The sequence below is a fragment of the Lissotriton helveticus genome, chromosome 6, assembly GCF_964261635.1.
Source record: "Lissotriton helveticus chromosome 6, aLisHel1.1, whole genome shotgun sequence".
NCBI lineage: Eukaryota > Metazoa > Chordata > Amphibia > Caudata > Salamandridae > Lissotriton > Lissotriton helveticus.
Window position 1 is genome coordinate 953578009 of NC_136067.1, and position 72089 is coordinate 953650097.

Genomic DNA, 72089 nt, shown 5'->3' on the forward strand with positions numbered 1-72089 from the left:
ACCATTCTTAAGGGTCTAAAGGGTCCTGCTAAACTGCATGATGGATCTAAGTTGACTTTGCCCTATGGTACAATGTAGACATGTCACTTTGCATGATATCAATAACAGATGAGACAATGTTATTAAGATGTAGACATGTCACTTTGCATGATATCAATAACAGATGAGACAATGTTATTAAGATTGTAAATGTGAGAAGACATTGTATTAATACTATCATCAATAACAGCAAGCACCTTATCCAAATTACCTTGATCAATGTGTCTAAAACGTGCAGCAGCTTCGGTTTATGACAATTCCCAATTTTCATTATATGTAGATTAAATAAATCTTTTAGTACGTCGCGCCTTAGGAACCAGTAGGAAGTTAGATAGGTCCAATTCCTCCAATAGGAGAGAAAGATGTTGTTTCACTGCAGATAGTGTGGAGAGTTCTAACCATTGTTGACACAATTTTCCCACTGAATAGGTAGTGACAAATCCGGAGTATTGGAATTGGGAATAAGAAGGGTCAAGTCGGCTAGCTTTAAACCCGGCGTGGAATAAAAAAAATGTGCATGACAATCATTTGTGTCCAATGGCCACAATAACCACCTGTGAGGACCTGTACGTGTTAAATTAAATGTATCATTCTGCAACATACTATCGACCTGTTCTTCAGAGTAATTTGTTAGATTTTGACAATTTTCAAATCGAGCAATGGAAGGAATAGTTGGTGCATTCATTTCTTTAATTTTAGCCAATCCTGGACACGTGGTCTGTTGAACTGTGGCATTCAGAAAACAATAATTTGTGTTGGGATTAAACAAGCTTGGAACAAGGTTTCCATCCCCTGAACTTGCCAAGGTTTGGGCCCCAAATGGACTTCATCAATTGTATCCTTCCAATAATCATAGCCAATTGTGTAACAAACGAGTCCGTATATGAGAGCTTAGTTTGTGCACGCATGTATTTTTTATTGGTGGTGTAGGGACAAGTTTGAAATAATAGGATGTTAAGTCCGACGTGCCATATCCTGAAAAATATGTAAATTTATCTTTATTTGTTTTGTAGCTCCCTTGTGGAGGAGTTTGACAATGGTTTCACTGTGTGTATTAAAAAGTGTCCGTTCAACACTAGCTCAATGTAAATAATGATATCCATTTTTTGGGGATCATAACAGAAGATTTCAGCACACTTGACAGAATTAAAGTACTAATCCTCTGATTCGAAAACAGTATCATATTCCAGCTCTGAGAGCATGGAGTTTACATTTCCAACATCCCAAATATCAGAATGTAACCCAGGTACTATAACATATCCCATAGAGACTTTAAACACATATTGTATCTGCAGGATCTCCGTAAGGCTAATTATGTCATAAGAGGCTTAACTCCAAAAAATGTCATCAGTTACTGAAACAGTTGTTTTGTTCACGAGGGAAAAGTATCTTTTTAGCTTACGTGAAGAAGAGTGTGGTGCAAACATCCCTCGACCAGTTCCGTAGCAGAGCGTTCTGGAAGGTAGTGACTATTAATCCACAGGAAAAACTGTCACAAATCCAATCCACAGAAATAGAAAAACCAAGGAAAACGTCAACCAAACATATATCCAAGACGGGATCAGTAAAGTGCTTTTCAGCCATGAAAAGAAAACAAAGATCCGTGTAGGAGTAGTGTCTGGAACAGATGATCTGTCAAAAGAGTTGGAAGACAATTCATCTCGACCCACATAATACCCAGAAACAGTAAGTAGAGACTGGTACCTCAGGTAACACAAAGGGACCAGAAAAATCCATAAGAAGTGGATCCAAAAAAGGTGGATCTGTATAAACAACTTCAGCTGCAGAAGATGCAGCAGTAAAGTACTCAAATCAATTGTGCTGCTGGTAGTTGCGCTCCTGACAACTGGAGAGAAACAGCTTTGGTGTAGCTCAGTAGCTGTAGAGTAATTTCCTGTATGGTAGCAAGAGGAGTTAGGGAACTACGAAGGACTTCTTGTGGCCTACTGTTGAGAATCGGCCACATGATGTAACTTGATACGACTAGAGACATAGAACCCACCATAGGCCTCTGTTTGTTACATTGGTTCCGACGCACCTCTAGGAACAAGGTGACAAGCAAATTCATAGACTTAGGGCTCTTGCTAGCGAAGAGGGAAATCACAACTCACTGGAAGGTCAAGAAGGGTCCTAGTTATCGGCGATGGCACACCAAATTTCTTAAGTGGGTGGAATGTGAAGGGACTACGAGACTGCAGCTGGTGACCCGCGCCAACAGCGATAAGGCACCAGAGTTGGCGAGGGCATGGGAGGCACTTGTGGCATTGTTGAAAATTCCATACACAAACTCTGACCTGGAGTCAGACGAACCAGCTTTAGATGTGCTGCCTTGAGGGTTTGCCCCACCTGGGTGAGATGGGCGAGCTATTGCCTTGCTTGGGGGCAACCTCTGACAGATATAAACGGTCCAATGCTTGATGTTGTATTGTTGATTAATGTCGTTCCACCTAGCTCATGTGACTACAAATGAATATATATAATTGTTACGCCACTAGGGAGTTGGGTGGGATACAAGGGAGGGACGGGTGTTTATGTCTTAGTAATGCCAGGGTAGAGATCCTTACACTTGCTCACCAAGTTGGGTGATGGGGACATATGATTAGCAGTTTCTTGAGACTGCAATTATAGTGATATTAGCCTTTGACTGATGTTAGTAATGTCCTTGATTATGCCACGCCTCATTACATACTACCCTGCTTGCATATTTTTTCGTGGATTGTATCTATATGTGTTGTTTGTAATAAAACAATAAAAAAATATATTTTTTTAAAAAAATGATGTAACTTGATGTGATCAATAGAGATAAGTCACTCCGGTAGGAGCGACTTGTTTTAAAAGATATTCCTCTCCGACCTGATTGCTTATATCACTCGCACAGGAGTGTTTTGAACTTTTTTAGTTCCTTGTAGCAGTTAATGATGGGAGGTGCCTGGCTCCCTTTTATTTAATATTTCTTTCCCTGTAGCACCTTAGTGCTGGAGTTGCCTGGCTCGCTTTTCTTTGCTTTCTATCTGTTACTGTGTTGCAAGTTATGATAATCTTACCTGTTCAGCTTACGAGTGCAGGGCACGGCGAGTGCTTTCACTCCATGCCCTACTCACACCGGATTAGTGAGGAATTGGTCAGGCACCTGGAGGAGGACTAGTTCTTGATTGCAGGCTGTACCGACATGCCGGATCTGCCCTATGGTAAGTGCACCTTGTTTTAAATTTATTTCACTCCCATAAGATTATCTTACCTGATCAGCTTATGAGAGAAGGGCACAGCACGTGCTTTCACTCACCGCCCTACTCACACCAGATTGGCCGGGATATTGCTACGCCCCTAGAGGTGGACTACTTCTTGATAGACGCGGCACGAATGTGCAGCTGGGAAAGTCAAGACCGTCTGCGCCCATCCAAGTCCGGCAGGGGCCAGAACCCCTGCCTGTTTTGCCTCCCAACTACATCTAAGGTATATACTGGACTACCTTAAAGGCCTTGCCCCAAAAATAAGGGTGGGCGGCAAATTCCGTTCCGCTCACGGAACTTGCATATTTTCTGCATTTTCGCAAAATGTCGAAACCTTCGCGATCCGCAGTGAAACGGAATACGGGGCGCATGAGGTATTTTTAAACCGCACCAGGAATCACTTGCAGGAGTCCGAGTGTCCACTTCTCTGCCTCTCTCCCTCCATCCCTCCCTCCCTCTCTTTCTTTCCGTCTGTCTCTACCTCGATCCTACTGACTTGCTGGCAATCCACTTGTTCCCCAGTGAAATGGGGGGAAGCAATGCACTGATTTGGAGGGGTATCAAGGCCATTTCCGCAGGACGGGTGCAGTGTCAATGAAGTCCTCCATGAAACACCTCTCCATCAACGGAGTGCACTGAACACCACTAACAAGCCATCATGGATCCCTTTCAGCTTCATGGTCATCAGCACTGCTCTCTGAGGTCCCACTGCTGGCAAGGAACACTATCCAGCATCAGTCCAACAAGTGTCACCAGCCACTCTAATCTCTTGGTCTCCAGTAGGGTGCAATAGTCCTTCTCCGTTGAGATCTCAACGATAGTCAGTATACGCTCTGGACAGGACCACCAAGAGAACATTGCTTACACAAGCTACACAATAAAGTGTTTCCATATTCACGAAGGATTGCGCCCTGGTTGGAGAGCCTTCTTTCCAACATTATCCCCCAACATCGCCGCTTAACACATCCAGCTCGTACACCTGCGACTAGATGGGCCACTGCTATGTGTTAGAAGCAAATAAATAAAAATTTGGAATTGTGGACTGGTAGAAAAGCAGGCAGCGCCCTCGCTCCTTCTGTGGCTGCCGCTGTAGCACAATAGAAAGGGAGGCACCACCCTTATCTCGAAGCCCAGGTGGCGATGAACAATGGACCTCACATCACCCACACCTGCATTAAATATACTCTCCATGGCTATCACCGGCACAGGTATGCATGTATTTTAGCGCCAGATACAGGGTGCTCCACCAGCCACGCCTTCCTGTTGTAACCCACTAACGTGAGAGCAGCAGGTGCAGAACGCAGAATGGACCATTTCCACAAAGCTTACAAGAGGCGCTGCATCAAGGGGGAGGGCATAAAACACAGGCTAGGGATCCCCATGCCCACGCACACATATAGATCCACCCAGGATTAAGAAATACCCAGATAACTCTGCTCCCCCTCACCAGCATATAGTGTCTACAAAAAGAGGTCTTCCTAAGCAGGAGCTATCTACTTCACATGAATCCCTACCCCTAGCACAGAGACCACCCCCGAGACAGGGGTTCATCATACTCCTTCTTCCTGAGCCCTACCCAACAGTCGACTCCTTCAGCCCTGCAGACAAAGTCCCTACCAAGATAAGTGTCTCTCCCTCAAAATTAGAGGATCACAGCTGCGTGTCTTACCCCAAATGAAGAGACCCCACCGCTAAACACGTTCACACCATAGGCGCCCCACCCACCGCAGTAAAAAGAACTCCTCATACTCACGGGGCGCTATTTTCTATGCATTTACGTGGTATCATGTTTGCTTCTCCTTCACTGGAGAGGGGTACACCAGTGATAGGCGCACATCAAGGGTGACAGTTCTCCCTTTTACTAATGTATGGTAGGGTCCAAGCCACTACTTGAAGGTTGACCTGCACTCCTTGGCGTGAGAGTCACTGGGCTGACTGTCCCTAACACTGCATGGAATAAGGGTGAGTGGCGGTATGGGCTGTCACTGAGGGGGTGCTGGCTTCTCACCCAGCCGCTTTCACGGCTGGCCCTGTCCATGGTAAGGCCGACGAGGCTGAGGGTCCATTATTCGCTCATTATTCTCCTTACTAGATTTCCCAGGAAAGGCCCAGCTCTCTGTCTCCCTTACCTGCCATTGGACACGGAGGGGCCTGCTGCTGCTACCGAGGGGGCGTGTGTGCAAAGGGCATACATTTTTTTTTTAAGAAAACGTGAAAAATAAATAAAGCACGGCACGGTGGCCACTAAGCAGCAAATAAATAAATAAATAAAACAAGACACGGCGGGCGCAGCAAAATCTCCGTGACCACACAAAATTTCACGCGCTCACGGAGATTTCTTGCCGTTTTGTGAAATTTTGCGAAAGACAACTGCAAATTCCGCCCACCCCTACCCAAAAAACGCTGCAATATGTTTGCATAAGCTTACGGCGGATCCCCTTAGATGCAAATATCCCCACTGTGATTATAAATCACAGTTTATGCTGATTAATTGTCACTCCATGATTAAACATAAAAATTAAATTTTTGAGCTTCTTACGGAGAAGCAACCTGATGCCCTGTTTCTGACGGAAACATGGCTTAATGAATCCATGGTACCAAATATCTTAGATGCAACATCTCCCCATAAAAAGCGGTGGTGGGATAGCCATAATCCATAAGATAGCCCTGAAATGTACCATTAAGGATCCTAATATTGAGAAGTGAGATATTGAGAAGTGATAAGCCAATTATCTCACTTTTTATAGCAGAAAACAACACCCTAATGGGTTTTCTCTAGTTTGGCAGAGAATATTTTCCATTCTGCACTGCGCCATAATAATATGACAATTTTATGTGATGCAAATTTATATTTTGATATTAACAATTCTGAAGCACAAGCTTTATGCAGGGAACTTAAAACTATGAATTTTACTCAAAAGGTACATGCCCCTAAAATCAATTGGGCCACACCCTTGATCCGATATTTGTTAACTTTTGCACTATTAAGGGTGAGACACCGCTAATAGTCCCTGGGTCTGATCATCATTTGGTACCTTTCGCTGTGCCTTTTCCTAGGCCCTCTCCCAATAATAAGCCTAATCAGATGATAGGGGAAGAAAGTGGAATAAGTTTAATCTGGAACTGTTTGCCAAATAACTCTTATGTAGTGACCCTCAGCTTGGGGAGGATGTCACTCTAGCCAATTCTCAAATCGAAAAATGGATATCTTGAGCTCTAGACAAAGTAGCACCATGTACAATGAAAAATAACTCCTAGGATGCGGAATGCCATTCCTTGGTTTATGAAGACCTTGACTTAGCCAAAAAAGCATCCAAATGTTTCAAACAAATTTGGAGAAAAGAGTACTGACCCATCAGGAGAGACAATTACAAAACCGAACTTAAAAAGTATCATTCGCTTATTAGGAAAACTAGATGCAACTTTTATATGGAAAAAAGGAGAATGCTTATAACTCATCTAAACATTTTTTTTCTAATTTGAAATAGCTGTCCTCACCGGTTCGAACAACAGCGCCTGGATTGTCATCCGTTGAGAACTGTAAAAGATCTTTCATTATTTTGCGTCTAAAGTAGCTAAGATCTACAACACTTTTCCCTCAAAAGCGCGCAGTCCCATCAGCCTAGACATCCTTGTGGAAGATCCTTTCAGGGAGAGTGGCCTTAATGACCCCGGATTTGGATCATCTGAAGGACCTAGCTTTAGGTATTAAGTCAGGTTCCCCTTCGGATTCCGCCCTGCCTAAAATTTTGATGCAAGGGAATTATCCTCCCATATAATCAACAGCTCATTACACTTTTTTTCTCCCAGGCAAGGTTCCCCCTGAAATGGAAGCCAGCGATAGTTCTCCCCCTTCAGAAAAAACCTTCTGCTGACCCTACCATACTAGAAAATCTACGTCCTATTTCCCGGAGTAAGTGGTGAATACACAACGTGCTACTTACATTAATGCAACAATTTATTTCATCCTACACAGTCATCCTTTAGAGATTCCTACTCAATGGAATCTGCCCTTTTCCTGGCCACTGAAACTTTGAGAAGGTGTGCGGATGCGGGACAAACAGCCGCACAAGTATTATTGGACTTGAGCGCAGCCTTTGACACTGTACCACAGAATATACTTCTTTGAAGGATGAGTCGATGCAGTGTTAGGGGCTTAGCTCTGCACTGGCTGCAATCTTTTCTTCTTGGGCGTAGGCTGCTCAGCATACTTTTGTGTCAGATGGTATTCCCCTCATACAAGGGGTTCCACAGGACCCTACATTGTGTCCTACCTCATTTAATATTTATATTGGTCACCTTGAAGAAATTGTGGATAAACACAATGTGATAATTGTGTTTTATTTGGATGATCTGGAACTTATTGTTACTCTATGCCAGGACATCTAGGCAGCGGCTTCCCGTTTTTCACTATGCTTAGAGGAGCTAGCCTCCTGGATGTCCTATAATTGCCTAAAACTCAATAGCAATAAAACTGAGGTACTGATAGTTGAGAAAGCTCCCTCTATCTGGTCTCCAGCCATGTGGCCTGAGACCTTTGGGCAAACCCCTACCCCCTAAAGCCGAAACTAAAAATCTGGGGGATGGTTTGATCCAAAACTCTCATTTGATAATCAAATTAGGAAAGCAGTTGGCAAGTGTTTTGTAACTCTTAAAGGCGACCAGGACAAAAATTGTCCATGCCTTGGTCACATCTCGGAAATGTTATATTTAGCAGCATCTAAAAGGCAGTCTAACTAAGCTTCATTGCATTAAAAATACAGCTGGGCTTCTGGTTCCCAATCTCTCAAGAAGAACTTCTGCCTCTATGACCCTCCCTATTCTTCACTGGTTGCCTGTTGAGAAGAGAATCATCTACAAGGCCATGTGCTATTGCCACAGAATTTTGGGGAATAAGAGTGCAAGCTACCTTCGATACATGATCACTCCCAATAAGAAATCTAAGATCCAGAGGGACCCATCTGGTCAAGGTTCCAAAGGCCAGGTGTACAACCTTTTTTTGCATGCGCAAACGGGTTTGCGACCCGTTTGCGCATGCAAAAAACAAATGGGCCATGTACTAACCCTATTTAGCGAATGATTTGCGACTCACTAAATAGGATTATCGACTCGCTATTAGGAAGGGGCGTTCCAAGGGCATCCCTTCCTAATAGCTAGTCTGAACCCTATGTAAGACTGTTTTGCAACCACAATTGCGGCCCAAAACAATCTCAGTATACTACCCTTCTCAGAAGGGTGGTAAAGCACTCGCAAACGGGAAGGGGTCCCCAGGGGACCCCTCCCCCATTGTGAATGCAGATGAAAATATTTTTAGGGGACAGGCAGTGGTAGGGGACAGGCAGTGGTCCCAGGGACCACTACCTTCCCTTAAAAAATGAAATGAAAACATTTTTTTTTAAATGCATCCTGTATTCCTTTAAAGAAAACAGGCTGCATTTTAACAAGAAATCTTTATTTAAAAGCAGTCCCAGGCACGGAGGTCTGCTGAGCCCAGCAGGCCACCATACCTGGGAGGGAGAGCCATTCCCAAAAGAGTCACAAATTGCTAGTGCCTCATTAATATGCATGAGGCATGTAATTTGCGAACCATTGGGAATCGCAAACAGTGTCTGAGATACTGTTGTACATTGTGATTTGCGACTCGCAATTTGTCGCAATTTGCGAGTCACAAATCACAATGGTCGTACATCTGGCCCCAAGAATTCAAAGATCCAGAATGGGAGCTCAATCATTTAGCTGCCTCACAACAAAATTGAAGAGTTCTGTCCTCCTTCTTTATCTATACGTCATACAAGTGTTGTGAGTCCCTTTTCGGCATCACATACTCCTCTTGTCTGTGGTCATATCGACCTCCTCGCGCTCGTATTGCTTTTCAGTCCTGGAACAAGGAGAACGTGTATTAGAATTCTGATACTTGTCTAGAGCCTTGATTTTTATGTGACCATGAAATTCATAAAGCATACTCAGAGGACTCCGTGTCGGGAGAACCTCCACAAGGTTTACCTCTCTGTTGTTTAGATGAATCCCATGGTTTTTTAACAAACTGACGGTTCTGCTTACCTTTTTTTCTGTACTAGGTTTGCCAAGATGTGGTTTAGCTGGTCTGATTCCCAAATTATTGTAGCCTAAGGATGTATACAGATCAGCAATAATTATAGGTAGCTGACATTCACGGTTGACCAGCCGGACAAATGTGAGCTTCTGGCGTATAGCCAGTGATGCTGCTTTGCCTTTAATGTTAGACAGAATGGTTGTGGGCACCAAGGGAACATTCCCCATTTGTTTCATCCCCAAATCCAGGCAGCAGCTGCCCCGGATACATTCTGTATTTATTTTAACTCGCCTGGCAAAGCTGACATGGAGGGAGTGCAATGACTGATGGTCTAGACAGCCACAAAGACTGTCTTGCACGTGTTGCATTCATCTATTATGGGAACCATTCGTGAGGTAAGCACACAGTCAATATTCTGTGGTTGTTTTGTAGTCCTGTATTGAGAAACACAGCTTTAATTTGGTTAATCTTTTGGACGATGCAAAATTGAATTTCCTCACGATTAGTGGGAATTTTGCCCATAACTGAAAGAACAATTACAGGACTTGCCTTAGGCAGGTCAGACCGTGCTGTCACAGCCAACAATGTGCGTGAAACATATTGAGTCAAGCACCTATACAATGAAACTAGAGCAATGCACAATGCTTGTATCTGCACAACATTCTGATTAGACACGTTTGGGTAGGGTGTATATCCAGCTAAAGCTGGCCAGATCGACCCATCCTTACTAACGGGCAGCAAGCGTACAGGTGTAGCTATATCTGGGAGGGTGTCTAGGAACCAAGTATGATGTTTGCCATAAGATAAAGGTATTTCTGTGAGGGAATACGGTCTGTATTGTGATGGTGGTAAAGATGGTGTATATGTTTAAAATGTGTTAGTATTTTCATCCACAGATGAAAATTCGACCCAGGAATAAAAGACTTCAAATCGGTAAGCATCATTCAGTTTAAGCACAGCCTGCATTAGTAAGTCCATAATGCGTAAGATGTGCTCGGATAGCAGGTCGGCAATTAACTAGAATGTCGACATAAGTAAAACAGTAAAGGATACAAAGTGCAACACAAAAATGGGTTATCCTTTTAGACTATCAAGCTTGAAAAAACCCAGAATTTGGTGTTTTCTAAAGACTGTGGAAGATTAATCCCCAACATCACACACATCTCTGACGGTAGGTGTAAGGGGTATATGGACACACACAAGTATTACTCAGGAGACCTGCGAATAAGTACCAGACCAAATGGTGATGGTGCCATGTTGCAGGGATTCTGTTTGGGAACGGAACTATGTCTGGGATCACAGAATATTAGTATCTTGGGACTGAGTCACCATACCACATCAGTACCTATGAGCCCCAATCCAGAATAGCTCATAGTACCTTACCTGCCCTCCTAACCTTCCCAGAGTAACAGGTAAGTTGGCACACCATAGCACAAAACTCATATCCGGGTACGGTGGGGCAGTGGACAAATGCATCCACTGTAGGGGCCTGTGTTCGCTCTCATGGTCACAGGTTCTAATCCCGGGGTCCACTCAGACTTTCATCCATCTGAGGTCGATAAAATGAGTACCATTGAGTTGGGTAACAAAATACATCTGTTATTCAGTGCCTTGAGACGTTTGGGTTATACATGCGCTTTATAAATGTACATGTTATGTTAGTCCCCTCAGGGAACCGCGGTAACGGGTCATCACCTGTCTTTCTCTCACTCATGCATGTCCACAATAAACAAAAATGAGACAGGAAAACAGGTTACAATATTTATTTAAACTATTGTTCTTTATTATGAAGCAACTGTGCTGCAACTAGAAAACATACAAAACTTAGGGCCAGATGTAGGTAGCCAAATACTGAGCGCTAACGCTGAAATTTGCAGAATTTCAGCATTTGCGATCACTATTTGGCTGAGAGCAATGTAGGTGAGTTTAAACCTACTAGCAAAATATGGAATCGCAAAATTGCGATTCCTTATTTTGCTCTTATTAATTGCTCTTGCATTTAAGGAATCTTAAATTGCGATTCCTTAAATGCAATCAATGTAAGTGGCACAAATGAAAGTGCACTTTAGCCTTAAAGAATAGAAATTTGCCTAGCCTACGAGAAGGTAAGTTTCAATTCTATTAACGACGCGGAGGCGAGGATTATGCTTTATTCTCTCTTCGCTTTATTCATATTTTATGCACAGCAGCTTTTTTAATAAACCAATAACAACTATATTTCCCATAACACTCGGGAAAAGAAAAACCACAGTCTCTATCAAGTCCTTCTTCACTCTCCATGAAAGGTCATCCCATAAATCATTCTGCCACTTCCTGCACTTCCGCTTTCTTCGCTGGAGGAACTCTCCTATGGTTAGGCACTCTGTTTAGTCTGGTCATTCCCTGAAAGAAAATACATCAATCAGACATAACGTCCAGAACCAAATTGAACAATCAAAGCCAGTAAACAAGGAACATTGTGTATGACACTGCACTGAACAACAGCAGAAAAAACGTCACACTTCAACTCAAAAGGAAAAACAGTTACTTACGACCATTACGGTGAGGGATAGCAACCAACACGCTTGCTGGGCGGGATAATCCTCGCCTCCGCGTCCTTAATAGAATTGAAACTTACCTTCTCGTAGGCTTGGCAAATTTCTATTCTATGTCAGGACCGGAGGTGAGGATTATGCTCCTTCAAAGCTTACTGACCACTACCTTGGCCACATTCAGCAGCAGCTTAAAATAAAATCTCTTGAAGGTCGAATCCGACGACCAATCCGCTGCTCTCATAAGATCCTCCAAACATACACCAAAGTTAAACGCCTTGCAAGCCATCGCACCCCGAGCGGAATGTGCACCAAACGTTCTGGTATTAATACCTGCTTCCTGCATGAACCACCGCCCCCAGCGGGCTATAGTGGGAGAAGACACCGCCTTGAAAGGCTTCTTGAGGGCTATAAGGAGTTGTTGTTCGCCTGGGGGACGAACTTCCTCCGTAGCTTCCTCATAAGCTTTTAAGCACTGTACCACACAAAGTTTAGGAGATTCATCGAAGCAGGATAAGAAATTGTGCGTGTGTTCGATTTTGTGCGTCTGCTCACCGTAAAAGTGACCCCATCTGGGGAAAAAACTCTCGCCGTGATATCGAGAGCACGAACATCAGATACTCTCCGACAAGACTCCAAACACAACAACATGGCTAACTTAGCCGACAATTCTTTCCGGGAGAGAAAATGGTTAGGCTGCCAAGACAACAATAAGTTCAGAACCAGGTTCACATCCCAAAGAACCGAGTACCGGGGCTCTGGCGGTAACGACAACCTGATGCCCCACAAGAGTTTGCACACAAAAGGTTGCTCCCCCAAGGGAGCCCCGTCCACTGGAGCATGACCCGCTGAAATTGCAGAACGAACCTCGTTCACGGACCTATACACCAAGCCCTTCTAAGCTAATTCTGCCAAATAATTCAGAACATGGATTAAATCTGCGACCACGGGATTCACTTCCCGTCGTAAACACCAGCATACCCATCACATCCATGCCGATTAATATCGTTTGGATGTGCTGTCTGCCCAAGCCCGGGACAGCAAGAGTTCAGCGTGTCCCGAAAGGCCCGGCAGTCGCCAACGTTGCCTGTAATCCACCATGCTATGAGCTGCAAGGAGCCCTCCTCCAGCAGACGGTGGGAAGTCCCTTCCGGACTCAACAGGAGATGGTGAGTTGGGAGGAGTCGGATTGGAAAATCCCAAGAAAGTCCCAGAAGAACCGGAAACCAAACTTGAGACCTCCAACATGGGGTTATCAGCACCACAGACACCAACTGTCGGCGAACCTGGGCCGTCACCCTGGTGATCATGGAAAACGGGGGAAAAGCGTACCCCCTCTCCCGGCTACAATCCTGACTGAACGCATCGAACGTTGTCGCCAGAGGATCCGGCCTCCAACTGAAGAACCAGGGAAGCTGCTGATCAAGACGGCACGCAAAGAGGTCGACTGAGAAGGGACCCCATCTCTCTTGCAGGTGGTGGAAAATCTCCGGATCCAGCTTCCAAACACTGGAATCTCGAAGGTAACGGGAGTGCCTGTCCGCCACAAGATTCTCTTATCCTGGGAGATACTCCGCCGTCACCGATATCTGATGTGCTAGACAGAATTCACAAAACTGTTTTGCCATGATCGCCAATGCCTTGGATCGTGTGCCCCCCTAGGTGGTTTATGTATCGTACGGCCGACACATTGTCCATCTTCAACAGGATGGAGGCCTGAACTCGATCTTTGGTCCAGCACTGACCGCAAAAGAGCCGGCCAGAAGTTCCAGACAGTTGATGTGAAGCAGTTGTTCCTGAGGAGACCAACTGCCGCCGGTGGAAAACTCTCCACACCGTGCACCCCAGCCTGCGCGGCTGGCAGCAGATTCTATCACCAAGTCTGGTGCTGAGCCGAAAATTACTCTCCCGTTCCACGCCTCCATGTGGGAAAGCCACCATTCTAGCTCCTCGCGCACCTCTTCCGTCAGGGGGACCACTTGTGAATAAGTGAGACCTTTTCGCAGATGGTGCGCCTTCAGGCGCTGCAGGGCATGGTAGTGCAGCGGCCCCGGGAAGATCGCCTGATCTTGGCTACCTTCCTGGAAGGCAAACTGAGTGTGGCTGAGGTGGAGTCTATCACGAACCCCAGGAAGGTGGCCTTCTGAGTGGGAACCAAGAGGGACTTTTTCTCGTTGATAATGAACCCCAACGACTGGAGAAGCAAACCGCTAACTGCAGATGATCCTGCAACTGCGACGGACTCTCACTCAAGAGAAGCATATCGTCTAAGTAGACGATCAAGCGGACCCTGCGAGTCCGCAAGTATTCCACCACGGGCTTGAGAACCTTGGTGAAGCACCATGGGGCCGAGGAGAGACCGAAGGACAGACAACGGAATTCGTAAGCCTGTCCTCGCCAGAGGAACTGAAGGAAGCGCCTGTGAGGGGGAAAAATCCGAACCATCAGGTACGCGTCTTTCAGATCCAAACGTACCATCCAATCAAGTGGCTGGAGAAAATCCCTGAGCAAATGAATGCCCTCCATCTTGAAATGCCTGTACACCAGCCACTCGTTGAATTCCCGGAGGTTGATCACAGGCCTCCGACCTCCATCGGTCTTGTCCACCAGGAAAATATTGCTGACAAACCCGGATGGGTGAATTTCCGTGTGACACACCGCTCCTTTTCGGAGCAACTCTTGCACCTCTTCGTCGATCAAACTCGCGTCTGACGCGCAGAAAACTATTGGGCGAGGGAGACACTCCTGCCGAGGGAAACCATAAAATTCTATCTGGAAGCCCCTGACTGTCTGCAGTACCCAAGCATCGCCCGTGAGCGCTTCCCAAGTGGGGAAAAAACTCGCCAGCCTGCCCCCAACCTGCAGTCACGCAGCCTGTAAAACACTCACCGTTGGAATTGTTCTCGTTTCCTCTGTAGCCGCGGCCCCGGAACCGTTGACCCCTAGTGGGGTAGAAGTTGGTGAAGCGCTGGTCAGATTGGTATTGTCCGCGCCCGGAGCCTTGCCCCCTACCCTGGGGCTGCTGGTTTTGGGCACGGCCGGGCGGGCAGCTCCGACCCCGTCCGGCCCCGCGGAAAACCTGCGGAGTAAAGACACGTTTAATGTTGGCTTGCGCCTTGTCAAGGGACGTAAACGTAGCTACGAACTGCCCAGGTTCTTTTATAAACGGCTCTCCAAACAGCCCTCCTTGCGCTGAGGCTCCTGCTTCGGACCCAAGCTTTGGGTCGACCTTAATCAATAAGGACCTGCACCTCTCCGTTGAGAGGGCGCAGTTAGTATTACCTACGAAACATATTGCTCGCTGAGCCCAAGCTGACAACACCTCAGGATCAATCAGGGACCCAGAGACGCGGGCCTCCTCCGCCATGTACAGTATCTTGGCGAGGGGACCGGTGAAGTCAAGTAACTTGTCCTGACACGCGCGCCAGGAGCGATCTATCTCCTTCTTGGGATCCTTAATGAACTTGGCTAAGAAGGCCGCCATCTTGCTCTCTATGTCTGGGGTAGTTGACACTTTGCCCTCTAAAGTTGGCCGGGGTCACTCAGCCCTCAGTCTGCTGCGCGCCTCATTCTCCAACGGCTTTCTAAGGCGGGAGGCCAAATGCAAGGCCGCTTTTTCTGCCGGGACCCACTCCGCAGAGCGGGGATGAACAATGTCATCCGGGTCCAACATATCTGCAATCGTCGCCTTGGGAGGGTCCGTGGTGCCCGAAGGCCTCCACGAGCGCGACGAACCAGCTTCATCGTCCGAAGCATCCAGGGAATCCCCTTGCTGCGTCTCCTGAGACGCTGGCGCGGGGTCGTCCCCTCCGGGGGCAGGAGCCTGGGGAAGAACAATGGGGGCAGTATGTTCCAGAAACGCCTGCTTGAGGCATTCAAAAGCATCCGTGTCCACTTCACAGGCGCACTTCTTCTTAGGAGGCGGAGGACCGTGACCGTCGGAGGCTTGACCAGAACCACCCGACGTCCCTGGAGCTGCAGGGGAAGGTTGGCCCACCTTCGCGCAGAGTTGCTCAATTTTGTCAGCTAAACGCTGCTCCATCTGGGTCATGAGATCGGACACCGCCTTGTGAATGGAATCATCCACCTTGGCGTAAAAATGGTCGTCCCATTGTAAATAGGCCAGGGAGTCATGCATTCCTCATAATACTCGTGCTCCATAGCGAGCAAATTCCAAGCACCTGTCTGCACCGTCCTGGGCACTGTGTATACTCTAGCTGTCACACAGTAAGGAACTCTCCACCCGCTTCACGCGGTGAAATATGGGGGCTGAGGGTCTCTCAGGCATGCAAAGTGGCCCAAGGCTCGAATTCACGGGCTAGACAGCCCAAGGACACCCACACTCCCTCAATTCCATGGGAATCCGCCACCTGACAGGGTGTCCGCGGGGCCTATGCAAGGTGTCCCCCTCCAACTGTACCTACCCGACCTCTCTGACAATCGGGCGTGAGCGGGAGGAGATCCCCGGTGCACCGCACCACTACCGACCTGCAGCGCGGGCGTTTACAAAGGGCCAAACAAGGTTACAGACCCAGACGAACTGGGCGATTCTCAGGCGGGCCGGGCGCGGACATGTAAGGGTGACCGGAGCGCGTCTGATTCTCTTCAGCAAAGCTGCCACCGCGCTCCGTGACCCCAGTCGCGTCGCCCCCACAGCGGCCTCTAGCGGTCGGAGGACCGCACCGCACACAAAGCAAACGGGCAGCCGCGTAAGGAGCGCACTAGCGTTCCCGCGGCGAGTAGGGAATCTAGAAAGGGAGGAAACCCCCCCCCAATCAAGAACGCACACAGCAAAAGAACATTCCCCACAACAGTAATCGGAAGTGGGAGGAGAAACATGGCGGCAGCAGGCTGACTGCCGCGGTGCTCCGCTCTGATCCCTTCTATGAGTGGCACGGCTTTTCGTTCGCTTTGCCCGCAAGCACATGTCTTTGGAGAAATGCGGTGTAACTTTGAAAGTTAACGTGGATTTCCACTAGCTAATTCTCATTTACCTGCGAGTTTGTTGACCCGGCTTTTTTTTTTTTTTTTCTGTATCCCCCGGCTCCGCCTTGATGTGCCTGGCCGTTGGCGTGGAGGAGGCAGGCTTGGAGGTTGACGGCAGGGAGCGCTCAGTGAGAGAGCAGCGGACGTCGGGGCTGCTGCGCTGGAGCCAGGCCGCCCTGGAGCTCCGGAGGGCCAGACATATACGGAGTCTCCGTAGAGACTCCCGTACCAGCAGAAGTGCAGACAGCTCGTTCGCTTCCAGCGCCCCAACGGCACCAAGCCTTTCAAATACGGGAGTTCACGCCAGATTGCCTGCTAGAGGATGGCTACAGGACGACGTGGCTGACAGTACAACGGAGGTGAAAGGGAAGGAGGGGGGGTGAGCTGGAAGTATTTGAAATATCCCCTTTGCATGTGAAAGCAGCAGAGTCGCAAAAAGCAAGTCAAAGCCAAAGTAAGGGCTCAGTGAAAGGGCTGGGAAAGGGGAAGTATCCCCGCAAAAAGAGGGGCAAGGGGGGGAGGCGTCCTTAGTGGAGAAGTCCTTAGTTAATGCTTCCGTAGCTGGTTCTGGGGGGTCTTCCTAAGTCCTCTCTCAACTTCCTTTCGACCAAAACCCAGTAAAAACGTCTTCGTACCTCTCGGCAGAGGTGAAGGCTAAGAGGGGAAGAAAGGGCAGTAAGACGGCAAAACCTCCCCCTGCTCCTAGCTCAAAGATTACTCCCTCCCTGCGTTCTTTCTTTAAAGTGGTTCCGCAGGTGTTAGACGTAGGCCAAGATTTCTTGTTGATGGAAAACAATCCTACTGAGTTATCTACGGAAAATAGTGGAATGGCATCTCGGGTGCAAGACCTCCCTAACGGCTCGGCGGAACTAACCTCGGTTGCAGATTCTGCTGCTCAACTGCACCCCGGAGTGAGGGCGGTGGGGGGACCACCAGTTCCAGACTTATCCAGTAGACGGGCGGAAGTTTCAGTATCTGTTCATGAAGTGGATATACCAGGGGCTTTAACAGTTGAAATTGCAGCTTTGTCTTCCTCCCCCTCCCCAGATGACAACGGGGGCGAAGACATCTCAACAACAATAACCCTGGAGAATAGTGAGGGAATGGTAGGGGGGTACATGGGTTCAGAGTCTGTGCAGGCAGTACGGATAGCGCAGGCAATACAGGTACCTCCTGGGCCTTCTTTGGCCCCTAGCTCCACTGATGGTGTTTTTTTAAGCCCAGAAGAAAGTGGAGCGTTGGACACAAGTTCTACCCCCATTTCTGCTGCTTCTCTGCAGCTAATGTTCTCGGCACTATCAGCCGAGATCAAGCGAGGCTTTGAGGAGTCTGCCTCCAATCAGAGAGACATAAGAAGCTTTTGCGAGTCCCTGGATGGAAAAATTGATGGCCTCTCTGCAAGAACTCAAGCTTTAGAAGAGACTGTGGGGCAATTGTCAATGTGTGTTGAGAGCGTTCAGGATGATATCCTGAAGCTAAGGAAAGAAGATGCGGCCCTATCGGAGAGAATGGAGGTTGTGGAGAACAACGCCAGGCGATGTAACATTCGCATCCTGAATGTCCCGGAAGGGAGTGAAGGAACAGACATTAAGGGCTTTATTATATCACTACTAAAAGAGTCTCTCAACCTGCAACACTCCGACGAGGATCTCGCTAAGGATATTCAGCGCATCCACAGGGATCCGTTCAGGCGTAACCTGCAAAGAACCGAGCCGAGGAAAATCCTAGCAAATTTTCACACGTATACACTTAAAGAACAAATTTTGAATCTCGCCTTGAAACAAAAATCTTTAGCAGGCAAGGGATTCACCTTTCAGATTCGCTCGGACCTGTCCAGATTTACTCTTGACAAACAGTGGGAGTTGGGCAGAAGAATGGATGCTTTTCGAAAGTTAGGCGCTACGGTGCAGATGGGTTTTCCTGCATCCCTAAAAATAATGCATAATAACAAAATGCACAACATCCGATCGGTTCAGGCTGCAGATGAACTGTTATTGTCTTTGGGTAGTAGGAAGGGGCCAGCAGATTAAGATAGGCAAGCGGCTTATTTTTCACTGCTAGCAGGTTAATCCTGTTTTAAAAGTCCTCCCTCTTGTATCTCTTATAGAAACAGGCTTAGATCTATGGTATTGCTGGGAAGCAATTTAGAATGAGCTGGGTAAACCCTAAGCCAGGGTATGGTATTATATTATATCAAAATTTTAAGGATGAAATAACAAATCACGTGCACAAAAAAATATATATATATATACAAACTAGGGCGAATTGAACACAAGTAAATAGCAATTAAGAGGCACTTATGGGGGGGTTCGGGTAGAGTAGGGGTACCTTCTTCCGGTATTTCCGGATAGTGAGTACAAGGGTTTCTCATGGGAGGGGAGGTGATTGGGGGGTCACTGGGGGGTGATGGGTTGGGACAAAAAGGGAAAAAAATACTCGTTCTCAATTGAGCTCCAATCAAAGTTTATTTTGAAGGGAATCTACTTCTTATCGGCAGTTAGACAGGGCATCGTTTTAGTGCGGGACACATCCGACAGCATTTTCTGTTACCACCAACTCTCAGTGCCATGAGTAAGCTCAGGATCTTCTCCTGGAATGTAAATGGTCTGCGCACCAAACCTCGAGCAAATAAAATCTTGCAGTACCTTCGTGACGTAGATGCGCGGATCATTATACTCCAGGAGACACATCTAATTGAGGGTGAGATGCTTGAGCTAGTGAAGAAGAATAGGTGGTTAGATACCTCAGTCTCTACCTCCCAATCGCTAAATATAAGGGGTGTGACTATCTTGTTTAAAAAACCCATGAACATGAAAATCATACAGCAAAAGGTGGACACTGGCGGGAGGTGAGCCATTGCAGCGGTTGAGATGGGTGGCATTGTTTTAACATTGGTTGGGTAATATGGGCCGAATCGTGATGACCCTTCGGTACTTGAATCTTTATTTTTACATCTCCTACAATTTCCAGAGCCGGTTATAATAGCTGGCGACTTTAACATCGTTTTAAATCCTTTACTGGATAAGTCCCCAACAAGTAGACAGCAGGTTCTTTCAAAATCTAGAAACTGTCTGCTTGGTTGTATGAGCCAATATGGCTATGTTGATATTTGGAGGGCAAGAGCAGGGCAGGGGCAGGGATTTTCGTTTAGAAATCTCAAATATCGACATCGGTCTAGGATAGACTTTATCTTAGTTAGTCGTGCACTGGTTGACTCCGTTAAGAATGTAAGCTATGCTCCTTCACATCTTTCTGACCACTCTTCCATGACGTTAGACCTTGAGTGGGGGGCTAAGCTTCCCACTAGCATCTGGTCTTTTGATAGATCTTTCCTTACCTCTTCTGAGGACGTGGAGTTCATTCAATCTGAAGCCCGGGAATTCTTCGTAACTAATACTGGTTCAGCATCACCTGGTGTTGTTTGGGACGCCTTTAAGTGCACATTAAGAGGGCTGATAAAAAATAGGACTGTTTACAGAAGAAGGCAGTATATGGAAGAGGTGTCCTCCATCGAAGCCAGTATGATAGCAGTACAGACAGACATTGACGATTGCAGGGTTGATGGTAATCATGATTTATCCCTGAAACACGAAAACTTGCTAGACTTGAAAAATAAATTGTCTTCTGTTCTTGATAAGCATATTCTACAGAGATGGGAGGCTAGCAAACTATCTCACTTTCAATACGGGGAGGGGGCCGGCAGGTTGCTGGCATGGAAAGCAAAATCAGATCGGGCACGAAATATTATTGAGTCGGTTGCAACAGATAGAGGTACCCTTATAAAAGATGCAGATATTAGGGCCACCTTTAAGGATTTCTTCCAGGCAATATACCAGGAGGACCTTAGCGTGACATCTGAAAGTATTACGAGTTGGCTGGAGGACATCTCTCTACCATCTTTGTCAGTTGAACAGAGTAACTTCCTAGACAAAGAAATAACAAAGGTAGAGGTAGAGGCGGCCATACGCGGAGCTAAGGGAGGTAAGGCTGCAGGAACTGACGGCTTGCCGTCTGAAATTTATAAAAACTTGCTATTAGAGGTTGCTCCCGTCCTGGCGACTTTGTTCAATCAGATATTGAGGGAGGGTGAGGTTCCTCCTGCCTCCTAGGACAACGCCTCCATAACACTTATCTTGAAGCCAGGAAAGCCCCCAGCCGACTGTGGCTCGTATCGGCCAATTTCGATATTAAATGCCGACTACAAGATTTTTGCTACAATATTGGCTAAGAGGCTTGGTCAGGTAGCCCCGGATATACTGCATTCTAATCAAAAAGGCTTTGTAAAGGGGAGGCAGATGTATGAGCTTATTTATGATCTTATAGGCGCCATAGATATTGCGACGAAGGAAGATATGCCCCTGTCGGTTCTCACATTGGACGTCACCAAGGCCTTCAACAGGGTGAACTGGCTATACCTGTCGGAGGCCTTGTCGAAATTCAACGTGGGGGATAAGTTCCGCAGAGCAATACATTTGCTATATAGGAGTCCGTCTGCCTCAATACTGGTTAACAGGGGCCTATCCAAGCCATTTCAGGTAACGAGGGGTAAGAGACAGGGTTGCCCCTTGTCTCCCCTGTTATTTGATTTATATATCGAGCCGTTTGCGCAGAAATTAAGAGAAGACACCTTAATTAAACCTTTTATTTATTGCGAATGGGTTAAAAAAGTGGCCCTTTATGCCGATCTTTTCATCAGACATTAATACAGCATTCCCAGCGGCTATAGACTTAGCCCTGGAATTTGGAAGGGTTTCAGGATATGAGGTAAATGCCTCCAAAACCGAGTCGATGTCATGGAATGTTGACTTAAATATGCACAGAGATATATCAAGTGTCAACCTGCGGTACCTGGGGATAAATATAGATGAAGATATAAAATTGATCGGCCCTTTAAACTTTGCTATAGTAGCAGCGCAGTGCCGAAAACAGATGAGAGCTTGGGCGCATCTCCCGCTCACCATCTTGGGGAAGGTAAACCTTGTTAAAATGTCTATATTGCCGAAGGTTTCTTTTTTATTTAATTCAATTCCGTTGTTTTTTGACCCTAATATAATTTCAAAGCTGAAGAGCGAGATTTCCTCATTTATTTGGAATAACAAGAATCCAAGAATTGCTTGGAAAAAGATAAGGCGTCGAAGGGAGAAGGGCGGGTTGGCGGGCCCTGATCTCCAGGCTTATGCGTGGGCCTTTCAGTTATCACACGCACGAATGCTATTGAAAACACCTACGGAGACAGGCATGGGCCTTATGTTTTCCACCTTGCTGAGCTGTGAGGGAGTTGGGCAGGGTAGTTTTTTGTTTAAATTTGGTGACCCTAAATAAAAAAAAAAAATAAAGCTGAAGGTACTACAGGGGATGGCTAATACCTGGTACAGAGTGAGGTTCTCGATTAAACTAGGTTATCATTCTAGTAGAGCTCCAATATGGGATTTACCTGCGCCCCCAGCCTGGTCGGGAGATGCATTAGCATTACCACTTAAAGAGGCTGGAATTGCATCTTGGGGCGACTTGTTTATCGACGGATCTTTGCTTCCATGGAACTATTTGGTCAACAAAGTTGGGCCAAGACTTTCAAGATTTAAATATTTACAAATCTCAAGTTGGGCTCAGTCACTTCATATACAGTTTACACGGAACAGCAGTTTGCCTATAGGGGGATAAAGTGAATTTGAGGCGTGTCTGGTTAATAAACCCCCTGTAAAGAAGGAGATCTCGCTCTGGTATAATATGATCTTAGAGGAAGTAGACGGCAAATTTTGTCTTCCAACAATGTTGTGGGGTGAGTTGATGCCAGGAAAAGACGTGGAAGAACTCTGGGCAACTTCATGTAGGGTGTTGTGGGACTTGGTCAAACCCGCCTGGCTCAGAAGGAACCATTTATTCACAATGCATAGGGCCTACTATTCCCCGCAGAGGCTGTCTAAATTCTCCCTGACAGGTCCGGTCTCTTGTGCAAGATGTGGCTTGGAGGCGGCGGCCGATATACATATGTTTTTCGAATGCCCGCAAATTACCTCCTTCTGGGACTCCATAAGCAACAAACTGTCCTTGATGTTGGATTTTCCCATCTCCATAGATCTGGGTCTTGTCATTTTTGGCCTGAGCGGGAAATCCCGTAGCGCAGCCTCGAACCTGGTGTTTTATTCCATTCTGGCGGCTTGCAGGGAAATTTGCAGGCACTGGAAGGATGCCTTGCCTCCCTCTTTCTATGAATGGCGTTCCTCTATCCTCCAAATCTCGAAACTTGATTTGGCATGCGAAGGGAATCAGGAAAGAGAGCTTTTTGGTATCAGCTGGATTGGTCACGTTGAACCTGTTTTTTTTTTTTTTTCCCCCAGGTCCAATGATTACGCAGACATGGTTCACCTTCTGGTTCTGCTGCAGCATGCAGCGGTGCTTATGGGGCCCCGGTGGGCCGGGCGCTATCGATCAACAAGATAGCCCACATGTCAGAGATTTCTGGCTTGCCAGCAGTTACTGTTGGGATTTGGTCGCCATCCTCCCTATGTTATCCCTTCCAGCCGACGCTGAGGCAGTACAGTGGCACTGCCTGCTTTTCTGCTCTGTGGCAGTTTTGTTTTGATAGATTGGAGCCATGCACGCGAATGAGGATAAAAAAAAAAAGAAAAAGAAAACAGTAATCGGAAGAGAAACCAAATGCACTTATATCTAGCTGCTGAGCAGCGAAGAAAGAGGAAGTGCAGGAAGTGGCAGAATGATTTATGGGATGACCTTTCATGGAGAGTGAAGAAGGACTAGATAGAGACTGTGGTTTTTCTTTTCCCGAGTGTTATGGGAAATGTAGTTGTTATTGGTTTATTAAAAAAGCTTCTGTGCATAAAATATTAATAAAGCAAAGAGAGAATAAAGCATAATCCTCGCCTCCGGTCCTGACATAGAATCGCTAATTACCACCAACTTCAAGTTGGTGGTAATTATCGATTTCCTTTAAAAAAGCACTTTTTTGATTTTTTTAAAGTGCCATGTGGCACACATTCATGCCCTTAGGGCATGTATGTGCGCACATGTGCACACATGCACATTTCAGGGGTGCAACAGGGTATCCTTATGACGCCCTGGCACCCTTGAAAAAGCTGTCGCTATTTGCGATTCTTTAATAGCGAATCGCAAATAGTGAATAGGGAATTCCTAGCCTATAGGAATGAATGGGTAGGTATTCCTTATTAACGACTCTCAATTTGCAATTCCTTATTTAAGGAATATTAAGGAATCGCTAGTATTTTAGCGATTCCTACCTACATTCAATTTTGCGAGTCCTTAATAGTGAATAAGTAAAATTCACTATTAAGGACTCGCAAATTTGATTTTACCTACATCTGGCCATAAGTAATGTAATTAGCATCACTAAAAAATTGTACACAATATAAAGCCCTATCATGGGTACTGGTGTACTTACCTAGGCATAGTCTTACAATAATATAACAAAGATCTCTGGGATGGTACTGAGCTCCATTACTGCCATTTGCCGTTATCTGGTCTCAGATTGCGCACAGCCGGCAACCTCGTCCTGGATGTATTCTACGCTAGAAATTTTTCTCTCTATTTTGAAAAGAGCAAGTCTCAGTTTATATGATAAGAAATGCCATGCTTGAAAACAGCAGCTGGGTCTCTTCTGTTGTGTCTGGGTGTTAGTGTCCGACCACAGAGAAAAACAGGACACAATGTTGTTTAACCTTGTACTAAATATTCAGACTAACTGAAGCAGACATTCGGGAAGCGTGCAACAAAGTAATCCAGCAGCTTCAGAGAGATGGTGAATCTGACCATACGGATGGAGGCAATTGACTCTCTTCCGTTGTCTCATCTCTGCATCATCCTTTCCCAACACTCCCATCACGCCCGATCGCTGAGGGATATGTGACAATATCCGGCGTTGGCCCTCAGTTGTAGACGTTATCTCCCAGCGGGGCTCCCCCCTCCACCTGTTACTTAGTCTGTGAACAAGCCGACGCCATGGACCCTATGGTATACCCATTGTTTGACCCCAATGGGGGGGGGGCTGTTTGCGTTATTATTTTCACTCCTATTGGAAGGTTACATTCTTTGTGTTCTGTGATCCTTCTCCTTATTCTTCCTCTGCAGTTGCCCTAATATGTTCACTTCTGAGACTGTGGCACTTTTCTCTGAGGGGGGTCATACTCTTTTACAACAACTGTCCAATAATTGTGTGGCGTTAAACATCCTTAACCTCAATGTGCGAGGCCTTATTGGACCGTCTAAACGCCTAGCTCTCCTTTCCTACCTTCGGGACTCTAGGTGCCACATATGCATGTTGCAGGAAACGCATCTACTGCAAAGTAATTGGCGGAGGCTCCACTCCCGATGGTTAGACTGCCAGTTTTTCACTTCAGGGGGCTCCAAGAGAGCGGGGTTGGCTGTCTTGTTGGCTACACACTTCACATGAAGGGTTTAGAGTACTTTCCTAGACATCCCAGGTAGACTGTTAGCTCTGAAGATTCTCTTTGTGGGTACCTCCTACACCGTTGCTACGATCTATGTCCCAAACGGAGGATAGGAAACCTTCATTAGAGACTCCCTGAGCCGAATTTGTTGAAGGCATACAAAGGGATATTAGCTAGGGGAGACTGCAATACTGTAATGTACAACCACCTTCGAGCGCAGACCATAGAGCGAAATGTGTCCGAGATAGTACGAGCGGATGGGGTCCTCCTCCACCGAGACGTAGAGATTGCTGAAGCTTTCCGTGCATTCTATGAGTCCCTATATACAGCAGACCCTCTAGTGGACACGGGAGGCCCGCGCCTACCTTGCGCTTGTCCCTCAAGCCAACACAGGGACACTGGTGTTTTCCGCCCTGTATGCAGAGATCACCACTCAAAAAGTTTTAACTGCCATCCGGCACTTACAGCCTGGTAAGGTGCCAGGTCAAGATGGTTACAGAGCTGAATTCTACAAGATCTTCACCCCATATCTCGCCCCCATCATGGCCCGTTTATTTAATACCCTTAGTGACACAATGTGTATGTCCACAATTACGATTCTTCCTAAAATGAGAAAGGACCCTAAACATTGTGCTTCCTACAGCCCAATCTCCCCTTTGAATATCAATGCCAAACTCTTCACCAACATTCCCGCCCCCAGGTCCCTATGTGCAGGGCCTAGAGATCCTGACCAGGCAGGGTTTATCCTGGAACGGGGTTGCAGTGACAACACCAAACGTTTGTGCCATCTGGTTGACAAAGTGCAACGCACGCGGACACCCGCAGTCCTCCCGTCAATTGACACCAAAAAAGGCCTTTGATCGGGTGCACTGGCCCTTCTTCCACACAGTGTTGCAGAGGGTGGGATTGGGTGCCCAGTTCCGCAGCTGGGTCGAAGCATGCTATTCTGTCCTTCGGGCGTGGACTCCACACCACCCCAGTTTTGCACACTCCCATCTATAGCTGGCCAAAACTATGGTCTTCTCCTAGCTACCACATGCACAATCCTCATCGCTTGGAAGGCTCATAATCTATCCTGGCTTGGGCGCATAGCAGCCATTAAAATGACACTATTGCCCAAGATTCTTTATGTAATGCAGACTCGTGCCTACATGCCGGTACAAGTGGGCGGCCTGGGAAGTCCAAACCTATGCTGTTATTACCAAGCTGCGCAAATGCGATACATGGCGGAGTGCTCCCGCACCTTGACGGAAAGACATTGGTGTTTTATATACCAGGCCATTGCAGGTATGCATATTAGGAAGCTACCTTGGATTCCGAAAACCTGCAGGCCGCCAAGTGTCTATGTTTCCCCGGTGACCCGGGCCACCGTTGATGTGTGGGACCATGTTCAACTGCAGTGTGGGCTCTCCACACCCATACCACCCCAAAAACCCCTGATAGGTTACCCCGACTTTCCCCCAGCAGCAACGAGGAGGGAATTTCAAGCCTGGCAAGACGCCAACTGTAAGTGTATATGGGACCTGTTCGATCCGGGTGGTCTTATGAGCTTTCCTGCGCTTCAGGAATCCTATGGTCTACCTTAGACAACAAAGTGGCAGTACTTAGCAGTAGCCCACTGGGAGTCACAACCATGGATTCGACCGCATGCTAGTAGAATCCTGATGCCCTTTGAGAAATGGCTTCTCACAAAGCATTCAGATAAGAAAATACTCTGACATTTAAACTTTTTAAATACATTGCACGCACCTCTGCAATCACCAGGGCGGGACAAATGGGCAAGGGAATGAGTGAGGTCCTTCACAGACAGGGAATGAAGTGACATACTACACTACTACCGAACTTCCACTTTAAACACCGCCAGCAAGGAAATGTTCCTGAAAATCGCCCATTACTCGTACCTCACACCAGCTAAAATGGTTGTTTGGAACGCCAACAGGGGGGACCGTTGCTGGCGGGACGGTGGATAGAAAGGCACACTCACTTACCTGGTCTGGCACTGTCCCAAGCTTCAGACCTTCTGGATGTGCTAGAAGCCATAAACGCCATTTATAAGACAGACATTCCATGGTTCCCTAGCTATATAATACTAGGCCTCCCAAACCCTCTCACCTACCCGTTACGGTTGCCTAGAGGTAGAGCTAGCTCCCTTGCCCTTGGAGCGGCTAAACACCTCCTTCTTAGTAAATGGAACGCCACCCTCATTCCATCGCACCTGGATTGGTTACACAAATTGTGGGACATAATACACATGAAGAAATTAACTGCAGTAGCAAAGCAGTGCCTTCCCCTCTTTGACAAAATGTGGTAGCCTGCCCTGACTTACCTCTCTACTGTATTTCGGGAATTGCCTTGCCCTTGCTACCTTCTCGTCCCGCATTTAATACCAACAAAAGCACCTGCGGGAACCCCAGAACACCTGAACTCACCCCCACAGACTTTTCTACCAATAGGCAACCTTCTATCTCCTCCAGTTTTCTGTTCCCCTTCTTTTACTCCTCGAGTTCACTGCACACTACACTATTCCCTAAGTACATACACGACCAGCTATTACCATTATCTGAACACCACCGGCCAAGCGGATGTAGGTGGGTAGTGCTAAATAAATAAAAACAGATTTAAACCTAAATATTCAGGCTGAATCCCAGAAGAGCTGACTATTAAAACATGTGTGGCCTATTTCTAAAATAATAGGATGGAACAAAAACAAACGTGTTACATTGTAACGTGTGCAAAGCAAAAGCAGTCTATAATGTGTGCAGTGAAGCTAACATAGGGGAAAACTACAATTGGCCCTATGTGGGACTCACAACAGGACAAGTGCATGTGGAGTGATTTAGAGATCCCATTATGTTTAGCAATGTATGTGAGCCTTATTGTATCCTTAAAGGCCTCCAATATTGCGCCCAGGTTGTTCAGCGAGTCTAAATTATTCTTAAAGTAGGCTGTCATATCTTCCGGCAGTTCCTCAGAAAAGACCCTGTCCAAAAGTCTCTATTCATTATTTATAGCATGAATATAATGGGATTTCAGAGTGCCCGCCTCCCAGCAGTGATACTAGATCTGTCCAAGTGGTCTTGAAGGGTGGCATTAAAGTCACTACCCCATATCAGGGAGGGGCATGTGGATAGTACCTCACACATAGAGCATCATAAAAAGAACATGATCATATGTAGAGGGACCATAGCAATTAACTATGGTGATCCGTGCCGATCCCAATCTACCTTACACCATTGCATAGCTGACATGAGCGCCAGTACAGCAGCTGCGGCAACCAGATGTGCTCCCCTCTCGACTAGGATGGCAAAACCCCAAGTGTTGAATGAGTATAATGACAAAACACTGTGAGAAGCCTCCCTTGTGTGGATGGGCCCAGTGCCTGTGACAGGGAAGGGCCAAAAACATGTAGAGATTGAGGGGGACCCAAAGCTGGTCCAAAAGGGCAGTTGGTTTTTAGGTTGACGCTGCTTTGGGCACCCAGACAAGTGAGGCATCATTTTTATCAGAGACCAGGGGGAATGTTGGGTGGTAGGAAATTTGTGCCAGTGCAGTAATCCTGCAAATAGGAAAATATGACTTTTTAGGTAGTGAGGTTTGCAAGGGATTCTGGCTAAGAAAATGCTGGGGTATCCATGCAAGCACCAATCTACACACACCGTCATCAAGCGCAAGTCCACACACACTGCCAGCAAAATGCCCGCAAAGGCCAGTACAAACATACTGTCAATCAAACTCCAGTTCACACACACACAAACTATCCCTGGTTTCTAGTGGTTTTCTGCCCCCACTTGGGGGGCAGATGAGACTAAAAATATCACAAAAACAGCCAAAATGTGTGACTAAAAAAAAGAGAAGCGACTCTTGCCACTGGGTCTTCTCCCTGACATGTCCATAAACATATCCCTGGTGCGTAGTGGGCTTTCTGCTGCCTCTCGGGGGAGGGGGCAGATCAGGTGTAATAACCAACATCTGCCCCCCCCCCGGGGCAGAAACACTGTGCCCACTGCTTTTTGGAAGGGGCATCGGCATGCCCATTCTGGGCAGCCCCCACCCCTACACAAACAAATAATAGTACCTAGTGCCAAGTAGGGTTTTTGGCCCCCGGGGAGCAGTCAGGGGTTACTGCATCACCTGCCCCCAAAGGGAGGCATGAAGACATTGGTCCCCATATTTTTTTTTTTTGTAACATATTTGTATTGGCATTTGTAGTTTACAGTTTCAGAGTGTATTTGGATACAGCATGTTGAGTTGTATTTCTCACATTTATACCATATTACATTGCCATCTGTACAGTGATCAGACAAATAACTTGCCACGGATAAGGACTTAAGACATATAATTTCTATATAAAACTGGGGTACAGAACTGGGGATGCATTCATGAAGTTCTGGGTGCGGGTGTCAGGTTGAGTAGTAGGCTATTGTATGCCTTGCTTGACGATAATCTTAAGTGTTACTGGGGATGGGAGGGGAGCTGTGATTGGTATTGCTCCGGGTTCTGGCTGTCGAGTGGGGCCTGTTGTGCAGTATTAGTATCCATTATAGTAGGTGCGTGTTGCGGAGGGAAATTTACTATACGTGTTTGTGCCCGCCCTTGTGATTGTGGGTCCCTTGGGGTGGGTGGGTCACCCTCTGGGTTGGCATGGGGTATTGTTCGTTTGAAGTGGTTCAGGATTAGAGCCCATTCCAAGGATATAGGATGCTTGTGCATTCCTTTCACCTCTTCCTGACATTGTTCCCCATATATGTGGGGTGGTGGCATGGCTATGCCCATTGTAGGCGACCCCACCCCTCTTTTTATAAAAAACAATCCCTGGTGCTTAGTGGGCTTTCTTCCACCCCCGGGAGGCAGATCGGGGCCTAGTGCCCCCATATGCCAGCTGGGGGGGCAGAAATACTTTTTTCACAATTTCATTTGGATGGGGGCTTGGTCTTGCCCATTGTGGGAAGCCCTCACTCCTCTTTTAAAATGTAAAAAAAACCCTGCTGTCTAGTGGGCTTTCAGCCCCCCTGTGGAGCTGATCAGGGATAATAACCTCCAAATGGCCCCCCAAGTGGGAAGAAAGACTGTCCAATTTGTATTTTGTGGTGGTGGAGGCACTGGCATGTCCATTGTGGGCACCCCCACCCCAAGTATTCAAAAACACAATCCCTGGGGCCTAATGCGCTTTCTTCCCCCTCCCAGGGGCGGCAGATCCGGGACAGTAGCACCCATCTCCTCCCCCCCCCACCCGCCAGGACAGCAGACTGTCCAATTTGTGTTTTGGGGGTGGCGGCACTGGCATGCCCATTTAGGGCAGCTCCCTCCCCAACAGATAAAAAAAATCCTGGTGCCTAGGGAGCTTTCTACCCCCGGGGGGATATCAGGGGCTACTGGGGGAGGGCAGATCAGGGGCTATTGCTCCATCTGCTTCCCAAGGGGGCAGAAAGACAGTTGCAAAATTATTTTGGGGGTGGGGCATTGGCATGCCTATTCTGGGCAGCCCCCATCATTGTACAAAATAGTCCTTGGCAGAAACACTAAATTTGTCTTCCCTTTCCTGGTGTCTAGAGGTGGATCCCTGCTTGGGGATCACCCTTTTGCGGCTATCCCTAACCAGGGTTCCACTCGACAGGGGTACCATTGGGGGGATTCTCTCCTTTCCATGTGATACCTCTCCTAGCTGCCTACGTGCTCGGGCTGAGATATCCCTATGAACGCTAGGCACTGAAAGTGAAATGAGCTGATCAGCTCATTTCACTTTCGTTTTCAGTGAAATGGTGTTAGCGCACCGTGCAAGCTGATTGTCATTTCACTGAAATTCCAAAACAGCCTCGGAAACTGGGGAATCTATTCCCCAGCTCCTGAGGCTGTTTTGGAATAAAGGAAATCCCCCTGGTGCCCGCACCAGTGAGATTTCCAGTGCCATGTCCGCGGATGCATTGGAGCCGTCGGACACACACGAGCAATGTTGCGTTGGGCAGCTCCCGAGCGTCTAATGCACTGAATGGGTTAATGTCCCATGCGTTCTGCAGCAGTACAGTATTTACAGCTAGCATATCCCCTGCCAGTACTGTGGTATGTACTGCAAGAGAATCACATTTACCCTTAAGTGTCTCACAAGCCTGTTGGCTCTCTTTTTGGTTATGTTCCGATGTACTGAATTAATCCAATATCTGGGAATTTAGTTACAGCAAGATATCTTGGTTAGAAGGGCCAGAGTAGCATAGCTATTTGCAATCTTAACTAAGGAAGCACAACAGGAGCTACACACATATGCTAGGGGGCAATGGAAAGAGCAGCAGAATCAAGGGAGTTATCACTCTGGGGAAAAAAGCCTTGGGCCGAACAAAGCTGCCTGGTTGTCCCTGCCCAGAGACGGCCTGATGTTGTGAGAGGGAGCGAACATGTCTATCAAACCCTGTTTTTTATTTGTTTTCCATGAACTTTGATTAACATTTGAGAGATAATGTAATCCTCTTATATGTTTCTGCTGTTTTGGAGCAGATGGGTTCCCACACTTAGAGGTGCTACCGCTTCCCATCTTCTTCTTCATGGTGATCCGGGGGTTAATATGAGTGGGAGACTTTCTGCTAACATGACTCCTCCCCTCCAGACGTTCAGTCTCACCCTCCAGTCTCTGCTGAGGAGGAATTATAGACCTTTATGCATATCTGCTTGGGGACAGGGATCACAGACTTCTGAGGCTCCAATAGCATAATGTCTAAGCCCCTCTCCAGAGTGCTTCCCCCCCTGCAGAGCGACTTTCTAGCTCAGAGGTTGTTGTGGAATTGATGTCTTTCTAAGCCCCTTAAACTCATCTCTGAGCTCATTGGCGACAGGGGGGAGTACGTGTTAAGGGAAAAAAGCCTACTCTTCCCCCCGGATAACGTGACATAGGAGGCCTTAGATACCTGGAACCCCCAAGGGGTATTGCAGCAATATGTTCAGTATAATTTTTGTGCTCCTAGGGACAGCTGCTGCTGCTTATTCTGTCTCCTCCACAGAAGCCCAGGAAGCACAACCTCGCCACAAGGATGTAGCCCGGCGTGACCAGACGAGGGAAAGCACAGATTCCACTGCTGAACTCCAAGAGTGGCCCAGCTTGAGCCGCATTACCAACAGATGGAAAAACCCTTGACAATCACTGATGGTGTCAGCCAGAGAAGGCTGTGCCTGACAGGTTAGTGGCTCAGCAGCAGCAGTAGGGATACCGTCACACTCCTTCATGCATTAAGAATGCAGAAGCATCTTCACCGCTCCTCACCGTCCTGCAACCGGCCTCAGCCATTTGCCAAGTTCTTCCTAAAAGCCTGATCTTGGTATACCACAAAAATCTACAGCCAAGTCCACTATATATCAAAAGCCGGCGTGCCAAAATAACCTCCCCATATTTAGTAAATCTCAAATCCAAGAGAGAAATTACTGAAGAAGAGATAATTGCCCTAAATTAAGTTATTAAAGAACTTGAAAGCGGCGGGCGCAGATGCGCTACCAGCAGAGTATTATTCGCTTCAGATCTTGCCTCTTATGTTTCCACTGTCAACCACATCTATCTAGATGTATATGAGCCGCCAGCCCCCTGGCTGAGGCAACAGTTGTAATGATACTTAAACCAGGAAAATCACTGAGCCAAGTGGAGTCATATAGGCCTATATCGTTGCTGAAAAGTGGCTACAAAAATCTTCGCAAAAATAGTGGCAGGAAGTATAGCCAACCATTTACAGAAATTAATACACGAAGACCAAAAGGGCAATATTCTGGCAGGCAATTGAATGAATTAGCTCACTTGTTATTAGGTGCAATAGATATAGCTACAACCTTAGATCATCCACTAACAATCGTCACGCTGGATGTAGCCAAAGCATTTGACCAGGTCAACTTATCTTATCTATGGGAGCTTCTCAGAAGTTTAAAATTTCCGAAAATCATGATAAAATCAATCCAAAAGATATATCACTCACCAGCAGCCAGAATTCTAGCTAATGAAGAGTTATCCCAAGCAATCACTACAAGTAAGGGTACCTGCGCTACTTGGCATTTCTGCAATGCCTAAATTGAGCAGTAAGTTTGGGGATAATAAACTATGGCAATCGCGGAGACCATACCACCATACGGATCCTCACACAAGCATTACACTACCAAAGGGTTTAAACCAGAGCGCTTTCTTGTAGCAACTGTACAAAGCTTTACCTACGGAATCCATATACCACTTACACATGCCAGGTTCAGGCGTCAGCGAAATTACCCACTAGGTGAATCCAGCTGCGTTCCACCATATTACTTCCTCACTGCCCAACTGCCTATCGAGGGCCACCAGCTTCCCACCTGATAAGCAAAAACCTTCTGAGTCTCGTCGAGGCAACAAATTGATTGGCACCGTATGACCACCCTGTACGTGGCGCACCTCGACCAGGAAAAAAACGTACTACTGCCCGCAAGGTAATCCGGTTAACAATGACCCAGGGAGCTTAAACACGCTCCAAATTGTGCCAAACTACGGTGACAGATTGACGGGATTATAGTCCACAGTTACTGTTGATGTCCGACTATGCCGGTCCCCGTTTAAGACTCTTGATTTTTCATTTTAATTCCCGCTACGCGTACATGTGCCCTGGTAGCACCTAACAACCATTTGCCAAATGCCCTCTACTTCATTTAAATCTACCATATATTTGCAGGCAGTCTCATTTGCCTTGGAATGGAGTAGGTGAGACATGCTACGGTTTCAATTAAGACCCGTGTTGCCTAAGAAACCTGGCGACTGCATGCAGACGTTCACTCACGTTCTGGAGTGACAATGGGGGTCCCAGGGGTGGCATCCAAAGGATGTCCTCCCCCAGGGTTATTCGGCTGGATGGCGAAGTGAGGACCAACAGGTATCCCCATTGGGTAGCAGACCTAGTTCACCCAAGGACTACCCTGGCCCACCTTAGGCAATTCAGAAGGGAAAAACAAGTGTTTTACACCCTAATAGGCCTCATGGTTTATTTAAATATTATTACTATTGGTATACATTTGTTTCCGGCCTGGGGAGTGGTGTGAAATTCTGCAGGGATAGTAGCTCCTATGATGTACAAAGGAACAGCTTGAATATCCTGATCACTTTGACTCATTCACACTACAGAGGCTGCAATTTTCCCAGAAAATTGAGTACAAATGAGTATACAATTAGGATATAGATTTACTCTGGGTATGTTTTATTTTATTCCTACTTTGAGGCTATTACTAACGTGCAGCATTAAATGAAAAATATATTAATGGAAAAAGTTAAAAAAAGAAAGGTTTTATTTTGTCATTGGCTAAATGAAAGAACATTCTACGCATCATTACTTGAATTCATACAACATTCATATGTATGTAAAATGGTTGTCTTATATTCGACTAGAACACCCTTGACAAAGTATGAGATAGCAGATGCCACACCAAAAACAAATGGCTTTCAAAAGTCATTAAAGTTATAACTGCCACAGGATACAGCACTCAAGGAAAAAACTGAAATTTGAGCAAAATTTAACCAGTACTTTAACACAGATAAAGCATTTTTTTTAAAGAAAAAGCATAAAACTATAATAATACATTGTTAGACCTGGCACCATTGGTGTGGGTCTCCCTTCCATTTTTTTGCTGTTCCCTCCTGTATTTTTGCTGTGTGTTTTGCTGGGCTAAATGTTTTGGGCACTTTGCCACTGCTATTCAGTGCCAAAGTGCAAGTGCTCCCTATTGTAAATTGTTGTAATTGTTTAATGACTCCATGATTGGCTTATCTGATTTACATGTCAGACCCTAGTACAGTACACCATGTGTGCCCAGGCGATGTAAATCAAACGCTGCTGGTGGGATTGCAGCACTGGTTGTGCAACCCACAGAAGCAGCTTGTGAAATGTGACTCAGGCCTGCCATTGCAGAGCCAGTGTGCAGCCTAGGGCTGCCATATCGACTTGGCAAGTGCACTCACTTGCCAGTCCCTAAACCTTCCCTTTTATACATATTAGTCACACCTAAGGTAGGTCCATGGTACCCCCATGGGCAGGGTGCATTGTATGTAAAAGGTAGAACATGCCCTGATGTGTGTGGAATGTCCTGATAGTGAATTACAGCCAATTTCGTTTTTCACTACTGCAAGGCTACCTGTTCCCATAGGCCAGAATAGACAGTTTGATTATAACATCTTATAATCCTAACTGACCCAGGGAACATGGTAGACAAACAAATGTAGTATACCTGAACTCGGAATGATAGAATACATCTTTTAGTGAAGTTGGTTTTAACATTCTGTGATTGAAAATCCCCCTTTTAGAAAGTAGGTATTTTCTTGCCTAAACATCCAGCCTGCCTCTGCTAGGTTTGTGTATTCCATGTCTGGTTTATGAGTGACAGGGGCTAGGGTGCCAGGAGGCAGGGTGAGTCAGCACTAGGCTGAATAGATCTATCTCCATTGGGAATGGTGGGAGGAGTAGCACCTAGGCCTGAATAGGGCTCTGCCTGCCTTCCACAATGCTGGCTCTACCTCCTGTGGTGTGTCTGATAACCCTGGCCCACACTAACAAAGGAAGAAGTTGTGCACTGGCAGAATGCATCCAGAGCTGGTTTGGACTAGGTACAGACACTCTCTGCATTCAGAGACAAATGATTTGTATGTCAAGAAAAGGGGGTCCCAGACCCCAGAACTTTAGATCACTTCTGGGAATCAAGACGACCCTTTGCCACGGAGAAGAACCAAGGAAGCTGAAGGAGGAGACTGCCCCTGTGCTGTGCTGTTGGGGTTGGCCTGCAGTGGTTACTTTATTGCCAAGGAAAGGAGAAAAGGAACTTTGTGTGTACTTTTGCAATCTTGAAGAAGAATCTCCAAGGGCCTGAATTGTGCTTGCCTCCTGCCTGAAGTCTCAGGGATACAAGAGTTCACCACCATTTCCCCTGAATTCCATTGCTGGGAATTCTGCCTACAGAGAGGTGCCTACTGTTGTTTGGGCCCTCTGAGAAGACTGCATGTCGTTGGGAGCTGGAAGCGTGATGCAACAAGGAGAAGCATGTCGCCGCCGCAGCACAAGGCCGTCGCATCACCGAAGCGTGCCGCCGCCGCCGCAGTTGTTCGCCATCGCATCATCGACGAAGCGTGTCGCATCACTGGAGAAGTGTGTCACCGCCGCAGAGGTCTCCGCCGCATTACAGGAGAAGCGTGTCGCAGGGCCTGTTGCGGCTCCGAAGTTATCGAGTTCGTCGCACGGCCGTCGGGCGTGCATGCATCACATCCACATTGTCACATTGCATCAGAGATGCCATTTTGTCGCATTGCACCGGATCGTCGCATCGCATGGAGCCGCCATCTTGTTGCATCGTCACTGGGCCGCAGTAAAAAACTACGCACCAACTCCCAACACAGTAAGGAAGCGAGCCTAAACTCCCCTGCACAGCAGTAAGGAACCAACACATCCACTCCCCTGAGTGTAAGGAATGGCTCATCAACTTCCCTGTGACTTTTTTTGTTTGTTTGCGTGACGCATCTAAGGTACTTTGATAGCAAAGTGTTGCATTTACCATCTACATTGAACTAAGCTATTCTCTACCATTTTTAAGTCTATTTTTGATTACAGTATTGTGGATTTTTGTCGTTTGATCTTGTGTTAAGTCTAGTAAAGATAACTTATTTTTCTAAACTGGTGTGGTGTCCAGTTGTAGTGTTTTCACTGTATTACTATATGTGTTCACAAATGCTTTACACACTGCCTCTGAGATAAGCCTGTCTGCTCGTGCCAAGCTACCAAGGGGGTGAGCAGGGGTTATTTTAGAAGTGTAACCCCTTACCCTGACTAGAAGCAAGGGTCCCTATTTGGACAAAGGTACCGACCTCTGCTACTAGGGACCCCAGTTCTAACATACCTCAGTTATTCCTAACCTATACAGAAATTTGTATTGTGTAATACTGATGAACATTCAGAATTAGGTAAGCATTTTTTATACAACTATAAAAAAGATTAAAAGCAACTTATCTGATGTATTCAAGTACATTTTAGATATGAGTTTTAAGGTGCATAGTGTGCACCCTTGTGCCCTTAACTCGAGCTGAAATCTGTATTTTTTATGAGTGTCTAAACAGTGCTACGTAGTGCACAGTATAGCACTGTCTAGTCTGAGAATATATGCTTTCTAGATTTTTTTTACTATAGAGCACAGCAGTATTGTTTTACGGAATGAATAAAGCTTCCTTTATGGTCAGTTCACTTGGTACATGCTAAGCACCATTTACACAATTGCATGTGCATGCCAAATACAGGTTACAAAACACCCAAACAGGCTACCACAGGATAGAATGGTCAAGACAAGCCGAGTACCAGAGGATGGAATGGCCAAGAGAAGCAACATCTCGGCCAAAAAGACCTGGACAGACTCAAAGCCAGAAGGGAGAAAGAGAGGCCCAATACAAAATGCATTATAGGATGAAGCACCCAGCTACACCCCAGAGAGTTACCAGCAAGATCTGGCTTCCCTAGGTCCAAAGGACCATTTTCCAGAGTGCACTACACAAGGATTCAGCTGTGCAAAGTTTTGTGAACTAATAACAAAATGTGTCCATAAAGGTGTGACTGAGTGGACACGTTTGCCCACACAATGAGGAGTTGTTCATACTGGGTGTAATTTGAGAAGAAGCTGGGGATTACACTAGCAAAGAGAGAGATAGCACAATGATGGGGCAGCTCACCACCACTAGACACTGAGAAATGTACCTCACAATATGATATGGACTGGTGTATGGCAGCAGACAGGGTGGTATATAAAGGTAGATGATGTCCCATGAAATGTAAACACAATCTGGGTGGCTATTAGAGGTATATAATGGACTTAATAAGGGAAAAGTGCACGTCAGGTGAAGTGGCAAGTTATGTACCATGGCATTGTTAGCTAAATGCTTAGTCTTTACCACAACTCAAAAATGATCATTACTGAAATATAGACATGTTGCTGAGACTCTACATTTTCCTTTTGTAATGTCATGAAATGTTCACCAATTGTTTGAATGAACATAAAATACAAAAGTCAATGCAATGTTTATATATTAAACATTGTCTTCATCCTATAAACTATGAAATCCTTGATTAAGGTTCACCTACCTTTATTTATCAAACCAAATGTACATCCCTGTATGGTAGCTGAAATTTCGCAAATTATAGTAAAACATTTACAATGTCTGGCCCAAAATAGATTTTATGGCATGACACGGAGGCCAACATTCTGCAAATCTCATTTATTGCCACAGCTCAGCAGTAACAATGAAGATAATATAGAACTCAAACAACATTCCAATACAGTATATAGGGCGTGAGCACCCATCCATCTTCCTTCTTTGTTGCTGCTGCTCAACAAGACAAGTACCCTCATTTTATTCGCACTTATGCAATTTATGTCTACCAGCCTGTATGTGTTTATTACATAACTGGGTCCTATTGACCCTACTATGCGATTCCTCTTGTCTAATATGTCTCTTTCAAAGACCTTTTTAGTGTAGACATTACTTGTGTATTTCACAGTTTTTTCTCCTTTCTTTTACTTCCTCTGGGTCTCTTCGATCCTTCAAATTCTGCCTTTCTTGTGCCCCTATTCCCGTTTACGTCGCGCCGATCTATTTTAGTGAGCCCTACCCCTCACTTTCACCCATGCGTCCTTTGAAAATAGCCGCGAGTGCTTGACGTTGCCTGGCAGCGCTTTGAGCGCGAGCCAGATCTCTCGTCTGAGGTTAGACGCGAGCGCTTCATGTTGCCTGACAGCGCTTTGAGCGCGAGCCAGGTCTGTCACCCGAGGCGTGCCTCACGCCTCTATCTCAATTGCCCCCGAGCGCCGCCACAAACGTTCAGGCTCCTCCACGTCCTCCCAATTGCTCCCCCGGCTCCTCTAAACACGCAGACAGTTGTCCTCCTCCAACGCGATGCACATTCCAATCGTGCATCGCGGGGAGAAATATATTAGAGGAATGGCCATAGGGAACAACCACGCACGTAAGAAACGTGCATAGGTGTCAGAACTACAGCAAGCAATACTTGACAATTGCTGCTGTTTCACCATCGCGATCGCCTTCAACTCTACATGCATATTTACCGGCTTTCCTTTCCTACTCCTATTGTTAGAAAATTAACCCTTTCCAACCCGACCTCATAAAATAACAACAAAAAACAAAAAACTAAGACCTACCTAATCCTTTGGCCCTTATTTAAAAAAAGAAAAAGGATTAATATAGAGATAAGGTAGATTCTTTTATTTAATTACCATACTGATCTATACCTCCCCTACAATGTCGCTTAACCCAGACTCCAACCTTGAAGGTAAGCTTGAATCAATAATCTCTAAGGCCATGGACAAAGCTATGGACTGTTTTAACGAGACAATCAATAAAAAAAGGGGAAATGTTGACAAGGGCATGGCCCTCTACCAGTACTGCGCATTCTTTGGGTACAAAAGAAGGGGAAGTTAGGGCCCTAAAGAAAAAAGCCGCAACAGAACTTCCTGCAGATACGACTAAAAGGTCTAAAAAAAGTGGGAAGACACATGATTCACGCTTCTTAGGCAGTGACCAGACCGGTGCCTCGGGCATCACTGAAGGGTGGCAAACAAACTCTGATCCCCCTATTCACATTGACAGGAACGAAAATTATGAGGCAGAAATTGCTGACTCCTGCTCATCAGATTTTGATTCGGGAGGTGAGAATCTAGGAGACAAAGCATTGGAAAGCTCTGAAGAGGCGAGTAAGGCCTAAGGATTAAAAATGGACTGTACTGACCCCTTCGGGGAGAATATGTTCCATCTCTTGCTTATCAAACACTCTTTATCCCCAGAATGGTTCCCTTCCCAACATGTTGCGGATTATATCAGCTTCTACCTGAGAAGGGAAATCCCTAAGGAGTCAGATCAAGACTAAGATCTGAGTGCCCACACCCATCCCTTCCTGATAAAATCGCTATGTCCCCTGAACTTGACCCTAAGATTGTGGCCTTTACAGCCAAGTGTGCCAAAGACCCTAGGAAAGGGATTGATAAAAGCCTAAGATCATGTCAGGATTGTCTCTTGGACACAATTGGCCCATTAACCAAAATTTTTGAAATAGCAGAAAATGACTAGGTGGGTGGCACACCTGTCGACCCGAAAGAGTTACGCCAATGGGTCCAGAGAACCATCTGCCTAATTGGCAACGCCAATACTGCTATTTCTAATGAACGGAGAAAAGGAAATCTCCTAAAAATTTACCCCAAACTAATTGAGCTAGCGAATAAAGATGGAGGCCCCTCTTCTCAAGGACTCCTCTTTGGAGAGGATTTTATTCGGAATATGGCTAAATACGTCGGGCCTTTCTCTCTATCCAGAAGTCACATCGCGACATAAAGAAAGTATTTTTCAAGACAACATTTTTGAAGGGCCCGGCGAATACGGGGTCGGTTCCCTGGCCGCGGACAATCATCCTCAGGACCCTTTCTGGGACAAGCCTCTAAATTCCAGCAGACATCCTTTTATGGAGGCCAATCTTTTTTCCCGCAGAGGCAGAGAAACCGTACAAGACCATTCCGGGGAAAGAGAAGAAACAGAGGTTTCTCCACAGGTAAGAATCTTGAAAGACCCTTTAGATACCCCTATAAAGGTGGGAGTGAGACTAGCCCTTTTCTCTGGGAATTGGACTTTGATAACTCAAGACCCAAGGGTTCTAGATACAGTCAGGGGTTACAAAATAGAGTTTGTAGATACCCCCATACAAACCAAAAAACCTTCGAGAAATAACCTTTTCTCATGAACAGAGGAAACTAGTCTTCCAAGAAGTGAAAGAAGTGTTACCCAAAGGGGCTGTTGTAAATAAACTAAATAACTACAGTATGAGTAAAAGCTGTAGTTTAATGGAGCACAAAAAGCAGTCTCCCTAACTCTTGCTGGCCAGGCACAAACTGACTCTCACAGGATTCTACTTGAGTCAGAGCCATCTAAATTCTAGAATACAGAATAGGGCATAGAGAAGAAAACGATAGAGTTATGAAAATAAGTAATATACAACACATCGTCCCTCATAATACAGAAAAGTAAACATAAAAAACAACAATAATCAAAGAAAAGAGAAACAACAAATGAATCACAACAATAATCATTCGAATACAAAGGTGGTCTATGATACCTTGAATTTCTGACAATACCAGGATTGGAGACAGAACTAGAAATGGAATGATTGGGAGTATTGTTAGGGACACTACTGCAGCATTGAGAGTCATAAGCGTCACCTCCTCCATCACTCCGTCTGGGAACAGGAAAGGAATGAGAAGTAGTAGAATCTTCCATTGAAGTAAACATATAACCTCTATTCCTACCATTAGAAACATTTTTTTCAAAAGATGAATTTGAAGAAAAGGTTTTGTTACTTTCCCTCTTCTGATATAAAGCCACCCTCCGCAAATTCCATTTTTCACCATTAGACAAAATGACATATTGTGGAAAAACACTTTTTACAATGAAAGGGCCTCTAAACTTGGATAAACCACTGGTAACCCTGCCTGGTTTCACCTTTACTTGATCACCTTTTTCAATTTTGGAAGAACAAAACTGTGAACTCGTGACATCAATAAACTGCTCATCGTTGGACAACATGCTTTTCAACCATGAAGGTGTTAACTTGGTGCTTGGAACTCTGCCTCGCATGATTTCAAAAGGAGACTTGCCCTTGAAACCATGAAAAGTAGTACGATATGCATATACCATTTCTTGCACCAAGTCATTTACTGAAGTGCCTTGTGTGAGAGCCATCTGGATAGTTCCTTTTACAAGTCTGTTTATGCGCTCACACAAACCGTTTCCTTGAGGGTTATAGAGAGAGGTCCTATGATGAGTAATGCCAGAATTACTCAAAAAGGAACACATAGAATGAGATACCAACTGTGTACCATTGTCAGTAATAATAACACTTGGAAACCCTTCTTGCTGGAACAAAGATCTCAAATGCTTAATAATTGTCTCAGTGGTAATATCTCTCAGAAATTCTACAGAGAGCCATTTGCTAAATAAATCAATGGAAATATTTGCATTACAAATATCTTGTTTTATGTTATTAAAACAATTTGCATGTTCCATACTCCAAACAAATTTGCAACCTTTTTTTAGTAACTCTCTCAAGGGTATTGTTTCCTCTGAGAACTTCTCAACAAATTTTGAGTAATACTCAATCAACCCCATAAAGGAGTGTAACTGATCTTTGTCCACTGGACTAGGAGCAAGACGTATGGCTTCCAGAAGATCTTTTTTTGGTTTAACACCATCAACTGAGATCTCATGACCCAGATACTCAATATTCTGCACAAGAAAAGAGCACTTATCCCCACGTAAAGTGAGTCCAGTGTCCAAAATCCTTCGCAAAACATCTCTGAGTACTCTGTTGTGACCAGCTACAGTGTCACCAAAAAGTAAGATGTCGTCTTGGAAGAAAACCACGTTGTGTAAGCCCTTAAAAATCTCACTTACCATTCTTTGAAACACACTAGCTGCAGAAATGAATCCAAACGGAAGCCTTGTGAACTGAAATATTCCCTCAGTGGTCACAAATGCAGTGAGTTGTTTGGAGGTTTCATGCAGTCTTACCTGATGATATGCACTCTTCAGGTCGAGCTTAGAGAAGAACCTAGCTCCCTGAAGAGTAGATACCATTTCGCCTATATTAGGCAAAGGAAAAGTGTCTGCAATTACACATTTGTTCACAGACCTGAGGTCAACACAAAATCTCAGTTTTCCGTCAGATTTCTTCGAAACCACTACCGGAGAAACCCACGCAGAGGCTTCTACCGGTTCAATCACACCACTTTGTAGCATGTCATCTATCAGAGATTTTACCTCATCCCTAATGGACAAAGGAATTCTCCTTAATTTGTGTTGTACAGGAACACTATTCTTTTTCAATCTGATGAAATGAGAATACCCTTTCAGTTCCCCCAGTTCATTAGAAAATACAGGCTTGAACTCTTGAAGAATGCTGTCCACACTCTCAACCTCAATTACAATAACTTGTTTTTTTGCCCTAGGATTGATAATAATATAAAGGTCATACTGATGTACCCAACCTAAAATGGGTGGACCATCCACAGAAACGTAAACTCTACCAAAAGTAGACCTTTTTTCAAAGACAATATCAGAGTCAAAGTAACCAATGATGTCAATTTTTTCTCCTTGGAACCCAGTCGGGGAAATATCGCTATGTGCAAGTTCCTTTTCTTTCCATATGCTTTTGAACAGATCTTGTGGTATGATTGTATATCTAGATCCAGTGTCTACCATCAGGAACACTTCACGTTTGTCGATATAGAAAAGAGCTTTAGGTCTATTTTGACGCCTCTCTTCACCTACGAAGTGGACATCATTGACAACAAGAAGTTTATCTCTTTGTCTAATGTCTTCACGTATATAATCCTCAACAACAGCCACTCTCTGCTTGTTTTTAGCCCTGCACATCTTTATTTGCGGCAAAACAAAACCTTGCTTCAGAAGAATGACTAAAGCTCTCACATCTTGAGCATTGTTTGTTATTTGAAACACTCCTTCTTTGAAAAGACTTATTTTTATTCTATACGACTGCAATGGACTCCTCCTCATAATGTTCACACTCTGGATAAATTTTCTTTTCAGAAACCTCAGAGACATCCTGTTGTATAATGCTCTTTTTGTGAGAGTCGATAACCTTCATACAATTTTCAGATTCTTCAATTACTTTTGCCAACTCAATAGCTGCTTTCAACGAGGGATTCTTGGCCGCCCATAGTCTTTCTTGTATTTTTTGTTTGAACACTGCACTATGAGTTGATCTCTTATGAGTTCATCGTTCATGGCCCCGAATTTACATTTAATAGACAGCTCCCTAAGACGTGCTACAAATTCGTCTATAGATTAAGCTTCCCTTTGGTGCTGTGTATAAAATTTGTAACGACTCATTACAAGATTCTCCTCCTTTGAGAATCTCACTTCCAGCCTAGCAATGGCTTCCTTGTACTCATAGGGCATAGGTTGCCCATTCGCTTGTAAAGCTATAGGTAGGAATCGGAAAACTCTCTGTCCTTCCTTCCCAAGAGTGCTGCGAAGAATTGCCTTTTTGAGCTTTGCTGAAAACTCCTGCCCATCTAAAGTTTCCAGATAATTATCAAAAATAATGAACCAGTCCTCCCATTGGATTTGTGGATTACCAACTTCGTTCAAGAATGGAGGTGGTAGGATTACATTGACTGGGACATTTACTTGTTGGGCCATGACAAACTAAAAGTGTCACCTCACACAGGATAGTATTGAGTGTAAAGGTGATAAAGCACAACTGTCAATTGTTCTCTGAGTACACTTTATAAAATTATTATTTCCCCAAAAAATCATTTCTTTTTCTTTTTTTTTTAAAAGGAAAATTCACAATAATCCCCACTCTTTATTCAGTCACATACCTTGTAACAAATGTTCATAGGAGTCTCAGGAATAGCTCTTTTTCATGTGTAAATAATTGGGCCAAATACCAACTCCTGAAGAGCTACGAGGAAATGCGGGCAAAAAACTAACTCAAAACATTCACCAAAATTGCCGCGATCCAAAACGAGGCTTGAATAAGTTGAGCATGAGGTCTGAAACGCAGAGCGTTGCGTTTCTATGACGCGTACCTTCACTGCGTGACCACAATTGTTCTCGCAAGCGTTGCTAGGAAACAACTTAACGCGCCTCGCAGAGCATAGCGCGCAAGGAATGCGAGGTCGATTTAAAGGTCGCAGACTACTCATGGACCGTTGGGTGAATCATAGGCCAACAATAGTGCCCAGCGAACTCCTCTGTACTAGAGAAATGACTCCTCCACCTTCAAAGACGCCGAAAAAAACCTTCTCCACGTAGTGGGTCCTTAGCGATGGGGAACTACTGCTCATAACAAAAGAAGATCTCTCCTAGAAGATCCGACTTGGCTCCCAGGACAGCACGGGTCCTCTGTCAACTTCTGGCCTGCAGGTATCGTTGCCAATAAATGTTGTAAATAAACTAAATAACTACAGTATGAGTAAAAGCTGTAGTTTAATGGAGCACAAACAGCAGTCTCCCTAACGCTTGCTGGTCAGGCACAAACTGACTCTCACGGGATTCTACTTGAGTCAGAGCCATCTAAATTCTAGAATACAGAATAGGGCATAGAGAAGAGAACCATAGAGTTTTGAAAAGAAGTAATATACAACAGCGGCAATAAAAGATAGCTCACAAAGAGGCTTTGTAAGCAACATATTCCTAGTAGAAAAGAATGACAAAGGACAGAGACCTGTCATAAATCTGAAAAACTTAAACGAATGGGTAACATACCACCACTTAAAAATGGAGGGAATATACCTCCTAAGGGATGTTTTAAGAAAGGGAGACTGGTTAACTCGTCTAGATGTAAAGGATGCCTACCTGACCATCCCGATTTTGCAACCACACAGGAAATTCCTCCAATTCACAAGGGAAGGAAAACTTTGGGAATTTTGCACCCTCCCCTTCTGCCTTTCTTCAGCCCCTTGGTGTTTCACCGAGGTGCTTCATCCGGTAGTAGCTTGGCTAAGGGAAAGGGGCGTAAGGTTAATTATTTATTCGGATGATATCCTTATAAAGGGTCAGTCCAAATCAACAGTAGCTCGTCACACGGATCTTACCATCCGCCTACTTCAACATTTAGGCTTCATAATAAACACAAAGAACTCTTGTGTAATACCAAGCCAAGAAACACAAGTTCTGGGTTTCATGATTAACACTTTGAATGCGGAATTGAAATTACCAAGAGAAAAGATAAAGAAACTTCAGAGAGAGATCAGAAAGATCTGATGCTATCAATGGAATTTTTTTCCATTGAAACTTTTGGCAAGAATCCTGGATCTTCTTTCTTCAACCATCCAGGCAATTTTTCCGGAACCTCTACATTACACTACATTATACTGTATTGGAATGTTGTTTGAGTTCTATATTCTCTTCATTGTTACTGCTGAGCTGTGGCAATAAAGTAGATTTGCATAATCTTAGCCTCCGTGTCCTTAATAAAATCCAGATTTTATGCCCACCAGGCTGTAAAAAAACTAATTTATATATAATATCTACATAGGATACATGTTAGGTAACTATGTAATATGGTCCAATTTTGCAAATGAGTTTTTCTGCTGACATCATAAACCATGAACCGAAAACCGACTGCTTTGTAAATGTCATTAGAACCAGAGGATGGCAATATAGGACCATATTAAATCTGGTACTGTTTTTTGTATATATTACTTGTACATTTTTGTGTGGTTAGCTTGAAAATAAAGTTTACTTGTAAGTGCAGCTAGCAATGACACTGTAAGGAATTAGAACGTTGAAGATTTGTTTACATTCCTTGAATAAATGGTCAATAAAAACCAAGAGAAACATCAATGGTGCTGGTCAGTGGATTTAGGCAATCCTTTGGTTGCTTTGTTTATCACATATTTATGGATTTGTTAGATTGTGCAAAATTGGCAGAGTTCGCCAAAAAATGTTGTTTCTTAGGATGAAAATAGTACAAGGCAAAGTCCAGAACAACTACCATTTTGCTGCATAATTCAAATGTGTATAATGTGTTCCTCCATGCCACTTAATCAATCACCCTGACAATGTTAAGCCTCTGCAAAGTGGTTTGAGGAATGCCATGACAATGATAAAATCCATATTTCACAGGTAACCGTGAAATATTTTCCGTATTTCTTGGTTCCCTGGGAATTATTGTTTTTTTTTTAACTATTGCACGCAATAAAAACACATGACCAGGAGCAGTCTTCAGTCTTCTGCATGATAAAGTTCGGTCAAGCAACGTCCCTCCCCATTTAGCAACATCCTTCTTCTTTCCCAAGGTAGTCTTTGGGTGGTGGTTAGTGTGTTAAAATGTTACTCACAGAAAAAAATCCTGAAGCCGGGCCTGTTGGGTAGGTAGGCAACGCTGTGTGTTCTAGCGCTAGCCTAGTCCGATTCAAATGCTTTATTCGGTATATAAATATATATAACCATATAGCAGCAAAATAACAAGACATAAAAAATTACATGTTCAAAATATATTTAGCCCGGTAATGTCAACATCAAATCCTAAATCATCAAATGCCAAGTCCTAAACAAATATTGCTCCTTCTTAAGCCAAAGGTACACATAGTAAAGTGCAGTTTATCTTCATAATGCATGTGCAAAATTCGCAGTAAAGTGACATGCCAACAATCAATGAAAATATGTGCAAAATTAGCATTCATAAGTGCAATCGTCGTCTTTTAGTACATGTGCAAAACTAGCAATGATAAAGTGCGTAAGATTTGGGACGCAGATTAAAAAATTTTAATTTAGATTTGAAGCACAGATTTAAAATTCATAATGTCACTAGTGCACTCAACACATAATATGACCGGAAGGAATTGTCATCTTTCCCAGTTATAATAACATAAAGCCTATTTATACAACTTATTCATACAATCATCGATTTCCGTACGAATATGCATTTTAAAATGTATGTAGCTACATAAAAACATATGTCTGGACTGCAGGTTAAACATTATCTGCATAGCTGTCTTAGTACATCGTAGCTCGTTATTTAAAAAGATGGGCTTTAAAGAAAATTTCCTAAATGAAATATAAAATTTGCAAAACAGCATAAAATGACAGCTACTCTGTTTAGATGTACCATCACAAGGACAAGGAGAGGTGCTGTGCTGGTTAACCAAAGGGAATGCCACTAAGCGGTGCACAAAGCCCAAGCGTTAACGCGTTAATACAAAACGGTGTGAGCTTTTTGTAACTGTTGTTAGGTATGATTGAAAGCCTTCACTTACGCTATACTCCTGATAAAGAGTAAACGTACTATGTTTCGCGCATTCGATGGTTCTAATATTTCTTTTATGTTTTAAAAAGGATACAACAAGCTCTTTTTTTGGGATATGAGCCCCCAACTCAGGTTCATGAAAGGCATCGAATTCATAGAGTATTTTATACCAGTATTTGATGTGGCTAAGCCATGGTATACGCAAACAAAAATCGAGCTTTAAACAGTCATTTATCACGTCCTGGGTAAATTTAGATTCGGTTTTTGACCAGATTGATCGCCATAAGGCCAATGGGCGCAGAGCTGTTAAATCCTTGGCATGATGTAGGCCCACTTCCCTATGGATTATCTCGGTGGAGGCTGAGGCCGGGGCACATAGCAAGCGTTTCAGAAATTAGTTCTCCTCATTCTGAATTAGCTTGCCACTTTGAGTATGGTAACCCCATACACCCGCCCCATATAAGGCTGATGACAGACACCTTGAATTATAGTTCGACACCATCTCCTTTATTCTACAACACCCTAATTTAGCAGCAAATCTAAAAACACTACTAGTGTTCCTAACCATTTTAAAACGTACGCTTTCCTATTCGTTGGCCCACCTTTCATCTCCAGAAAATGTAATGCCAAGGTAGCAGAACTTTTTATCAGTTTCTAATTTCTCCCCATCTAAATAAAAAGTCCTGTTTTTTCTGGTCTTCTTACCACATGACATTACGAATGTTTTGCCTTTATTTATTATCAATTTCCTATTAGTTATAAAGGTCTGAAATGTATTATTAAGGCATTGCAGACCATTGTGGGTATGAGACAGGAGGACCGCGTCATCAGCGTACAGCAGTATTGGAATGGGGTTACCATTGATAATAGGGGCATCCGCTGGAGTTAATCTAAGGGTTTGGTCAATTTGATTAATAAATAAAAAAAATTAAAGGGGTGCCAAAACACATCCTTGCCGAATTCCTCTATTAATCTTAAAAAAAGAGGTACATTCACCAGCAGTACCAAATCTAACTTTACTGGACAAATTTTGATAAAGTCTTGCCAGGAAGTGAATGATCTCTGTTGGTGCTCCCATGTCTAATAAAACTGGCCATAAAAGAGAATGTTCAACTAAATCAAATGCAGAACTTAAATCGGCGAAACATAAAAATAAATTACCTTCTTTAGCTTTTGTATATTTGCTAATAATAAGCTCGAGGTTTACGCATTGCTCCATCGTTCCCAACCCCCTTCTGAACCTGTACTGCACTGGTGATAAAATAGCGTTTTCCTCCGCCCTGGTTTCTAATCTCTCTAAGAGGACTCTACTTAGCACCTTGATTGACGAGTCCAGAAGGGAGATGGGACGATAATTGCATGCCTCTGACCTTGAGCCCTTCTTAAATAGGGGAACAGTAATCGACTGACCCCATGTCGGTGGTAACCTATCTTCAACAGCAACATTAAATAAACGTGTCAATATGGGTTCCCATAAATCCATCTCATGCTTATAGAGGTCCTCTGGTACCCCATCGGGGCCCGGGGCTTTACCGCCCTTACTCTTTCTTAGTCCCTCATATACCTCAATCAAACCGATAGATAACTGCTTTTTCTGCCATTTCGATTTATTTTCTTTGATTGTATCTAAAATCAACCCATCTGAGTTTAAAATCCTAGAAAAGTGAGCTATCCAGGCACTACAACTTACATGCGAGGTAATTTCGGGGGTTATTTTCATTTTTTTAAAAAGGACAATTAATGGTTTCCCAGAATAACTTATGGTTTTTGGTAGCTGCCGCCATATCCAGGTTAGACCAAGCCTCGTTTTGTAACTCCTTTTTCCGCATTGCTAACGAGGTCTTATAGTTATGGCGCTCCTCCCTGATTTTTACTATATCTCTGGGCTTGACATCTAGGGCCAGTTTTAATTTAGTTAATGCCAAAGCACAATTATTGTCGAACCAAACCATCTGGGTTTTCTCAACCTCCGGCTCCTAGTAGTCAGTAAGTCCTCAATTACCATATTTATTTTTAAAATAAATTGGTAAGGAAATTACCAGGGATCACCTCAATACCCAGGCAGTAGCTTATATCTGCAGTACATTTAGAATAAACATCCACCATGAGTTGGTCGGGGTTAGTATTGACCCATTTTATTCTCATGCCGTTCGGTCTTTCGGCTGTAATCCCTTGAATAGGTCTCCCGTGGGTATAGGTTTTACGCCCCCAACCATATGATGTCAGTGAAATGCTGTTATGATCACTCACAGTCTGCTCGACTACCCATAGTTTAGAGTAAGATGAACCACAGGACACAAGAATATGGTCAATATTAGAATGGGCATCCCTTCCTTTGAATGATGGACACTCTCTATTGTCACTATTTTTTGCGCAGTCCAGCAACTCCAAGTCCAATTTCGCAACTAAGTTATTCAAGGCATTTCCAAAGAATGTATGAGGGAAATGATTATGTGGAGTGCCGTCTCTACTATCCTGCTCACCTAGATGACCACAGATCCCCTTTTGTGCATATTTACAGGCTTGTATATTGAAGTCTCCTGCCCAGACGATGACTGGTAGATCTCTAGATTGGGATAAGGTTCTTTCTATTTCCCTCCCTATGTCTTGTATTATCGGTCCCCGATTAGCTCCCAAAATATTATTATAAAAATTTATTATAACCAGGTCCCTACCTTTTTCATGCTCTAAACGCAATATCTGTGCATACGGGGCATCCTCAGAACAACTCCCAAATTTAAACTCAGTTAGCCTGGTTGACACCAAAGTTAAAAGCCCACCTTTTGCCCTGCCCGCTGCGGGGATTGCTGCGTCTACACAATATGATATATACCCCTCAACATTAATTTGTTCTCTATGCCATGTCTCCTGGAGACAGATTATATCATACCATTGTGTAGTAAAGGTGTTGCAGAATGGGGTAATAAGTTTTCCAGCAATACCCGCTATATTCCATGTGGTGATGTTAAGACCTTCATCATTTATGTTATATGGAATAATGTGGGGTTGAACTATTACTGAGCTGTCAATTGAGCTGGCATCTATAGCAGAGGTGGTATCGCGTTGGGCTGTCATTACAGTTGTGTACATGCCATCTCTCACTAATCCCTCTTCAGTGTCCCCACCTGCCTTCTTTAATCCGCCCACCTCAGGGTCAATTTCAGATCTAAGCAATGTCACCTTAGAGGCGGCTATGCATCCCTGATAGGCCTCTCCCCTGCTATCGGCTGTTACATTGTCTGCATGCAGAGGTTCAGGTTGGTCCCTAAATCAATCAATCTCATCTATAGAATCGAATGCCTGAAATCTATTGTAAGTGTGAATTAAAAAGCTATCCCTAAAATTAGGTAAAGGGGTAAAGTTGTGGGCTGTATTATAATGGTTAGCTCTGGAGTGATCAATCATTCGCACTTTGTGTTGATTGCCTGACTGGCCCCTATAAAAATAATCTAACGGGAGTAAAGTTGTATTATATTCCCAGTTAGAAGGGAAAGGTGCATTTAGAATTGAGTCCCTAACCCATTCTGGTGTCCTGAAATTGATAACGATGCAGTCACCATCAATTTCCTTTTTACTGGGACCCAACCAGCCTACTCTCTGAACCATTACAATCTGATTCGCCCCGTGCATGGGGAAACCACAGTTTCTTGAAAGCCAGTGTAATGTTTTGTTTTTGAGTGTTTCTTGATTTTCAAATTGAGTAGGCTTTAGCTTTGGAACATTAGCAAGAATCGCTACGTAAGCACTGCTTTCAGGGGGTAAATTTATCACCGCAGGAATTACATTATATGTTTTTTGCACAGGAACTGCCCTGCTCGAGTTAATAAGTTCTAAGCTACCTTTCTTGGTTTGTTCTGCTAAACCTATTTGCCCTGTGGTCTTAGTAGGGCCATTAGGGGCTACTTTTTCCGGGACAGTGATTGTACCAGTTGGTGCGGTGCGACTGTTTTCTCTAGGTCCGCCATTAGCCGGTTTGTTTATTGATTTTTCCTTGGGCACATTTTCTTGAGCTGGCTTAACTAGTGTATTCATGTTTTCCAGCATATCTGAGTGGTCTATGCCCAACCTTTCTAGGTTCCCTACCTTGTCTACTAGGACCTTTAGTCTTTCCACTATCGGTAAAGTGAGTGACTTCACTAACTGCCCAAGTTGGGTCATAAGGTCTGCTACAATTAGGGATGATATTTCTTGTTGGACGGTACACCTATCTTCATTAGGCTGCAGATCAGTGCTATTATGTGGTTTACTCTTGTCACCCTTTTGTTTCAAAAGAAAGGGTACTATTTTCTTCTGTTTGCCCCTTGGTTTCCCCCAAAATTTATGTTCAATCAGCAATTTCCTGCTAGGTGCCGGTTTACCTTTGAAACCTTTGCCACTTGGGCTTTGTGGGGGATTCACGTTATCTGTCTTGTCTGTTAGGTTGGTATTATTATTACTACATTCATCCAACCTTTCCAAATCATCTGGCACATTAATTAAAATAGGGACCTCCTCATTTGACCGCATATCGGGGGTCAGTGACAGCCTACTTTCCCGACGTGTAAAATCAATGGGGGATGTTTATTGTGGTATAGTGACATAGTTGGAATCTTTCCCCGGAAAGTCCGCGTATGTTTCCATAAGAATGGAATCCTGTGAATACGCTGTTGCTATGGATGTATTTACATGTATATTTTTATCTTGGGTGGCTAGATTTGGTAAACATAAACTTGGGGGTAATGAGAGACGCCTCTTGGTGCTTTCTATTGCAGTAACAACAACCCCAATGGTTTTTTGTAACATCCTGTCTATCGCAGTCAGGCTTGGAAGTGGGGTTGTAGCTTGTTCTTTTCTCCTCGATGTTGAACGAATTGACATAGGAGTATGTATACCCATTTTAGACCTTATCACCTTTAGATGTACATGTAATGCTGCAGAGTGATTACAGAGTGCTACAGTCTGATGTTTTCAACACAATTTACCTGGTACAAAGTCCCAATGAAGGAGCCTAGAGAGGTGGCCCTGCCCGGCCTCACTGGCCCTGGACGGCCACAGGCGGCCTGCCCTTTGCCCGGGCTTAGCCCGGCGCGTCCTGCGCGCGTCCTCGCGGGACGAGATAGCACGCTGGGCTTTATGCGCCTCCTGGCGCAGGATGATGAGGGTGGCGGTGTCCTGGGTTGGGGCTGCTGGGAAGCGTAGTCCTGACCAGCGGAGCAGAGCCCGGCCAGCCAAGGAAGCAGTGGGGGTAGGTCGCACGGCGGAGCAAAGCCGGGCCGCTACACAGGACAAACAAGGTGAGCCTCAAACGACTCAGCGGAGCTAAGCCCGGCCGGCGTGATAACCCCCGTAGTGTAGGACAAGTCCTCGACAGCACGCTGGGCTTTATGCGCCTCCTGGCGCAGGATGATGAGGGTGGTGGCGTCCTGGGTTGGGGCTGCTGGGAAGCGTAGTCCTGACCAGCGGAGCAGAGCCCGGCCTGCCAAGCAAGCAGTGGGGGTAGGTCGCTCAGCGGAGTGAAGTCCGGCTGCTACACAGGACAAACAAGGTGAGCCTCAAACGCCTCAGCGGGGCTAAGCCCGGCCGGCGTGATAACGCCCGTAGTGCAGCACAAGGTCCTCGACAGCACGCTGGGCTTTATGCGCCTCCTGGCGCAGGATGATGAGGTTGGCGGCGTCCTGGGTTGTGGCTGCTGGGAAGCGTAGTCCTGACCAGCAGAGCAGAGCCCGGCAAGCCAAGGAAGCAGTGGGGGTAGGTGGCTCGGCGGAGCGAAGCCCGGCCGCTACACAGGACAAACAAGGTGAGCCTCAAACGCCTCAGCGGAGCTAAGCCCGGCCGGCGTGATAACCCCCGTAGTGCAGCACAAGGTCCCCGACCGCACGCTGGGCTTTATGCGCCTCCTGGCGCAGGATGATGAGGGTGGCGGTGTCCTGGGTTGGGGCTGCTGGGAAGCGTAGTCCTGACCAGCAGAGCAGAGCCCGGCCAGCCAAGGAAGCAGGGGGGGGTAGGTCTCTCGCGGAGCGAAGCCCGGCCGCTACACAGGACAAACAAGGTGAGCCTCAATCGCCTCAGCGGAGCTAAGCCCGGCCGGCGTGATAACCCCTGTAGTGCAGCACAAGGTCCTCGACAGCACGCTGGGCTTTATGCGCCTCCTGGCGCAGGATGATGAGGGTGGCAGCGTCCTGGGTTGGGGCTGCTGGGGAGCGTAGTCCTGACCAGCGGAGCAGAGCCCGGCCAGCCAAGGAAGCAGTGGGGTAGGTCACTCGGCGGAGCGAAGCCCGGCCGCTACACAGGACAAAGAAGGTGAGCCTCAAACGCCTCAGCGGGGCTAAGCCCGGCCGGCGTGATAACCCCCGTAGTGCAGCACCTAGCTAGCCTAGTCAGTCGGTGAGGTCCTGGAGGTAAGTTGTTAGGTTTTGCCTCCTTGATTAGGTTTTGAGGTTAAATATTATCAATAACACTGTTATCATGTCAGATAGGGTGTTAGCTACGAGGGAGGAACTGAAAGACTTGTATTTAGATAACTTGTTATATTTTTACGAGCTTGGTTGTGCTTCACAGCTACCCCTAACCGCTCACCTGTGAGGGGTGTTGTGGAGGAAATCTTGCCGCGTTCACCACAGATAGCCTTGAGGCTGAAGGAATAGAGCATGACGCGCAGCGCATTATGGTGGATCCTTCGCCTACCCGGGAGCTCCTTGTTGTCCTCATTTGGGTTGTTTTGGTTGGGGTCAGAAACGCGGGCGAGGCCATCAGGGAAATGATCCGCGAGTGCAATGCTCAGCGTCGGCGCAGCCCTCTATCGCCGCGGTTGCTGCATTCACCGGAAGGGGGCAGAAGAGCGCCTGCGCGCGCATAGCAGCGCACGCACTCCTTTTAATAAAGGGGCCGACAACGTTGTAGGGCTACTCTAGGTCGTGGCAAAGCTGGGGTCATCCATTGAAGTTCATCAGTAAACTGCAGATTAATGACAAACAGAAGAGCAGTGAGCTGTACATATCAGCACTGGACAGAAATGGTATGGTAGAGTTTGGTGACATTGAGTACCGGACCGTATTACACCGTCACCAGCAGACTTGAGTTTGGGAGGAGCATTTAGGGGACTGCATGGAAGGAAGGCAGATTGGCAGAGGCTTAGTGCACCACAAGGTAGATGGGCGTCACGTGGGTGGGTGATTGAGTGCCCCAGAGTCCTGAGGAGTTACAACGTTCTGAACGCGCGCCGGGGTCACGCGCAAAGGCACAACAGGTAGGACGGGACAAGACAGGGTGAGAAGTGACAGCATGTTACACAGGTCAGGGACCAGAGATCCCGCAGGTTGGGGCGACCTGCATGGCAACAGCGGGAGGACTCCGCAGGAACACAGCAGCTGTGCTGAGCAAGATCCATCCAGGTTAATGGCGAACTGGGGCAAACGGCCCAAAGAGAGGGAGAGGCTCAGGGCAACCATCCAGACAGCACAGGATGGATCTACTGCACCTGCAAAGAACTCCTGCACTGGCCACAACTGACTGTGAAATGTTTTAATGGGGGCGCGGGGAATGGTGAGAGGCATGGTGTGAGTGATTATGAGCAAAAAAAAGAGATTAATTTAAACTGGACTATGATGAGGTTAAGACACTAGCCAGAAGCAAGTAAACCTCTGTATGCTATCTATTTTTCTCTCTACCTCAATTCCTATCCTTTCCTCTTTCCTCGCACTCTTCTCCTCTTACTGAAACAGTGGATTGGGGACAGCCAAGCATATATAATGTGAAACTGTACTACCATTTATACAGCCAGTGTGGGCTGCCACCCTGTAACGACAAAGGGTTGATGAGTATCTGTTATATGTTGTAAAAAACAATAAAAACTATTTCGAAATTTAAAAAAAAATAAGAGGTGGAGGAAGGTGAGTAAGTGTTGATACATATAAGCACAAAGGGGTCGGGGAGACCATTAACGTTTCTTGCACCAGTGCTGTACTGCAGGAGGGGTCGGGACCAACAGCTGAGGATGAGCAAAGAAAGTACAGAGACAGCTCAAAGGGATAGGGGAGCATAGGAGATCAGGATCACAAGGGACAAGGATCGGACCAGGTGGGAAGTTGTGTGGAGTCGTTGGGAAGGAGATACGCCTCAAGATGTTGTTTCAGTGGATATAGTGCTGGGGTCTTTTTCAGGTTAAAGAGGTTGGCACAAATGCCAATGTTGTAGCTGCAAGTACAACAGAGGTGGCAGTCAAGGACAGTAGGAGTACACAGGTGGATGAGGGGGAAGAATCGGGGGCTTACAAAAGCTATGGGGAGTCTGTAACTAAATGTAAAGTTGAAGGTTTGAAAAGATTACACTGCATAGGGGTTTTATATGCTGTTGGGGGAAGGGCAGTTGTCAATTAGGCTTCAGTCTTCCATGAAAAGTCACAGGAAAGCTCATTAGCAATCTTTGAGTACATAGATACCATTCAGGAGGCCATATGGAATTTGTGTTGTTGTTGCATGGTTACATTTTGGGGTTGATTGTATATGGGGTGCAATGCGTGTGTCATCGAAGACTTCCACCAACCATGCATGCCCTCAGTGGCTTGGCTGTGCAGTATCAGCCCATTTCATGGGTGGCCCACCTCAGGCACTGGGGCAGAAGTCAGAACACATACCTACTGGTTTGGGGGCTTAGAGTTGCAGCGGGAACCCTTGTAAGTACAAGCTAAACTGTGCAAAATGAGGAGGGTGACATGCAGTGATGCACGTTTTGGGGAAACAAGCACATTTCAATGGTAGTGGACACGGCAGAGGAACGGAATCATGCACGTCTGGAAACAAATGTTTTTACTCCATTTAATGAAAATCTTGAAGATGGTGGCTGTTGTTGTTTTCTAAATAGAGTAGCGTGGATTTCTTCGAAATGGGGTTCTGGAAACAGTTTTTCGTGTAGGCTATAAATCAGAAGATTTTCAGACATTTTAAATCCGCAAGGAACATACAGCTGTGGTAGGTGAGAAACTAGAGAAGGAGATTAGAGAAGGGAGGATGCCCGCCCCTCTTTTTAGTCTTCTCCACTGGGGGTTGTACTAAAGATGAAAGCAGTATATTCATATTTATTCATTAGTTGTCATGACCAGAGGGGTCATCTGTCTATAATTTCTTTTCGCAGGAGGATAACACAGTTTAGTTTGCATCCTTGGTTGTGTCTCTAGCTTAGGTGAGGAAGGTAGGCCTTGGTGTAAAGTTGGCCAAAATGTGATATAAAGTCAGTGTTTACATTGTTTCTTGTCAACCCAAGATTTTATCTATTGGGCATTCAGTTCCAGAATAGGTTATATGTAGGCAAGCTACTAAGCAGTGGAAGTGCAAAACCTTATATAGTTTTAGAAATCTTGAGCTCATTACTGCAGGGGTGTTTGCAATCAGGACAGGTTACAATCTTGTCACTCACTACTTAGAGGACGTTTGTTCTTTGATGCAGGTGGCAGTACTGTATGAGGTACTGCATTGCAATAATTTCAGAAGTTGGCAGAAGAGATGGGAGTTTACCTAGATCCGGATTAGGCATTTACTTGGATACATTGAAGATGGCAGGAAGGTTACCAAGTCAAAAAGCGCTGGAGTTAGTGTTAGCAGAACATTTTAGTATATACTTGGCATTGTGCTGACTGATACTAAATTGGTGCACCAAAGGGTGAGACTATCAGTGAGTGGACTTACATGCATATTTTGAGCCGAGGGTGATGTTCTGAAAAGTTTTTAACAGGGTTGCAATGGGATCAGTGAATGAGTTCTTGGCATGAGTGGTACAGATTTATTTAGATGTTGCAGGATTGGGTGGTTTTGGCATATTCTGGTTAGGTTGGGGTGTGCTGAGAAGTTGTCCTTACAATGGACAGAGGGTGGTAGACGCATTGCACGCTGTGTACTTCCTTTTGAGGCTGGCACTTGTGGTATAGGGCTAGAAGGTGTTGAATAGGACAGTGACTTTTTGTGAGCATGAGAGAAGTATATAGGCAGTTGTGGTAGGAATTTTTGTGTGGTGGAGCTCGTTTCAGGGACCAGGATGGAGGAGGTAATGCAGCTAGACAGGAGTATGTAGAGTAGTTTAGTATGGATAACATTGACTAAGGTGTCAGCCTCCACCAATTCAAGAAGGCTAGCAGGTATCTGTTTGCATGGTAAATTGTTTTGGGGTTATGAACCCTTAGCAGGAGAGATGGGTAGGCGGACCTCAACAAGTTGGTTGAAAGAAATTAAGGGGGGAGGTCAGTTCAAACGAGATTCGGTATCCATGGAGAAGCTGGTGTGGTCTAAATGGTTGGTTGGTTGGTATTCTCTTTTTTGAAGTACTCTATCTTATGTTTTGTTTAGCTGGGTTGTTGTTTAGGGCCTTTAGGATTTTTTCAGCTACTTCACAGCACAAAGACGAGGGAATGAGAGTGAAGCATGTGGTGGCATCAGATAGGTCATTGAGGATTCTTTCTTGGCGTGATCAAAAACAGATCAGGTGTGGATGGGGATGACAATTGTGTTTAAAAAGATTGGGGGACCAGTGTGCATGGTGGAGGCATAACATGGGTTTCAAGGTGTTGGCAGGGCAAAAGTTTTTTGCTGCTCTGAGGCCAAGAGGATGGTGCATGGTGGACGGCAGGGCAGATCTGGCAGTGTTGAGGAAGATGCTGTGTGCATTGAGGGAGGACCCAGATAAGTTCAGGACACGTTCTTTCTGGTTTGGTGCGTCATCTGAAGCGGCTTGGTCGGGGGGTTTTTAATTGCGAGATATGTGGAATTTGGTCAGATGGTCATCAGATTGTTGTTTTAGATACATTAGTTATCTGGATGCAATATGAAGTTTATTTTTGAATGTTTTCCTTTCGCTTCAGGTTGTGTGGCATGTCCGGTTATAGCAGCATTTTCCCTTTGGTTTATGGGGCATTCTTTCATAAATTGGGCAGCTTGGCAAGCGGAGGAGCAGCATTCTGAAAGTTTTTAAAAAAAAATCATTTTAATATTGTTTGGTCGGGGGATATAAAATTGGGTAATTTGCTTATGTCTATCAGGTATCTTTAGTGAGACTGTCTCCAGATGTGTTGCTTATGCATTTAGGCCCTTGTAAGACATGCAGAAAGATTTGTATTTAATGGAGAGTTTTGTGGTCATGTACTTACCCTTTTTTGATGGCATTGTTTCCTAGAAGGGGCTTGCAAGGTACAATTAAATACAGCGATTGGGAAAATCAGGAGGAAAGTGAGTAAAGAGGTGCAATGTTTCTGTACGGTGAGGGGAATGGTTGGGGTAGAGATAAGGACACGAAGAAACAAGATTTTAGATTTTTTTGGCAGAACAGGTTCCACCACTGTTTCCTATGGAATTAGCTATATTTTGTGGAAGCCAGGAAAAGGTTAGTCATGGTATTTAGCTGAGAGATGTTGGGGTTGAAAGGCTGTTATGGCAACAGCCAAGTTACATTGAATTGTTTATATTAAGTATAAGCTGAAGGCAGTTGTGGCAACAGCCAAATGTCTTGCTTCGCCTTTCAGATAATACAGAATCTCCCACACAGTGGCTCAAACACGGTGAAGCAGGAGACATAAAACACAACAACACCTAGAAAAGGATTTTATATATATATATATATATATATATATATATATATATATATATATATAAACGCTCCAAGGTTGTCCCAAACTTTGAAAATGCACTCCAACTCTCACCGATTACGGGTGAAAGCAGTGACAGCACACCGCAGGTAGCAGCAGCATATCGATCTTCCTTCTGCTCAATTCGTGACGCCTGACGCGTTTCAGTGCCTCCGCACTTCTTCAGAGGTGTGGTCTCCACATGCCCATCCATTTCAATACCAAACATCCAATGAGCGGCTCGGTTGAGCCCAGATGGCATTCTGGGACATGTGGTTTAGTTGTGGCATGTTGTACCGCTTACAATCCCTTTATTAGTGAAAGTTATCCATGTGAGACTCAGTAACATCTGGAGCCTCATGGTCCCCACTTTAGCGAGGCGGTGCATTTTCTGCGGCAGGACGGCCGCAATATATAAACGCTCCAAGGTTGTCCCAAACTTTGAAAATGCACTCCAACTCTCACCGATTACGGGTGAAAGCAGTGACAGCACACCGCAGGTAGCAGCAGCATATCGATCTTCCTTCTGCTCAATTCGTGACGCCTGACGCGTTTCAGTGCCTCCGCACTTCTTCAGAGGCGTGGTCGCCACATGCCCATCCATTTCAATACCAAACATCCAATGAGCGGCTCGGTTGAGCCCAGATGGCATTCTGGGACATGTGGTTTAGTTGTGGCATGTTGTACCGCTTACAATCCCTTTATTAGTGAAAGTTATCCATGTGAGACTCAGTAACACATGTCCGGAGGCACTGAAACGCGTCAGGCGTCACGAATTGAGCAGAAGGAAGATCGATATGCTGCTGCTACCTGCGGTGTGCTGTCACTGCTTTCACCCGTAATCGGTGAGAGTTGGAGTGCATTTTCAAAGTTTGGGACAACCTTGGAGCGTTTATATATTGCGGCCGTCCTGCCGCAGAAAATGCACCGCCTCGCTAAAGTGGGGACCATGAGGCTCCAGATGTTACTGAGTCTCACATGGATAACTTTCACTAATAAAGGGATTGTAAGCGGTACAACATGCCACAACTAAACCACATGTCCCAGAATGCCATCTGGGCTCAACCGAGCCGCTCATTGGATGTTTGGTATTGAAATGGATGGGCATGTGGAGACCACGCCTCTGAAGAAGTGCGGAGGCACTGAAACGCGTCAGGCGTCACGAATTGAGCAGAAGGAAGATCGATATGCTGCTGCTACCTGCGGTGTGCTGTCACTGCTTTCACCCGTAATCGGTGAGAGTTGGAGTGCATTTTCAAAGTTTGGGACAACCTTGGAGCGTTTATATATTGCGGCCGTCCTGCCGCAGAAAATGCACCGCCTCGCTAAAGTGGGGACCATGAGGCTCCAGATGTTACTGAGTCTCACATGGATAACTTTCACTAATAAAGGGATTGTAAGCGGTACAACATGCCACAACTAAACCACATGTCCCAGAATGCCATCTGGGCTCAACCGAGCCGCTCATTGGATGTTTCGTATTGAAATGGATGGGCATGTGGAGACCACGCCTCTGAAGAAGTGCGGAGGCACTGAAACGCGTCAGGCGTCACGAATTGAGCAGAAGGAAGATCGATATGCTGCTGCTACCTGCGGTGTGCTGTCACTGCTTTCACCCGTAATCGGTGAGAGTTGGAGTGCATTTTCAAAGTTTGGGACAACCTTGGAGCGTTTATATATTGCGGCCGTCCTGCCGCAGAAAATGCACCGCCTCGCTAAAGTGGGGACCATGAGGCTCCAGATGTTACTGAGTCTCACATGGATAACTTTCACTAATAAAGGGATTGTAAGCGGTACAACATGCCACAACTAAACCACATGTCCCAGAATGCCATCTGGGCTCAACCGAGCCGCTCATTGGATGTTTGGTATTGAAATGGATGGGCATGTGGAGACCACGCCTCTGAAGAAGTGCGGAGGCACTGAAACGCGTCAGGCGTCACGAATTGAGCAGAAGGAAGATCGATATGCTGCTGCTACCTGCGGTGTGCTGTCACTGCTTTCACCCGTAATCGGTGAGAGTTGGAGTGCATTTTCAAAGTTTGGGACAACCTTGGAGCGTTTATATTGCGGCCGTTCTGCCGCAGAAAATGCACCGCCTCGCTAAAGTGGGGACCATGAGGCTCCAGATGTTACTGAGTCTCACATGGATAACTTTCACTAATAAAGGGATTGTAAGCGGTACAACATGCCACAACTAAACCACATGTCCCAGAATGCCATCTGGGCTCAACCGAGCCGCTCATTGGATGTTTGGTATTGAAATGGATGGGCATGTGGAGACCACGCCTCTGAAGAAGTGCGGAGGCACTGAAACGCGTCAGGCGTCACGAATTGAGCAGAAGGAAGATCGATATGCTGCTGCTACCTGCGGTGTGCTGTCACTGCTTTCACCCGTAATCGGTGAGAGTTGGAGTGCATTTTCAAAGTTTGGGACAACCTTGGAGCGTTTATATATTGCGGCCGTCTTGCCGCAGAAAATGCACCGCCTCGCTAAAGTGGGGACCATGAGGCTCCAGATGTTACTGAGTCTCACATGGATAACTTTCACTAATAAAGGGATTGTAAGCGGTACAACATGCCACAACTAAACCACATGTCCCAGAATGCCATCTGGGCTCAACCGAGCCGCTCATTGGATGTTTGGTATTGAAATGGATGGGCATGTGGAGACCACGCCTCTGAAGAAGTGCGGAGGCACTGAAACGCGTCAGGCGTCACGAATTGAGCAGAAGGAAGATCGATATGCTGCTGCTACCTGCGGTGTGCTGTCACTGCTTTCACCCGTAATCGGTGAGAGTTGGAGTGCATTTTCAAAGTTTGGGACAACCTTGGAGCGTTTATATATTGCGGCCGTCCTGCCGCAGAAAATGCACCGCCTCGCTAAAGTGGGGACCATGAGGCTCCAGATGTTACTGAGTCTCACATGGATAACTTTCACTAATAAAGGGATTGTAAGCGGTACAACATGCCACAACTAAACCACATGTCCCAGAATGCCATCTGGGCTCAACCGAGCCGCTCATTGGATGTTTGGTATTGAAATGGATGGGCATGTGGAGACCACGCCTCTGAAGAAGTGCGGAGGCACTGAAACGCGTCAGGCGTCACGAATTGAGCAGAAGGAAGATCGATTTGCTGCTGCTACCTGCGGTGTGCTGTCACTGCTTTCACCCGTAATCGGTGAGAGTTGGAGTGCATTTTCAAAGTTTGGGACAACCTTGGAGCGTTTATATATTGCGGCCGTCCTGCCGCAGAAAATGCACCGCCTCGCTAAAGTGGGGACCATGAGGCTCCAGATGTTACTGAGTCTCACATGGATAACTTTCACTAATAAAGGGATTGTAAGCGGTACAACATGCCACAACTAAACCACATGTCCCAGAATGCCATCTGGGCTCAACCGAGCCGCTCATTGGATGTTTGGTATTGAAATGGATGGGCATGTGGAGACCACGCCTCTGAAGAAGTGCGGAGGCACTGAAACGCGTCAGGCGTCACGAATTGAGCAGAAGGAAGATCGATATGCTGCTGCTACCTGCGGTGTGCTGTCACTGCTTTCACCCGTAATCGGTGAGAGTTGGAGTGCATTTTCAAAGTTTGGGACAACCTTGGAGCGTTTATATATTGCGGCCGTCCTGCCGCAGAAAATGCACCGCCTCGCTAAAGTGGGGACCATGAGGCTCCAGATGTTACTGAGTCTCACATGGATAACTTTCACTAATAAAGGGATTGTTGTATAGCTCCTATATATCCTTATATCGTGTTAAGTTAGCATAGGTACATTTGAGATTTAAACGCCATTTTTCCTTTCTTGCAACTTCTGCACACGACCCTTAATTGTTGACTTAGCTTTCAACCTAGTGGTTTGCCGTGGTGTATGTGAGAATAATATGTTATTGCTCTGATATCAGTTTTGTTTAATAAACCATGTCTGCACGGAGAGTGCTGAAGTTTCAGGAGCAACACGATATGGAATTGTTATGAGGTCTGATCTCCACGCCTTCATAGTCATAACACAAGTGTAGCCTTTGCCAACTTGGGCTTGAGGCGGGATTGATATTGCTTTGCACGAGAATTGTTAACACACTTGATGCGGTGCACATGCAGAGAGAGCTGGTGTATGCTGATGTGATTCCTTCATGCTAGGACACTAAGGTATGGGCCCGCCCTAAAACAACCCAAAGAGACCTTCTTAGCTAATAATATAATATATGTGTTAGGGAGGGTGAGATATAAGTGTTGTTAACTCTTATTCATTACAGCATGTTAACATGCTGTCACCATTCGCTTTTTATGTCTTAGTAACTATGCTGATAATTTTGATACTGATAATAAGTATACTTGTATTATCTAAGATACTGCGCCTGAGAAGACGGCATTAGTAAATAAACATTTCAAATGCACATGTGTCTTCTTTACTCCATGTTCTGGTTTGTAATGATAATATAACGAAAGAGTGTTCATGAGTCCCACGTACCCTGAGGTACTGTAAGTTCATGTTCTGGTTTGTCTAAACATTGGGAGTTTGATATGTCCAATGAGACACTGTAGCTAGCTCGGTAAGGGGTGAGTTGGTTGCTAAGGTAAGTTTTGGGACACCCTAATTTGCCGAGGTTCCACTCCTCTGTGCACAGTTCTGTGTGAGTACAGAAACCCTGCAACATGGCGCCCAACGTTTTCGGTGATCTTAAATCATGACACTCGAGTAGTTTATCGTTCATGCCTTAACCCCTTCACATCCGTTTCCGGAAAACGGGGTGTCGGTGAAACCTACCTATTTTTTGAAATAGGTCTTTATTCAAGCTTGATTCTTTCTCAAACGGTTTCTTTGAATTACTACCCAGTTGTGCTACAAAGTATTCTTTGTGTGTTCTTGTTTCCAGTATTGACATGGCGGCGGTGGCTATTGCGCAGCATAGTCGCGTAGCGGTACGCAATCATCTTCAGACGTACCAAGTCCCAGTAGATGGGATGGCTGTGATTTTCGTGGTATGTGCAGATCCGGCGTTTCCTTACGAGTTGTTTTACTCTTGGGTTACGTTTCCGGCTGTGGACGCTAATTCTGGTTTGTTCCACTCCTACACCGCCTCGGATGTCCCGGCTGAATATACGCCGTACAGGGCATTGGAAATACCTATTGATCATTGGCAGCATCGAGTTTGGTTTGATGGCGCCCTCCCCCACTCTTTGTCCGCTGCGAGGTTAGGTCCACTCTCAATTCCAGGTACAAATTGGCCTGCGTTGGGTGGCTTTACCCCGCACCCGAATCACGGGGCTTGTATCCTGGCAGAAATTCGCAGGCTACATGTTGTTTCCATTTCCGTGATTCGTGCTTTAGTGCAATACATCGGTCGACATCTTCCTGGTGGTCCCCAGGGGGGTGCGGCCGCTCCCATGGAACGAGGCGGAATGCGTCTCAATCCAGTGATGGTTAATTCGGTTTTTGGTGCGCGTCCTGTTGACAACGATGACTTCCCATTCTGGCTAGCAGAGAAGTTTGATCAACTGGAGGCGGTTTTTCCGAATTCTACTCCTGCTGATAAACATAGAATGTTAACGATTACTCTACCGAAGGATATTACTCCTGAACTTGCTGACTGTGAAAGCTGGGGAAAAACATTTGCGGCAGTTTATACGAGGTGCTTCGGCACCCCGTCTATGAATGCTCTGCCTGAAATCATTAGACGTGTTCAGAATGATCACGGTCCAGAGGCAGCGGTTGAATTGGGTATGCGCCTGTGTGGTTCTTTTGAGATTGTAAGTGATCTCATTCTCTCCAATGTTAAAGGAGATGCAGTTAACTTTCAGGTGTCGAATGCTTTGGCTGCTCTGCCCGATGCCGACAAACCCCGCCAGTTAGCAAAGATTGTGGTGGCCGCTTATAAGACAATTGGCCGCACAAGTAGAGGTCTGAAATATTTTCCAGTGAAGGATAAAAAACAACCTCAGGGACAATCTGCAGTGACAGATGTCCAGCCCAAGTCCAAAAAACAGAATTGGCCTAAAAAACAGACACAGGGGAAGCAGACTAGGCAAACTCAGGATTCTGTTCCTGCAATACAAGCTCCTGCGCCGGCAGACAGAGTTTATGATTTGCGCGATCGCGCGATGATTAAATCACCTGATCGTTTTCAGGGTTCTGATCAACGCTCTCCTCGTTCCTTTCAGGAAACATCGGCACAGAAGACCGGTGGTGGAGGAGGGGGTGGACGTGGACGTGGTGGCCAGCAAGGACGTGGTCAGTCCCGCCAGACAGACGGCGCAGTGAAGCAGGAGGATTCTACGCCTAAGCGTCCGCAGTTTGCGAAGAAGAAAGTCGCGGCCTTAATAGCGCTTAGATATGCCACAGATAGTGAGAACGCGGCTTCGGAATCTGACGTGGGCTCTGACCTTGCTGGACAGCGCGGCGGAGATTACCATAGTCAGAGAGGCGCTCCGTCCACTACTGAGGGTGACAGCGACTGAAGTTTTTGTTGTTATAGAAACAGCCGATACGAGATTGGCTCCCCCTGAGAGACTTTTTGAAATTGTCCTGTTAATTGAAGGTGACATACAGCGTACTGTCAGAGGGGTATTTTGGGAGAACCTTTCGTCTACGTACGACATTTTGCTTTCCGAGGCTGACTGGCCCCCACCTTTTGTGCTCGCAGCGCCGCGAGGGGAGGAGATAATCCTTCCCAGTTTCGCGCACACTGTCTCAACTGAGCATGCGCAGCATTTTGCAGAAGAGTGGGCTCGGGCTCTCGCGCCGGCTCTGTACCGTAACCAATGTGGTTGGGATGGATTGTCGCCTTGCCACGAAATTCCGTTGCGGTCTCAGCCGCAGCCTCAACCTCAATATCCCATTCGACGTGAAGCAAAATCTTCCGTCGCGGAAATCCTTGAACAATTGGAATATCAGGGAGTTATTGAAACGTGTGTGTCACCGATGAATAATCCCCTTTTTACTGTGAACAAACCTGACGGATCATATCGTTTGGTTTTGGATTACCGGCATTTAAACTCGCATTGCCGTAACTGTGCTGTACAGAATACCCACGGCTCTGCCCTAGTGGATAGTCTCGTGCGTAAGCGTTTCAAGACAACGCTTGACATATCCAATGGTTTTTATGCCCACAGATTGGACAGCTTTAGCTCCCAATGGACCAGTTTTACGAGCGCTGGAGTCCAAAAGCAATTCCGGCGTCTTCCAATGGGCTACAAGAATAGTCCTGGTATATTTACCGCTCGTATTGTCTCTATTCTGGAGGCACTCGACCCTGATGCTTTTTCGTATGTGGATGACATATATCTCACAGACGACGATATTTGGGAGCATCTGTGTCGTGTAAATTCTGTTATTTGCAACTTCGCAGACATGGGTTACAAATTTAACTTTGCAAAATCGCACATTGCTGAACACACAGTGTTGTTTTTGGGCTATGAGCTCAACAATGAAGGTAGAGGTTTGGCTCCTCACTTCTTAGAGAAGTGCGCACAATTGCGCGCTCCAACAACACTGAAAAAATTACAATCTTTACTGGGCTTTTTGAATTTCGGCAGAACTTACATTCCGGATTATGCCCAGCGTATCAAGCCTTTGTATGCTTTGATACAACCAACTTTCTCAAAATCATGCTGGCTGCCTGAACATTCAGCCATTTTGCAATCCTTGCAGGCTGATCTGCTCGCTTCTAAATATTTACTGACTCGTGATAACCACACCAACCTGGTAATAAGAATAATTCCCGGGACGGTGGGTTTCACATACCTCACTTTTAATGAAGGTGACACAGTACCTATCGCTTACAAGTCACACTTGTACACTTCGGCTGAGATGCGGTTTCCCACAGTAGAAAAAGTTTTAACTGCTGTACAGATGGCAATTCTAAAAGAACGAGCACTGTCTCAGGGGAAACGCATGCTAGTGGTACCACCCTGTCCTCATTTGGAGGCAGTCACGAAAGCCAGTGTACCAAATTCAAAGGCTTTGCACCCTCGGTGGATTCAGTGGGCTGCGTCATTGTCATCCACGGATGTCATGTTTATTTTTGACGCTTCCTTACGGTCGCAGGAGTACTTGCAGTATGAATTCGTTCATCCTGCTCCTCTGGCGATGCGACCTTTGGAGGACTTCCATTGCATCATTTACACTGATGGGTCGGCGCAGGTTGCGCATGGCTCTAAACATGCCTACGTTTCCGCATGCGCCATTGTGGTCGGTGCTATGTTGAATGATGAGTTCATTTCCAGGGAGGTACACACGTTGCCCCTGGGCGATTGCACCGCACAATTGGCAGAGCTTCGTGCTCTCTTACTAGCTTTGGAGTACGCAGATCCAAGTGTTACTACTCTAATTGTAAGTGATTCTTACTACTGTGTCCAATCTTACAATGAAAACTTGTTCTTTTGGATTCAAAATGATTTTCATGATTCCAAGGGTAGCACAATAAAACATAAAATGATCTGGGTTCGAGTGGCAGAGCTTAAGGCTATGTTGCCACTCGTTTATGTGATTCATACTCTCGGTCATCAGCGCGTAGGAGTTCACGCTGTTGGCAACTCGCTTGCTGATGAAGCAGCGAAATCAGCAGTATCTACATACTTAGTTGCAGCAGTTACTAGGTCTAAAACCAAGATTGATAGCGACATCTTGGCAGCGATTGCTGCCTCTGAGAAGGGAAGTAAACATCCTGCGGGATTCCCTTCGAAGTATAAATACCACTTAAGTCCCGAAAAGGTTCCTTTTGTGACAATTCCTGATGTTGGGGAACGGCTGATTCCCAACTCGGATCGCAGAACAGACTTGATTACAGCGGCTCATGAAGGTGTGGCGTCTGCGCATGCGGGCGTCTCAGCCACTGTAACGCAGCTACAACAACGTCTCTGGTGGCGGGGACTGTACAAACAGACGCGTGATTATGTCCTTCTTTGTGACATATGCCAGCAGATTAAACCTTCAACTGCTACGCGTCCGCCACAGACTCAGTTGTACATTTCTAATAAACCACTAGGCTGTGTTTATTTAGATCACTGCGGTCCTTTTTCCTCTGATACTGCGTATAAGTACATCTTAGTAGCAGTTGACTCATGCACACGCTTTGTGTGGGTATGGCCACATCGCAGCGCTGATTCACGGACTGTCATTAGAGATTTGCGTATCTTTATAGGGATTTTTGCCTGTGGTACCTTCCATTCGGATCAGGGTCCGGCTTTCGCCTCTAAGGCGTATAAGGATGCCATGACTTCGATGGGGGTCCAAGTCAAGTTTTCGTCACCCTACAGACCTGAGGGTAATAGTGTAGTTGAACGAATGAACCGTGATTTAAAGCAATCTTTGACAGCCCGAGTTATAGGCACTGGCAGAAACTGGCTGGCTCACCTCTATGGCGTGCAGCGTGCTCTTAATAATCTCCCTAGAAGGTCTCTGGGTGGGCGGACCCCATACGAAATGCTCTTTGGCATCAAGATGTACGTCCCTGACCTTGACGGTCTAGACTCTGTGGTTCGCGCCACTTCCTTTGACGCAGATGAACATTGCAATGTTTTACAGAATCTACAAAAGACCAGAGACAGTCTTGCAAAGGAACATTTGCCCTCCACATCGGATGATGCGTTGCAGATCCCGGTAGTTGGCTGGCTACCCCAAGTTGGAGAACTGGTTCGAGAGAAGATCGACAACAAGAAAGAGTTTGGTCCCTCATTTCGAGCTCCAGTCCCAGTGCTTGGAGTGAAGGGCACAAGAACAGTCATTTTACCACCACTTCCAGGTCGTAAGGAAAACAGGTTTATTTCTATTGACAATGTCAAGATACACAGAGTGGCCGATTCTTCTTAGCATGACACCGGCTGTTTCCTGTCCTTCCATTGTGAGAAATTCACTTATGCCCACTGCCTCTAATATTGAACCTGAAGTGGCCATCGAATTACCTGCTGTTTCCAGTCCATTATTAAATAATATGCCCGGAACTAATCTTGATGAGACAGACTATACATACCCCACTGATTTGTCCATGCCTGACCTGCAAGCTCGTTTAGCCACGGAATCCAGATTTTCATTTGACTCTGCTTCCCTTGCCTCGAAAAAACCCTCTCAAATTGCGGTATATGCTAGCCTGTTTAAAAAACATTTTTTGATTCCTCCTTGGATATACATTTGGCTGGTCCTTTTTTCGGTTTACCTTTTTATGTCAATTGGTTTTGTGTTTTATTTTTTTCGGATTATGAATGGACACTATGTCGAGGAGAGAACTTGCATTACTCATTTAAATGGAACATTGGCCCCACTTTCCTCTTCACATTCTACACACAGATTAAAAAGAGACTTGACTTTGGTTAACATCACAGCATGGCCTGTTCTGGATGGAATCGCGTGGGATGCAGTTCGTTTTCAGATTCATGGCCCAACGGAAGTCGTTAATGTTCCTAATGTACTAAGAGTTAATATGGGGGATGTGGTGAAACAAAACATTCGTTCTGATGATTGGGATGTTAATGCTGTGGAAAGTTTGTTTTCTGATTTGAAATACTATGCTGCTTTTGATGCTGAGGATTTATATTTAGAATCTGCTAATTATGGTGAATTGTTCTGTTACCAACATTATGGCAATCACTTCTTACACAAAACATCTTCCCGAAGGGATGCTGTTAATTTTACTCAGTGGGAACATTGCCCAGCTCCTACACAAGGGAGTTCAGAAACGTTTCTTAAAAAGTATTCTTATTTCACTGACTTTAACCAGTCCAATCCCGAGTCCTTTTATTTTACATTTCACAAACAGCCACTGTCCAAGGTTAGACTTACCGATACCAAATTGTTGTACTCAAAGGCCTTCCTAGATCAATTAGTTACTGGGGGCTATGAGTTATGGAAGGAAACAATAGACCTTAAATCGGTTTGGGGTTCAAGGGCCTGGCAGGTACGAGGCACTGAGGCTTTGCACCGTGCATGTCTCATCCCGAATCATATGTTGTTTTTAAATGACACCATTTCCCAGACCACATGCTTTGGATTGGCTACATCTAAAAGGTTAAACACCCCGTCTTTCCCGGAGTTGGAGGAATATGAGAATTGGAGTAATTTTACTCGATTGTCCATTAGAGATATACAGGCTCTGCTTCTTAATTCCTCCTTTAACATTTCCAGTATGAATCCCAAGGGTTGGCTGCTTTGGCACCGTAGTGCTGATTCTTGCCAAAAAAGATTTTTAAATATATCTGACGGCTTTAAGACTGTTAGATCTGATCCCCGGTTTGATTTGAGTCATACTGTCACCTCTTACTCTGTGGGCAAGTTGTGTCAAGCTTGGCTGAAACATTCAACTTTACCTGCGGTTAAGTATCACCTTTCCAAACTGAATGCAGACGTGGATTTGAATGATTTCATTAAAGGCCCAGCTAGTGGCAGGTCGAAAAGGTGGTTATATGGGGTTTACAATGAAATTTGGAAACTCTCACAGATTGAGGCTGCTTCACGCCTTAGGGCTATTGATCAGGCAAATCTTGAGAAAGTGCTTGCAGTTGTTGACAATAGCATTAACGTGCTTTCCTCTAGAATTTACACATTAGATAATATTGTGTCTTCTGTTGTTGATATTGTGCATGATGAAGTGTCAGTATTATACCATGGTCAAAATCAATTACGGTCAATCATGCAGTTTGCATGGACACTTCAGACTCTGAAAATGGGTAAAGTTCCCTGGGGATACATGAACGTTTCCTCTTTATTTTCACCATTTAATTTGACAGACAAACAACGCTTGCTTTCAATGCGTGATGCTTCCTTTTCTATGCTCCATATTGAAAGGTTGGAATCTTTACCTTTTTCTGTGGCAGAAGCCACTACTGCTACGTGGCTTATCCACGGTTTAATAACACTGCCTTTTGCTTTGTATAAGTTTTCAAATTGTATGAAATATGTGCCAATAGGTCGTTTTGAACCCTTAGGTAGCGGTTTTCTTCATGAGGTCTGGTCACTCCCATACACATACAGATGTTTCAAGGATGAACAAGAAGTTTATCTAACAGGGGATGAGTGTACTGAGACGCCAGATCATTCTTTAATGTGCAGACACATACAGTTACACGGTTCATGTAACAAGGACCGACCGAATATGGCTTGCGTTTTACAGGGCACGCCAGTTCCTGCTATCATCCCCACGTTTAAATTGTTAGAGAATGGTAGTTATTTAATGCTCAATAATGAAAACTGTTGTGGTTTAATTAAAGGTATAGCTTTCATAGTAACAGTTAGTGAGCGAGTTATTTGCTGCAGAAATGTTCTTTATCCTCCCACACGTGAACATAGGGAGTCTTCCATTTGGCCACAGATACCGACCTTGGGAGCAGAATTCAGCGGCATGGCTAGAATAAGAGCTCTATTGTCCCAGAAAGAGGTGGCCTTGAGCTCGGCCCGTGAAACTTTCGTGCTTCACATTGCTAACACCCGTACGGAGGTTCAGGCTCTTTTAAATACTGA

The 72089-nt window shown here is 45.5% G+C and overlaps 1 long non-coding RNA gene across 1 annotated transcript; it reads right to left on the reverse strand.

The window, feature by feature from the left end:
• Positions 1 to 11463: 11463 nt before the first annotated feature.
• Positions 11464 to 54861, reverse strand: LOC144763222 (uncharacterized). Its single transcript, XR_013596191.1, has 2 exons — positions 54601 to 54861; positions 11464 to 11703 (listed from the first exon to the last, which is right to left on the reverse strand). It is a non-coding gene; the product is annotated as an uncharacterized LOC144763222 (long non-coding RNA).
• Positions 54862 to 72089: the final 17228 nt, after the last annotated feature.